This window comes from Triticum urartu, chromosome 1A, assembly GCF_056163025.1.
Source record: "Triticum urartu cultivar PI428250 chromosome 1A, HENAU_Tu73, whole genome shotgun sequence".
Lineage (NCBI taxonomy): Eukaryota > Viridiplantae > Streptophyta > Magnoliopsida > Poales > Poaceae > Triticum > Triticum urartu.
In genome coordinates this window covers 40,163,711-40,235,799 of record NC_141873.1, presented here as the reverse complement: position 1 = coordinate 40,235,799, position 72,089 = coordinate 40,163,711, and the positions used below count along the sequence as shown (strand labels likewise).

The 72,089-nt window shown below is 46.5% G+C and overlaps 3 protein-coding genes and 2 pseudogenes across 4 annotated transcripts; 1 reads left to right on the top strand and 4 right to left on the bottom strand.

Moving 5' to 3' along the window:
* Nucleotides 1–247: 247 nt before the first annotated feature.
* LOC147989791 (putative leucine-rich repeat receptor-like protein kinase At1g35710) lies at nt 248–1,812 on the bottom strand. The gene is made up of 2 exons (XM_087514819.1): nt 740–1,812; nt 248–627 (listed from the first exon to the last, which is right to left on the bottom strand). Exons 1-2 carry the CDS (start codon nt 996–998, stop codon nt 248–250), a joined length of 639 nt encoding a protein of 212 aa, XP_087370945.1. The 5' UTR covers nt 999–1,812.
* Nucleotides 1,813–37,472: 35,660 nt separating this feature from the next.
* LOC147989790 (protein FAR1-RELATED SEQUENCE 5-like) lies at nt 37,473–39,470 on the bottom strand (annotated as a pseudogene).
* A 3,869-nt stretch (nt 39,471–43,339) lies between these two features.
* On the top strand, nt 43,340–59,976 carry LOC147989789 (uncharacterized). The gene is made up of 2 exons (XM_087514691.1): nt 43,340–43,824; nt 59,818–59,976. The coding sequence occupies exons 1-2, from the start codon at nt 43,435–43,437 to the stop codon at nt 59,974–59,976; spliced, it is 549 nt and encodes a 182-aa protein (XP_087370817.1). The 5' UTR covers nt 43,340–43,434.
* A 319-nt stretch (nt 59,977–60,295) lies between these two features.
* Nucleotides 60,296–62,703, bottom strand: LOC125530886 (putative leucine-rich repeat receptor-like protein kinase At1g35710). Of its 2 annotated transcripts, none has more exons than XM_087514736.1 (3): nt 61,565–62,703; nt 60,790–61,416; nt 60,296–60,672 (listed from the first exon to the last, which is right to left on the bottom strand). In XM_087514736.1, the coding sequence occupies exons 2-3, from the start codon at nt 60,863–60,865 to the stop codon at nt 60,296–60,298; spliced, it is 453 nt and encodes a 150-aa protein (XP_087370862.1). In that variant the 5' UTR covers nt 60,866–61,416; nt 61,565–62,703. The 2 variants fall into 2 exon arrangements, with proteins under 2 accessions (XP_087370862.1, XP_087370894.1); XM_087514768.1 differs by having other exon boundaries at nt 60,790–61,385; nt 61,570–61,651.
* LOC147989788 (LRR receptor-like serine/threonine-protein kinase RGI3) lies at nt 61,771–62,672 on the bottom strand (annotated as a pseudogene).
* Nucleotides 62,704–72,089: the final 9,386 nt, after the last annotated feature.

Here is a 72,089-nt window from a genome sequence, read left to right as displayed (position 1 = left end):
GCTGTTTCTATTTGTCAGTGCCTGATATACCTGCTGCATTGTTGGCCGGGCTTTGGGATTGACTTGCAGGCAAGCAAACGCCACCAAGGCAATCAAAATGACATTCTTCTCCTCATCAATGGCTGGCAGTGCTGCGACGCGTCGATCCAGGATATCATTGAACTTCCCCAGCTGCTCTGTTCGGCAAAAGAACAGAAGGAGCAGATCACCTGGGTGCTTTCCCATCAAAACTTCCAGCGCAACCAATTCATATATTCTTTATGGCACCACAATAATCATGCAAATCTTGTAGCCTGATTTCATGAAGGGGCCTGGGAATGAATGCTGGCCGATTTCTATTTGTCAGTGCCTGATATACCTGTTGCATTGTTGGCCGGGCTTTGGGATTGACTTGCAGGCAAGCAAAGGCCACCAAGGTAACCAAAATGACATCCTTCTCCTCGTCAATAGTTGACGGCGCTGCGACGCGTCGATCCAGGATATCGTTGAACTTCCCCAGCTGCTCTGTTCGGCAAAAGAACGGAAGGAGCAGATCACCTGGGTGCTTTCCCATCAAAACTTCCAGCGCAACCACGCCAAAGCTGCACACGTCGCGCTTCTCAGTCAACACCATAGTAGATGACATCTCTGTAATAAGAAACAAAATCAGCTCTATACCAGATCAGAGATTATACTTCTTCTCTCTTTCTGAATCGCATTTCATAAAAATAATAAAACTGGACTAAGCCCATGTAAGTACCAGGGGCTATGTAGCCACATGTGCCTGCAAAAATAGTGCTCCAGCTTGAGTAACCATGATTCAGTTTCCTCGCCATGCCAAAGTCTGAAACACGAGCCTTATAATCGAGGTCCAGAAGAATGTTGCTGCTTTTTATGTCGCGGTGCACGATTGGATCGCCGCAATCATGGTGCAAGTAGGAGAGAGCTTGAGCTACGTCTGTCACAACAACAACTCTCCTGGGCCAATCCAGCTCCTTCACAAACTCTTGCTCGTGCATAATGGATGATAAGCCCTAAATCCAGCTTGACGATGTATCGGTGCCTGATTTTTGTTAACACTTCAATCTCGGCGTGAAATGTTCCCTCGTCGTTGTATTCTTCTACTGAGTGAAGGAGCTTGACGGCGAAGATAATCCCGCCTTCAAGATGAACTCTGAAGACAGATCCGTATCCTCCAACACCAATGCAATATTCCTCATTGAAATTTTCTGTTGCGCTGAGGATGTCTTCGAACACGATCTTTCCGTCAAAATTCCATATGGAAAGTATATCTCCAGACTTGCTTTTGCTTGTACTTTTTACATACTTTCTTCTTCGACAGACGACCGTGATGCTTACTGTTGAGAGGCAAGCAAAGGCAAAGGGTGCAAAAAGAGGTAGAAGTACCATACTTGGATGTTTCCTTTTTTGGTGTTCCACGTCGAGCTTCGGTGTATCACATGGAGTTAAGCCATACGAATCACCACATAAGTCCGTATTATGGTCAAGTGAGATCATGGCAGCAGAGATAAATGGAACACTACCATCCAAATTATTATATGATAAATTGAGCTTCAACAGTTGGTAAAAATAAGAGAAAGTCACTGGGATGGCACTTCCTAAATTGTTTTTACTCAAATCAAGCTCATATAGGTTGGCAAGATATCCAAGTTCTTCTGGTATCTGTCCTGTCAATAAGTTGTCTGACACGAGTAACGACGTTCAAGAGTGACAATATCCTATCTGAGGTGGAATGCTTCCTGAAAATTGATTTCTACTGAGATCCAGATATGAGAGAATAACAACAGATCCTAACTCTGGCGGTAACATTCCATTAAGCTAACAAGAGATCCAGATATGAAAGCATATAGGTAGATGCTTACTAGTAACGCGTAGTCGCAGCTACCTGCTCGTGGTCCGAAGTCATCCCTGTTAACAACCGACTACAGTGGGGAAGTTCAGAGGAAGACGCGAAAGCTACTTGCCTGAATTGGACGAAGCCGCGCCCTCGCAGTGCTACCTGCTCCTGTCGTTGCACCTCCCATCCGAAGTTCTTCCTGTCAACAATCGGCTAATAATTCACTTGATTCGACATTGGTTCAGTGTATCCATCCATTACAGTGCGGAAATTCAGAGGGACGGTGGGGAACAGGTGATGAAGGAGAACATTAACTCACGCACTTCCTGTCAACAATCGGCTAATAATAAACATTTATATGAAGGAAATATGCCCTAGAGGCAATAATAAAGTTATTATTTATTTCCTTATATCATGATAAATGTTTATTATTCATGTTAGAATTGTATTAACCGGAAACATAATACATGTGTGAATACATAGACAAACAGAGTGTCACTAGTATGCCTCTAACTTATACATGTTCCTATGACTATGAGATTATGCAACTCCCGTTTACCGGAAGAACACTTTGTGTGCTACCAAACGTCACAACGTAACTGGGTGATTATAAAAGTGCTCTACAGGTGTCTCCGAAGGTACTTATTGGGTTGGCGTATTTCGAGATTAGGATTTGTCACTCCGACTGTCGGAGAGGTATCTCTGGGCCCTCTCGGTAATGCACATCACTTAAGCCTTGCAAGCATTGCAACTAATGAGTTAGTTGCGGGATGATGTATTACGGAATGAGTAAAGAGACTTGCCGGCAACGAGATTGAACTAGGTATTGAGATACTGCCGATCGAATCTCGGGCAAGTAACATACCGATGACAAAGGGAACAACATATGTTGTTATGCGGTCTGACCGATAAAGATCTTCGTAGAAAATGTAGGAGCCAATATGAGCATCCAGGTTCCGCTATTGGTTATTGACCAGAGACATGTCTCGGTCATGTCTACATTGTTCTCGAACCCGTAGGGTCCGCACGCTTAACGTTACGATGACAGTTTCATTATGAGTTTATATATTTTGATGTACCGAAGGTTGTTTGGAGTCCCGGATATGATCATGGACATGACGAGGAGTCTCGAAATGGTCGAGACATAAAGATTGATATATTGGAAGCCTATGTTTGGACATCGGAAGTGTTCTGGGTGAAATCGGCATTTTACCGGAGTACCGGGAGGTTACCGGAACCCCCCCGGGTAACCTAATGGGCCTTAATGGGCCTAGTGGAGGAAGTGGAGAGGAGGCCAAGGGGCAGCCGCGCGCCCCTTCCCCCCCACCCCCCCAGTCTGAATTGGACAAGGAGAGGGGTCGACGCCCCGCCCCCCTTTCCTTTTCCCTCTCTCTCCTTCCACCCCCAAGTCCTAGTCCAACATGGAAAAGGGGGGAGTCCTACTCCCAGGAGGAGTAGGACTCCTCCTGACGCGCCCCTTGCCTGGTCGCACCTCCTCCCCCTTGCTCCTTTATATACAGGGGCAGGGGGCACCCCAGACACAACAGTTGATCATTGATGTCTTAGCCGTGTGCGGTGCCCCCCTCCACCATAGTCCTTGATAATATTGTAGTGGTGCTTAGGCTAAGCCCTGCGACAGTAGAACATCAAGATCGTCACCACGCCGTCGTGCTGACAGAACTCTTCCCCGACATTCTGCTGGATCGGAGTCCAGGGATCGTCATCGAGCTGAACGTGTGCTAGAACTCGGAGGTGCCATAGTTTCGGTGCTTGATCGGTCGGGCCGTGAAGACGTATGACTACATCAACCGCGTTGTGCTAACGCTTCCGCTTTTGGTCTACGAGGGTACGTAGACAACACTCTCCCCTCTCGTTGCTATGCATCACCATGATCTTGCGTGTGCGTAGGATTTTTTTGAAATTACTACGCTCCCCAACAGTGGCATCCGAGCCTAGGTTTTATGCGTTGATGTTGTGCACGAGTAGAACACAAGTGAGTTATGGGCGATATAAGTCATACTGCTTACCAGCATGTCAAATTTTGGTTCGACGGTATTGTTGGATGAAGCGGCCCGGACCGACATTACGCGTACGCTTACGCAAGACTGGTTCTACCGACGTGCTTTGCACACAGGTGGCTGGCGGGTGTCAGTTTCTCCAACTTTAGTTGTGAAGGAAATATGCCCTAGAGGCAATAATAAAGTTATTATTTATTTCCTCATATCATGATAAATGTTTATTATTCATGTTAGAATTGTATTAACCGGAAACATAATACATGTGTGAATACATAGACAAACAAAGTGTCACTAGTATACCTTTACTTGACTAGCTCGTTAATCAAAGATGGTTATGTTTCCTAACCATAGACAAAGAATTGTTATTTGATTAACGGGATCACATCATTAGTTGAATGATCTGATTGACATGACCCATTCCATTAGCTTAGCACCCGATCGTTTAGTATGTTGCTATTGCTTTCTTCATGACTTATACATGTTACTATGACTATGAGATTATGCAACTCCCGTTTACCGGAGGAACACTTTGTGTGCTACCAAACGTCACAACGTAACTGGGTGATTATAAAGGAGCTCTACAGGTGTCTCCAAAGGTACATGTTGGGTTGGCGTATTTCGAGATTAGGATTTGTCACTCCGTTTGTCAGAGAGGTATCTCTGGGCCCTCTCGGTAATGCACATCACATAAGCCTTGCAAGCATTGCAGCTAATGTGTTAGTTGTGAGATGATGTATTACGGAACGAGTAAAGAGATTTGCCGGTAACGAGATTGAACTAGGTATTGGATACCGACAATCGAATCTCGGGCAAGTAACATACTGATGACAAAGGGAACAACGTATGTAGTTATGCGGTCTGACCGATAAAGATCTTCGTAGAATATGTTGGAGCCAATATGGGCATCCAGGTCCCGCTATTGGTTATTGACCGGAGACGTGTCTCGGTCATGTCTACATTGTTCTCGAACCGTAGGGTCCGCACGCTTAAAGTTACGATGACAGTTTCATTATGAGTTTATGTATTTTGATGTACTGAAGGTTGTTCGTAGTCCCGGATGTGATCATGGACATGACGAGGAGTCTCGAAATAGTCGAGACATAAAGATCGATATATTGGAAGCCTATATTTGGACATCGGAATCGTTCCAGGTGAAATCGGCATTTTACCGGAGTACCGGGGGGTTACCGGAACCCCCCAGGGGGTTATTGGGCCTACATGGGCCTTGAGGAAGAAGAGAGAAGGAGGCAGGAGGTGGCCGCGCGCCCCTCCCCTTCCTAGTCCGAATAGGACATGGGAAGGGGGGCGGCGCCCCCCCTTTCCTTCCCCTCTTCCTCCTCTTTCCCCCCTTCTCCTTCTCCAACTAGGAAAGAAGGAAGAGTAGGACTCCCCCCTGGTGCGCCCCTCCTTGGCCGGCCGCCCCCTCCCCTTGGCTCCTTTATATACGGGGGCAAGGGGGCACCCTAGGACACACGAGTTGATCTTCGTGATCGTTCCTTAGCCGTGTGCGGTGCCCCCCTCCACGATATTACACCTCGATCATATTGTAGCGGTGCTTAGGCAAAGCCCTGCGATGGTTAAACATCAAGATCGTCAACACGCCGTCGTGCTGACGAAACTCCTCCCCGAAGCTTTGCTGGATCGGAGCCCGGGGTGCGTCATCGAGTTGTACGTGTGTCAAGAACTCGGAGGTGCCGGAGTAACGGTGCTTGGATCGGTTGGACCGGGAAGACGTACGACTACTTCCTCTACGTTGCGTCAACGCTTCCGTTTTGGTCTACGAGGGTACGTAGACAACACTCTCCCCTCTCGTTGCTATGCATCACCATGATCTTGCGTGTGCGTAGGAAAATTTTGAAATTACTATGTTCCCCAACAGTGGCATCAGAGCTTAGGTTTTATGGTTTGATGTTATATGCACGAGTAGAACACAAGTGAGTTGTGGGCGATATAAGTCATACTGCCTACCAGCATGTCATACTTTGGTTCGGCGGTATTGTTGGATGAAGCGGCCCGGACCGACATTACGCGTACGCTTACGCGAGACTGGTTCTACCGCCGTGCTTTGCACACAGGTGGCTGGCGGGTGTCAGTTTCTCCAACTTTAGTTGAACCGAGTGTGGCTACGCCCGGTCCTTGCGAAGGTTAAAATGGCATCAACTTGACAAACTATCGTTGTGGTTTTGATGCGTAGGTAAGATTGGTTCTTGCTTAAGCTCGTAGCAGCCACGTAAAACTTGCAACAAACAAAGTAGAGGACGTCTAACTTGTTTTTGCAGGGCATGTTGTGATGTGATATGGTCAAGACATGATGCTAAATTTTATTGTATGAGATGATCATGTTTTGTAACTGAGTTATCGGCAACTGGCAGGAGCCATATGGTTGTCGCTGTTGGAAATATGCCCTAGAGGCAATAATAAATTGACTATTATTATATTTCCTTGTTCATGATAATCGTTTATTATCCATGCTAGAATTGTATTGATAGGAAACTCAGATACATGTGTGGATACATAGACAACACCATGTCCCTAGTAAGCCTCTAGTTGACTAGCTCGTTGATCAATAGATGGTTACGGTTTCCTGACCATGGACATTGGATGTCATTGATAACGGGATCACATCATTAGGAGAATGATGTGATGGACAAGACCCAATCCTAAGCCTAGCACAAAGATCGTGTAGTTCGTATGCTAAAGCTTTTCTAATGTCAAGTATCATTTCCTTAGACCATGAGATTGTGAAACTCCCGGATACCGGAGGAATACTTTGGGTGTGCCAAACGTCACAACGTAACTGGGTGGCTATAAAGGTACACTACAGGTATCTCCGAAAGTGTCTGTTGGGTTGGCACGAATCGAGACTGGGATTTGTCACTCCGTGTAAACGGAGAGGTATCTCTGGGCCCACTCGGTAGGACATCATCATAATGTGCACAATGTGATCAAGGAGTTTATCACGGGATGATGTGTTACGAAACGAGTAAAGAGACTTGCCGGTAACGAGATTGAACAAGGTATCGGGATACCGACGATCGAATCTCGGGCAAGTATCGTACCGCTAGACAAAGGGAATTGTATACGGGATTGATTAAGTCCTTGACATCGTGGTTCATCCGATGAGATCATCGTGGAACATGTGGGAGCCAACATGGGTATCCAGATCCCGCTGTTGGTTATTGACCAGAGAGTCATCTCGGTCATGTCTGCATGTCTCCCGAACCCGTAGGGTCTACACACTTAAGGTTCGGTGACGCTAGGGTTATAGAGATATTAGTATGCGGTAACCCGAAAGTTGTTCGGAGTCCCGGATGAGATCCCAGACGTCACGAGGAGTTCCGGAATGGTCCGGAGGTAAAGAATTATATATAGGAAGTGCTATTTCGGCAATCGGGACAAGTTTCGGCGTCACCGGTATTGTACCGGGACCACCGGAAGGGTCCCGGGGGTCCACCTGCCCCGGGGGGCCACATGGGCTGTAGGAGGGGGAAGGCACCTCCGAGGTGCCTTGGGGAGGAGGGATTCCTCCCTTGGCTACACCCTTCCTTGGAGGAAGGGCCAAGGCTGCGCCCCCCTCTCCCTTGGCCCTATATATAGTGGGGGAAGGGAGGGCAGCAACACCTAAGCCCTGGCGCTTCCCTCTCCCTCCCATGACACATCTCCCTCCTCCCGCAGTGCTTGGCGAAGCCCTGTTGGAATCCCGCTACTTCCACCACCACGCCGTCGTGCTGTTGGATCTCCATCAACCTCTCCTCCCCCCTTGCTGGATCAGGAAGGAGGAGACGTCGCTGCTCCGTACGTGTGTTGAACGCGGAGGTGCCGTCCGTTCGGCGCTAGGATCATCGGTGATTTGGATCACAACGAGTACGACTCCATCAACCCCGTTCTCTTGAACGCTTCCGCGCGCGATCTACAAGGGTATGTAGATCCACTCCTCCCTCGTTGCTAGATGACTCCATAGATTGATCTTGGTGACACGTAGGAAAATTTTGAATTATTGCTACGTTCCCCAACAGTGGCATCATGAGCTAGGTCTATGCGTAGTTTCTATGCACGAGTAGAACACAAAGTAGCTGTGGGCATTGATTTTGTTCAATATGCTTGAAGTTACTAGTCTTATCTTGATTCGGCGGCATCGTGGGATGAAGCGGCCCAGACCAACCTTACACGTATGCTTACGTGAGACCGGTTCCACCGACTGACATGCACTAGTTGCATTAGGTGGCTGGCGGGTGTCTGTCTCTCCCACTTTAGTCGGATCAGATTCGATGAAAAGGGTCCTTATGAAGGGTAAATAGCAATTGGCATATCACGTTGTGGTTTTTGCGTAGGTAAGAAACGTTCTTGCTAGAAACCCATAGCAGCCACGTAAAACATGCAAACAACAATTAGAGGACGTCTAACTTGTTTTTGCAGGGTATGCTATGTGATGTGATATGGCCAAAAGGATGTGATGAGTGATATATGTGATGTATGAGATTGATCATGTTCTTGTAATAGGAATCACGACTTGCATGTCGATGAGTATGACAACCGGCAGGAGCCATAGGAGTTGTCTTAATTTATTTATGACCTGCGTGTCAACATAAACGTCATGTAATTACTTTACTTTATTGCTAACCGTTAGCTGTAGTAGTAGAAGTAATAGATGACGTGACAACTTCATGGAGACACGATGATGGAGATCATGATGATGGAGATCATGGTGTCATGCCGGTGACAAGATGATCATGGAGCCCCAAGATGGAGATCAAAGGAGCTATATGATATTGGCCATATCATGTCACTATTATTTGATTGCATGTGATGTTTATCATGTTTATACATATTATTTGCTTAGAACGACGGTAGTAAATAAGATGATCCCTCATTACAATTTCAAGAATGTGTTCTCCCCTAACTGTGCACCGTTGCTAAAGTTCGTCGTTTCGAAGCACCACGTGATGATCGGGTGTGATAGATCCTTACGTTCACATACAACGGGTGTAAGACAGTTTTACACATGCAAAACACTTAGGGTTAACTTGACGAGCCTAGCATGTACAGACATGGCCTCGGAACACAAGAGACCGAAAGGTCGAGCATGAGTCGTATGGTAGATACGATCAACATGAAGATGTTCACCGATGATGACTAGTCCGTCTCACGTGATGATCGGACACGGCCTAGTTGACTCGGATCATGTAATCACTTAGATGACTAGAGGGATGTCTATCTGAGTGGGAGTTCATAAGATGAACTTAATTATCCTGAACATAGTCAAAAGGTCTTCGCAAATTATGTAGTAGCTCGCGCTTCAGTTCTACTGTTTAGATATGTTCCTAGAGAAAATTTAGTTGAAAGTTGATAGTAGTAATTATGCGGACTAGGTCCGTAAATTGAGGTTTGTCCTCATTGCTTCTAAGAAGGCTTATGTCCTTAATGCACCGCTCAGTGTGCTGAACCTCGAACATCGTCTGTGGATGTTGCGAACATCTGACATACACGTTTTGATAACTACGTGATAGTTCAGTTAAACGGCTTAGATTTGAGGCACCGAAGACGTTTTGAAACGTCGCGAAACATATGAGATGTTTCGAGGGCTGAAATTGGGATTTCAGGCTCGTGCCCACGTCAAGAGGTATAAGACCTCCGACGATTTTCTTAGCCTGCAAACTAAGGGAGAAAAGCTCAATTATTGAGCTTGTGCTCAGATTGTCTGAGTACAACAATCGCTTGAATCAAGTGGGAGTTGATCTTCCAGATGAAATAGTGATGGTTCTCCGAAGTCATTACCACCAAGCTGCTAGAGCTTCGTGATGAACTATGATATATCAGGGACATATATGATGATCCTTGAGATATTCGCGATGTTTGACACCGCGAAAGTAGAAATCAAGAAGGAGCATCAATTGTTGATGGTTGGTGAAACCACTAGTTTCAAGAAGGGCAAGGGAACAAAGGGATACTTCATGAAACGGCAATTCAGCTGCTGCTCTAGTGAAGAAACCCAAGGTTGAACCCAAACCCGAGACTGAGTGCTTCTGTAATAAGGGGAACAGCCACTGGAGCAGAATTACCCTAGATACTTGGTAGATGAGAAGGCTGGCAAGGTCGATAGAAGCATATTGGATATACATTGTGTTAATGTGTACTTTACTAGTACTCCTAGTAGCACCAGGGTATTAGATACCGGTTCGGCTGCTAAGTGTTAGTAACTCGAAATAAAAGCTACGGAATAAACGGAGACTAGCTAAAGGCGAGCTGACGATATGTGTTGGAAGTGTTTCCAATGTTGATATGATCAAGCATCGCACGCTCCCTCTACCATCGAGATTGGTGTTTGCGTTGAGCATAGACATGATTGGATTATGTCTATCGCAATACGGTTATTCATTTAAGGAGAATAACGGTTACTCTGTTTATTTGAATAATACCTTCAATGGTCTTGCACCTAAAATGAATGGTTTATTGAATCTCGATCGTAGTGATACACATGTTCATGCCAAAAGATAGTAATGATAGTACCACCTACTTGTGGCACTGCCACTTAAGTCATATCGGTATAAAACGCATGAAGAAGCTCCATGTTGATGGATCTTTGGGCTCACTCGTTTTTGAAAGGTTTGAGACATGCGAACCATGTCTATTGGTGTATATGCATGAAGAAAATCCATGCAGATGGATCGTTTGGACTCACTTGATTTTGAATCACTTGAGACATGCAAATCATACCACATGGGCAAGATGACTGAAAGCCTCGTTTTCAGTAAAATGGAACTAGAAAGCAACTTGTTGGAAGTAATACATTTTGATGTGTGCAGTCCAATGAGTGCTGAGGCATGTAGTGGATATCGTTATGTTCTTACTTCACAGATGATTTGAGTAGATGTTGAGTATATTTACTTGATGAATCACGAGTCTGAATTATTGAAAGGTTTAAGTAATTTCAGGGTGAAGTTGAAAGATCGTCGTGACAAGAGGATAAAAGATCTATGATATGATCATAGAGATGAATATCTGATTTATGAGTTTGGCACAGAATTGAGACATTGTGAAAATTATTTCACAACTAATACAGCCTGGAACACCATCGTGTGATGGTGTGTCCGAACATCATAACTGCACCCTATTGGATATGATGCATACCATGATGTCTCTTATCGAATTACCACGATAGTTTATGGGTTAGGCATTAAAGACAACCACATTCACTTTAAATAGGGCACCACGTAATTCTGATGAGATGACACCGTATGAACTATGGTTTAGAGAAACCTAAGCTGTCATTTCTTAAAAGTTTGGGGCTGCGACGCTTATGTGAAAAGGTTTCAGGCTGATAAGCTCGAACCCAAAGCAGATAAATGCATCTTCATAGGACACCCAAAACAGTTGGGTATACCTCCTGTCTCAGATTCGAAAGCAATAAGGGATTGTGTCTAGAATCGGGTCCTTTCTCGAGGAAAAGTTTCTCTCGAAAGAATTGAGTGGGAGGATGGTGGAGACTTGATGAGGTTATTGAACCGTCTCTTCAACTAGTGTGTGGCAGGGCACAGGAAGTTGTTCCTGTGGCACCTACACCAATTGAAGTGGAAGCTTATGATAGTGATCATGAAACTTCAGATCAAGTCACTACCAAACCTCGTGGGATGACAAGGATGCATACTACTTCAGAGTGGTACGTAATCCTGTCTTGGAAGTCATGTTGCTAGACAACAATGAACCTACGAGCCATGGAGAAGCGATGGTGGGCCCGGATTCCGATAAATGGCTCGAGGCCATAAAATCCGAGAGAGGATCCATGTATGAAAACAAAGTGTAGACTTTGGCAGAACAGCTCGATGGTCGTAAGGCTGTTGAGTGCAGATGGATTTTAAAAGGAAGACGGACAATGATGGTAAATGTCACCATTAAGAAAGCTCGACTTGTCGTTAAGAAGTTTTCGACAAGTTCAAGGAGTTGACTACGGTGAGACTTTCTCACTCGTAGCGATGCTAAGAGTCTGTTGGAATTATATTAGCGATTACTGCATTATTTATGAAATCTTGCAGATAGGATGTCAAAACATTGTTTCCTCGACGATTTTCTTGAGGAAAGGTTGTATGTGATACAACCGGAAGGTTTTGTCAATCCTGAAAGATGCTAATAAGTATGCAAAGCTCCAGCAATCCTTCTAGGGACTGGAGTAAGCATCTCGGAGTTGGAATGTATGCTTTGATGATGATCAAAGATTTTGGGTTTATACAAAGTTTATGAGAAACTTGTATTTCCAAAAGGTGAGTGGGAGCACTATAGAATTTCGGATAAATATATGTTGTTGACATATTGTTGATCAGAAATGACGTAGAATTTCTGGAAAGCATATAGGGTTATTTGGAAAGTGTTTTTCAATGGAAAGCCTGGATCAAGCTACTTGAACATTGAGCATCGAGATCTATAAGGATAGATCAAAACGCTTAATGGTACTTTCAAATGAGCACATACCTTGACATGATCTTGAAGGTGTTCAAGATGGATCAGTCAAAGAAGGAGTTCTTGCCTGAGTTGTAAGGTATGAAGTTATGAATTAAAGCTCGACCATGGCAGAAGAAAGAGGAAGGACGAAGGTCGTCCCCTATGCTTTTATCATAGGCTCTCTACAGTATGCTATGTTGTGTACCGCACCTGAAGTGTGCCTTGCCATGAGTTAGTCAAGGGGTACAAGAGTGATCCAAGAATGGATCACAGGACAGCGGTCAAAGTTATCCTTAGTAAGTAGTGGACTAAGGAATTTTCTCGATTATGGAGGTGGTAAAAGGGTTCGTCGTAAAGGGTTACGCCGATGCAAACTTTGACACTAATCCAGATTATTCTGAGTAGTAGACTGGATTCGTATAGTAGAACAGTTATTTGGAATAGCTCCAAATATAGCGTAGTAGCTGCATCTAGGAGATGACATAGAGATTTGCGAAGTACATACGGATCTGAATGTTGCAGACCCGTTGACTAAAACCTCTCTCACAAGCAACATGATCAAACCCAGAACTCATTGAGTGTTAATCACATAGTGATGTGAACTAGATTATTGACTCTAGTAAACTCTTTGGATGTTGGTTACATGGCGATGTGACCTGTGAAGTGTTGATCACATGGCGATGTGAACTAGATTATTGACTCTAGTGCAAGTGGGAGACTGTTGGAAATATGCCCTAGAGGCAATAATAAATTGGTTATTATTATATTTCCTTGTTCATGATAATCGTTTATTATCCATGCTAGAATTGTATTGATAGGAAACTTAGATACATGTGTGGATACATAGACAACACCATGTCCCTAGTAAGCCTCTAGTTGACTAGCTCGTTGATCAATAGATGGTTACGGTTTCCTGACCATGGACATTGGATGTCGTTGATAACGGCATCACATCATTAGGAGAATGATGTGATGGATAAGACCCAATCCTAAGCATAGCACAAGATCGTGTAGTTCGTATGCTAAAGCTTTTCTAATGTCAAGTATCATTTCCTTAGACCATGAGATTGTGCAACTCCCGGATACCGCAGGAATGCTTTGGGTGTGCCAAACGTCACAACGTAACTGGGTGTCTATAAAGGTACACTACAGGTATCTCCGAAAGTGTCTGTTGGGTTGGCACGAATCGAGACTGGGATTTGTCACTCCTGTAAATGGAGAGGTATCTCTGGGCCCACTCGGTAGGACATCATCATAATGTGCACAATGTGATCAAGGAGTTTATCACGGGATGATGTGTTACGAAACGAGTAAAGAGACTTGCCGGTAACGAGATTGAACAAGGTATCGGGATACCGACGATCGAATCTCGGGCAAGTATCGTACCGCTAGACAAAGGGAATTGTATACGGGATTGATTAAGTCCTTGACATCGTGGTTCATCCGATGAGATCATCGTGGAACATGTGGGAGCCAACATGGGTATCCAGATCCCGCTGTTGGTTATTGACCAGAGAGTCATCTCGGTCATGTCTGCATGTCTCCCGAACCCGTAGGGTCTACACACTTAAGGTTCGGTGACGCTAGGGTTATAGAGATATTAGTATGCGGTAACCCGAAAGTTGTTTGGAGTCCCGTATGAGATCCCGGGCGTCACGAGGAGTTCCGGAATGGTCCGGAGGTAAAGAATTATATATAGGAAGTGCTATTTCGGCAATCGGGACAAGTTTCGGGGTCACCGGTATTGTACCGGGACCACCGGAAGGGTCCCGGGGGTCCACCTGCCCCGGGGGGCCACATGGGCTGTAGGGGGTGCGCCTTGGCCTATATGGGCCAAGGGCACCAGCCCCAAGAGGCCCATGCGCCAAGAGAAGAGGGAAAGGAAGAGTCCTAAAGGGGGAAGGCACCTCCGAGGTGCCTTGGGGAGGAGGGACTCCTCCCTTGGCCGCACCCTTCCTTGGAGGAAGGGCCAAGGCTGCGCCCCCCCTCTCCCTTGGCCCTATATATAGTGGGGGAAGGGAGGGCAGCAACACCTAAGCCCTGGCGCTTCCCTCTCCCTCCCATGACACATCTCCCTCCTCCCGCAGTGCTTGGCGAAGCCCTGTTGGAATCCCGCTACTTCCACCACCACGCCGTCGTGCTGTTGGATCTCCATCAACCTCTCCTCCCCCCTTGCTGGATCAGGAAGGAGGAGACGTCGCTGCTCCGTACGTGTGTTGAACGCGGAGGTGCCGTCCGTTCGGCGCTAGGATCATCGATGATTTGGATCACGACGAGTATGACTCCATCAACCCCGTTCTCTTGAACGCTTCCGCGCGCGATCTACAAGGGTATGTAGATCCACTCCTCCCTCGTTGCTAGATGACTCCATAGATTGATCTTGGTGACACGTAGGAAAATTTTGAATTATTGCTACGTTCCCCAACACTGCGATGCTTATGTGAAAAAGCTTCAACCTGATAAGCTCGAACCCAAATTGGAGAAATGTGTCTTCATAGGATACCCAAAGGAAACTGTTGGGTACACCTTCTATCACAGATCCGAAAGCAAGACTTTCGTTGCTAAGAATAGATCCTTTCTAGAGAAGGAGTTTCTCTCGAAAGAAGTGAGTGGGAGGAAAGTAGAACTTGATGAGGTAACTGTACCTGCTCCCTTGTTGGAAAGTAGTACATCACAGAAACCGGTTTCTATGACACCTACACCAATTAGTGAGGAAGCTAATGATAATGATCATGAAACTTCAGATCAAGTTACTACCGAACCTCGTAGATCAACCAGAATAAGATCCGCACTGGAGTGGTACGGTAATCCTGTTCTGGAAGTCATGCTACTAGATCATGATGAACCTACGAACTATGAAGAAGCGATGGTGAGCCCAGATTCTGCAAAATGGCTAGAAGCCATGAAATCTGAGATGGGATCCATGTATGAGAACAAAGTATGGACTTTGGTTGACTTGCCTATTGATCGGCAAGCAATTGAGAATAAATGGATTTTCAAGAAGAAGACTAAAGCTGACGGTAATGTTACTGTCTACAAAGCTCGACTTGTTGCAAAAGGTTTTCGACAAGTTCAAGGGATTGATTACGATGAGACCTTCTCACCTATAGCGATGTTCAAGTCTCTCCGAATCATGTTAGCAATTGCCGAATTTTATGATTATGAAACTTGGCAAATGGATGTTAAAACTGCATTCCTGAATGGATTTCTGGAAGAAGAGTTGTATATGATGCAGCCAGAAGGTTTTGTCGATCCAAAGGGAGCTTACAAAGTGTGCAAGCTCCAGCGATCCATTTATGGACTGGTGCAAGCCTCTCGGAGTTGGAATAAACGCTTTGATAGTGTGATCAAAGCATTTGGTTTTGTACAGACTTTTGGAGAAGTCTGTATTTACAAGAAAGTGAGTGGGAGCTCTGTAGCATTTCTGATATTATATGTGGATGACATATTATTGATTGGAAATGATATAGAATTTCTAGATAGCATAAAGGGATATTTGAATAAGAGTTTTTCAATGAAAGACCTCGGTGAAGCTGCTTACATATTGGGCATTAAGATCTATAGAGATAGATCAAGACGCTTAATTGGACTTTCACAAAGCACATACCTTGACAAAGTTTTGAAGAAGTTCAAAATGGATCAAGCAAATAAAGGGTTCTTGCCGGTGTTACAAGGTGTGAAGTTGAGTAAGACTCAATGTCCGACCACCGCAGAAGATAGAGAGAAAATGAAAGATGTTCCCTATGCTTCAGTCATAGGCTCTATCATGTATGCAATGTTGTGTACCAGACCTGATGTGTGCCTTGCTATAAGTCTAGCAGAGAGGTACCAAAGTAATCCTGGAGTGGATCACTGGACAGCGGTCAAGAACATCCTAAAGTACTTGAAAAGGACTAAGGATATGTTTCTCGTATATGGAGGTGACAAAGAGCTCATCATAAATGGTTACGTTGATGCAAGCTTTGACACTGATCCGGACAATTCTAAATCGCAAACCAGATACGTGTTTATATTGAACGGTGGAGCTGTCAGTTGGTGCAGTTCTAAACAAAGCGTCATGGCAGGATCTACATGTGAAGCGGAGTACATAGCTGGTTCGAAAGTAGCAAATGAAGGAGTCTGGATGAAGGAGTTCATATCCGATCTAGGTGTCATACCTAGTGCATCGGGTCCAATGAAAATCTTTTGTGACAATACTGGTGCAATTGCCTTGGCGAAGGAATCCAGATTTCACAAGAGAACCAAGCACATCAAGAGACGCTTCAATTCCATTCGGGATTTAGTCCAAGTGGGAGACATAGAAATTTGCAAGATACATACGGATCTGAATGTTGCAGACCCTCTGACTAAGCCTCTTCCACGAGCAAAACATGATCAGCACCAAGGCTCCATGGGTGTTAGAATCATTACTGTGTAATCTAGAGTATTGACTCTAGTGCAAGTGGGAGACTGAAGGAAATATGCCCTAGAGGCAATAATAAAGTTATTATTTATTTCCTTATATCATGATAAATGTTTATTATTCATGCTAGAATTGTATTAACCGGAAACATAATACATGTGTGAATACATAGACAAACAGAGTGTCACTAGTATGCCTCTACTTGACTAGCTCGTTGATCGAAGATGGTTATGTTTCCTAGCCATAGACATGAGTTGTCATTTGATTAACGAGATCACATCATTAGGAGAATGATGTGATTGACTTGACCCATTCCATAAGCTTAGCACTTGATCGTTTAGTTTGTTGCTATTGCTTTCTTCATAACTTATATATGTTCCTATGACTATGAGATTATGCAACTCCCGTTTACCGGAGGAACACTTTGTGTGCTACCAAACGTCACAACGTAACTGGTTGATTATAAAGGTGCTCTACAGGCGTCTCCGAAGGTATTTGTTGGGTTGGCGTATTTCGAGATTAGGATTTGTCACTCCGATTGTCGGAGAGGTATCTCTGGGCCCTCTCGGTAATGCACATCACTCAAGCCTTGCAAGCATTGCAACTAATAAGTTAGTTGCGGGATGATGTATTACGGAACGAGTAAAGAGACTTGCCGGTAACGAGATTGAACTAGGTATTGAGATACCAACGATCGAATCTCGGGCAAGTAACATACCGATGACAAAGGGAACAACGTATATTGTTATGCGGTCTGACCGATAAAGATCTTCGTAGAAAATGTAGGAGCCAATATGAGCATCCAGGTTCCGCTATTGGTTATTGACCGGAGACGTGTCTCGGTCATGTCTACATAGTTCTCAAACCCGTAGGGTCCGCACGCTTAAAGTTCGGTGACGATCGTAATTAGGGTTTTTGTGTTTTGATGTACCGAAGGTTGTTCGGTGTCCCGGATGTGATCACGGACATGACGAGGAGTCTCGAAATGGTCAAGACATAAAGATTGATATATTGGAAGCCTATATTTCTGTTGGGGAACGTAGTAATTTCAAAAAATTTCCTACGCACACGCAAGATCATGGTGATGCATAGCAACGAGAGGGGAGAGTGTGATCTACGTACCCTTGTAGATCGACAATGGAAGCGTTTGGTTGATGTAGTTGTACGTCTCCACGGCCCGACCGATCAAGCACCGAAACTACGGCACCTCCGAGTTCTAGCACACGTTCAGCTCGATGACGATCCCCGGACTCCGATCCAGCAAAGTGTCGGGGAAGAGTTCCGTCAGCGCGACGGCGTGATGACGATCTTGATGTACTACTGTCCCAGGGCTTCGCCTAAGCACCGCTACAATATTATCAAGGACTATGGTGGCAGGGGGCGCCGCACACGGCTAAGAATATGATCATGTGGATCAACTTGTGTTCCTCTGGGGTGCCCCTGCCTCCGTATATAAAGGCTCAAGGGGGGTTGCAGCCGGCCTAGGAGAGGCGCGCCAGGAGGAGTCCTACTCCCTCCGGGAGTAGGACTCCCCCCCAATCCTAGTTGGAATAGGATTCGCGAGGTGGAAAAGAGAGAGAAGGAGGGGGGCGCCGGCCCCCTCTCTCCTTGTCCTATTCGGACTAGGGGGGAGGGGCGCGCGGCCCAGCCCTGGCCGCCTCTCCTCTTCTTCCACTAAGGCCCACTAAGGCCCATATAGCTCCCGGGGGGTTCCGGTAACCTCCCGGTACTCCGGTAAAATCCCGATTTCACCCGGAACACTTCCGATATCCAAACATAAGCTTCCAATATATCAATCTTTATGTCTCGACCATTTCGAGACTCCTCGTCATGTCCGTGATCACATCCGGGACTCCGAACAACCTTCGGTACATCAAAACGTATAAACTCATAATGTAACTATCATCGAAACCTTAAGCGTGCGGACCCTACGGGTTCGAGAACAATGTAGACATGACCGAGACATGTCTCCGGTCAATAACCAATAGCGGGACCTGGATGCCCATATTGGTTCCTACATATTCTACGAAGATCTTTATCGGTCAGACCGCATAACAACATACGTTGTTCCATCGTCGGTATCCAATACCTAGTTCAATCTCGTTACCGACAAGTCTCTTTACTCGTTCCGTAATACATCATCCCGCAACTAACTCATTAGTTGCAATGCTTGCAAGGCTTAAATGATGTGCATTACCGAGAGGGCCCAGAGATACCTCTCCGACGATCGGAGTGACAAATCCTAATCTCGAAATACGTCAACCCAACATGTACCTTTGGAGACACCTGTAGAGCACCTTTATAATCACCCAGTTATGTTGTGACGTTTGGTAGCACACAAAGTGTTCCTCCGGCACACGGGAGTTACATAATCTCATAGTCATAGGAACATGTATAAGTCATGAAGAAAGCAATAGCAACATACTAAACGATCGGGTGCTAAGCTAATGGAATGGGTCATGTCAATCAAATCATTCAACTAATGATGTGATCCCGTTAATAAAATAACAACTCTTTGTCCATGGTCAGGAAACATAACCATCTTTGATTAACGAGCTAGTCAAGTAGAGGCATACTAGTGACACTCTGTTTGTCTATGTATTCACACATGTATTATGTTTCCGGTTAATAAAATTCTAGCATGAATAATAAACTTTTATCATGATATAAGGAAATAAATAATAACTTTATTATTGCCTCTAGGGCATATTTTCTTCAATTTGGATATCAGAAATGTTCCGGGTGAAATCGGGATTTTACCGGAGTACCGGGGGGTTACCGGAACCCCCCGGGGGTTATTGGGCCTACATGGGCCCTAAGGGAGAAGAGGAGGGCCGGCCAGGGCAGGCCGCGCGCCCCCTCCCCCCTAGTCCGAATAGGACAAGGAAGGGGGGGCGGCACCCCCCTTTCCTCTTTCTCCCTTCCCCCTTCCTTTTCTAACAAGGCAAGAGGGGGGAGTCCTACTCCCGGTGGGAGTAGGACTCCTCCAGGCGCACCCCTTGGGCCGACCACACCTCCCCCTCTCCCTCGTTTATATACGGGGGCAAGGGGGCACCCCATGAGACACAAGTTGATCTTCGTGATCGTTCCTTAGCCGTGTGTGGTGCCCCCTTCCACCATATTCCACCTCGGTCATATCATAGCGGTGCTTAGGCGAAGCCCTGCGTCGGTAGACCGTCATCACGCCGTCGTGCCGACGAAACTCTCCCTCAACACTTTGCTGGATCGGAGCTCGAGGGACGTCACTAAGTTGAACATGTGCAGAACTCGGAGGTGCCGTACGTTCGGTACTTGGATCGGTCGGATCAGGAAGACGTACGACTACTTCCTCTACATTGTGTCAACGCTTCCATTGCCGGTCTACGTACGAGGGTACGTAGACAACACTCTCCTCTCTCGTTGCTATGCATCACCATGATCTTGCGTGTGCGTAGGAAAATTTTGAAATTACTACGTTCCCCAACATCCTCTTCTCCACTAAGGCCCATTATGGCCCATTAACCCCGGGGGGGGTTCCGGTAACCCCTCCGGTACTCCAGTAAAATCCCGATTTCACCCGGAACACTTCCGATATCCAAATATAGGCTTCCAATATATCAATCTTCATGTCTCGACCATTTCGAGACTCATCGTCATGTCCGTGATCATATCCGGGACTCCGAACAACCTTCGGTACATCAAAACATATAAACTCATAATATAACTGTCATCGAAACGTTAAGCGTGCGGACCCTACGAGTTCGAGAACTATGTAGACATGACCGAGACACGTCTCCGGTCAATAACCAATAGCGGAACCTGGATGCTCATATTGGCTTCCACATATTCTACGAAGATCTTTATCAGTCAAACCGCATAACAACATACGTTGTTCCCTTTGTCATCGGTATGTTACTTGCCCGAGATTTGATCGTCGGTATCTCAATACCTAGTTCAATCTCATTACCGACAAGTCTCTTTACTCATTCCGTAATACACCATCCCGCAACTAACTCATTAGTTGCAATGCTTGCAAGGCTTAAGCGATGTGCATTACCGAGTGGGCCCAGAGATACCTCTCCGACAATCGAAGTGACAAATCCTAATCTCGAAATACGCCAACCCAACAAGTACCTTTGGAGACACCTGTAGAGCACCTTTATAATCACCCAGTTACGTTGTGATGTTTGGTAGCACACAAAGTGTTCCTCCGGTAAACGGGAGTTGCATAATCTCATAGTCATAGGAACATGTATAAGTCATGAAGAAAGCAATAGCAACATACTAAACGATCGACAACCTCCAAGAAGGGATGGTGGCAACCGCAGGTGTCACCGCATCGGAGCCGGAAGAGAGCCGGCAAGGGATTTCTCCCGCACTCCAAACCCCACCTCCCAACCAGGCCGGAGCCAACCAGCCACCTCGCCGCCCACCAGCATGCGCCACCGCGGTCTTGATGCCACTCACGCCGCCTCACCGCGATGCTGAAATTTGCCGCCAGTCCGCGTACAGCTAGGGCGATCTGAGTGGGTGTTTGAATTTCTTCTCCATGGTAAACTTTAGGATGTTCAAACCACAAATACCAAGCTGCAGTGGCTACCATCTCTCTCAATTTTGGAAATCCCAAGATATAGAATTCTGTATCTTCCATATGCAACAACTCATGCATCACTTATCGAAAAAGGGTTTCCCCCCACTTTGTATTACAAAGCAACCAACACCGATTACGTAGGAATGCTCGGGCGAGAAGCACAACAAGCCCAAAAAGAAGAAAAAGAACAAAGAAGAAGAAGAAAGAAATGCCAACAACGGCAGCTCGACAAAGCGCAGATGACCCGCCACCGCTGCGTCCCCCGAAATTGACCCACCATAAACCCAGGCTCCGACCCGCCGCGTACCAAGCAGCACCTCCAACAAGGGATGCGACGTCGACGACGCTGCTGCCCGGACGTGTCCTAGAGTTTTCCCCGGCACGCGAAAGGAAGTGGGGGATGGATACATCCGACAACCTCCAAGAAGGGATGGTGGCAACCGCAGGTGTCACCGCATCGGAGCCGGAAGAGAGCTGGCAAGGGATTTCTCTCGCACTCCAAACCCCACCGCCCAACCAGGCCGGAGCCAACCAGCCACCTCGCCGCCCACCAGCATGCGCCACCACGCTCTTGACGCCACCCGCGCCGCCTCACCGCGATGCTGAAATTTGTCGCCAGTCCGCGTACAGCTAGGGCGATCTGAGTGGGTGTTTGAATTTCTTCTCCATGGTAAACTTTATGGTGTTCAAACCACAAATACCAAGCTGCAGTGGCTACCATCTCTCTCAGTTTTGGAAATCCCAAGATATAGAATTATGTATCTTCCATATGCAACAACTCGTGCATCACTTCCTCTCCAAACTTGTATTTTGTGCACTTCTTCTTTACTATCTCATACAGCCCCAATTGTCTCCAAACCTGCACTGATCTTGGACAATCAAACAATAAGTGTTGTATACTGTCAGGTCCCAACCTGCATTCTGGGCACTGAATTTTAACCTTCATGTGCTTAGAAGCTAGGACTGCTCGACATGGAGGAGCAGCATGTAGGACCCGCCATGTAAATATTTTAATGTTTGTTGGGCATTCTAAACTCCAAATCAAATTCCACTTCTTATCAGGTGATGATGGACCCGCATTATTATGATTCAGAGCACCAAACTGAAAATTCCATTCAATTTGATAAGCTGGTCGCACTGAGAAGATACCGTTCTTGGTAGGGATCCATGCAATAAAATCTGACATTTCATATAAAGGTAAGGGTATAGCCAGGATCCTACGAACGTCCACATTCCAGAACATTTGGTTCACCAACTGTATATCCCAATCTCCAGTCACCGGATCAATGAGGTTGCAAACTCGGGATATTAAGTTACTACCCTTGATAGTTAGCACTTTTTTCGTTGGAGATTGAGGAATCCACGAATCCTCCCATGTATTCACCTTTTGACCATCTCCAATCCTCCAAATATACCCACGCCTCAATGTGTCTACCCCGGCCATAATGCTCTGCCATGTGAAAGATGATTTTGGCTTTAAAGTTGCCTGCAGTAGGTCTCCTTCTGGGTAGTACTTAGCTTTCAGAATAGTTGCACATAATGAATCTGGGCTATCAATAAGACGTCGGGCTTGTTTTGCTAGAAGTGCAAGGTTGAAACAGTGGATGCCCCTAAATCCCATACCTCCATATTTCTTTGGTATGCACGTCTTTTGCCACGCGAACCAATGTATCTTTCTATTCGTTGCGTCATCACCCCACCAAAACTGAGACATCGCATCTGTGATTCCTTTACAATTTTTTTTAGGAATTTTGAAGACAGACATCGCATAGGTTGGTATGGCTTGAGCTACGGATTTCAAGAGCACTTCTTTTCCTCCAGAAGAAAGGCATCTCTCCTTCCATCCCATTAATCTCTGAACCAATCTATCAATCAGGTATTGGAAATTATCACTTTTATCAACACCCAGAGTAGATGGAAGACCCAAGTATCTATCATTCAAGGCCTCGGTCATAATATCTAGAATTGAGCAAACTTTAGCCTTAACATTAGTCTCCGTACTTGGGCTGAAGAAAATACTCGATTTTTGCACACTGACAAGTTGGCCCGAAGCAGAACAATAAAGATCTAGAATTGATTTTAAGCAAAGTGCATTTGCTGCATTGGCCTTCATCAAAATAAGTGAATCGTCCGCAAACAGGAGATTTGTTACTGCCGGTGCACCACGGTAGACTTTGACTCCCACAAGATTACCCTCCTGTTCAGCTCTTGATAATAAGGCAACTAGTCCCTCTGTACAGAGGAGAAAAAGATACAGCGACAATGGGTCCCCTGATGGAGACCTCTAGTTAGTCTGAACGCTTCTGTCTCCGTCGAGTTATACCTCACCCTGTATTCAACCGAGGAGACACACAACATAATCATCTTCACCCAGTCTGCATGAAACCCGAGGTTTAGGAGAATAGCTTCCAAGAACACCCACTCAACTCGATCATATGCTTTATGCATGTCAAGTTTGACAGCACACCACCCATCCTTGCCTGTCTTCTTTTGCTTTATTGTGTGCAAGCTCTCGTAAGCAATAAGAACATTGTCTGTAATCAATCTCTCTGGGACAAAGGCACTTTGGGTAGGGCTAATTATTTCCGGCAAGAAAGATTTCAGTCTTGTGGCCATCATCTTAGAAATGACCTTATAGACCACATTGCATAAGCTTATCGGCCTAAATTGCGAAACTTTTTCTGGGGTATTTACCTTGGGGATCATGACAATTGTAGTGTCGTTCCAACCTTTAGGCATGATCTGAGAGTTAACCGCATTCAACACCTCAACAACCAGATCATCTCCTAGCATGGACCAAAATCGTTTATAAAATATTGCATGTAGCTCGTCTGGCCCCTGGGGCCTTTAGGTCGCCAATGGAAAATAACGCTTTCTTCACTTCTTCCTCTGTGTACGGGGATATCAGCGCATCATTCATAGCTGAGGTTACCCTAGATTGCACCTGGTTCAAGACATTAACATTTGGTACTACAACCTGAGATGTGAACAGCTCATTGAAGTAACCTGCAATAATAGAGTTCATGTCATTCATGTCCTCTCTCCACACTCCTGTATCATCGAGTAATCTGTTGATGCAGTTCCTTTTCTTACACGCCGAGGCCGCTTTATGGAAGAACGAAGTGTTCCGATCACCATGCAGGAACCAGTTTGCCCGTGCACGCTGTAGCCAAACCATCTACTCCTGATCCAGTAAGTTTTCTATCAGGATTTGGATCTCCTTCATTCTGTGTCTGGAATCACTTGTGGGTTGTCCCCTCCTCAATTTTTCAAGATCTTTCTCTAATTTACGAATTCTTTGCTTCGGGCCTTTTAATGTTTCTCGATCCCACTGGAATAGATCCTCTTTTACTGCTCGTGTGCGCTCCGACAGTGACGGCCCAACTCCAGGTAGCTGTGCGCGCTGCCATGCCGTTGTGACAATCTCATTTACTGTCTCTTCGTTCAGCCAACTTGCTTCGAATCTCCTCTCGCCCTTAGGTTGTTGTGAGTAGTCCTTAACTCCTTATATAAAGTAAAGGTCATGAACCCTCATGTACAGCTCCAGTCACCGCCACCAATGTTTGTTTTAGTGTAGAAGCAAAATTCTCATATGCCAAATCATGTACACATTTTCTCGAGAGGATTTCTATTAGAACTAGATGCGATTTAGGTACTATATGGTATATAAAAAGTTTCGTTGCTAAAAACTTGTGAAAGCAACCAGAAAGTGATCGAGATTTGGGAAGCGTTATGAAAAATATGGTGCTCTAAAGATTGGGTCCCTTTGTACTAATTTAGGGAATGCTTTCTTTTAGGACTAACAATTCCACACTTAGTTCCTGCAAAAAAAGAAAAATTCCACACTTGGTTATATTTTTTGTTATACTTGTGTACTATGGAGTATTCTTCTTCAATGCGAGCAGTTGCGACTCCGAACAACTTTGTTCGCTTGCCTCTGTTGTGATTTTTTTTTTGAACTATCTGTTATGATTTTCTGGGCACATAGATATTTGATGATTATAAAATTACATGTCTCATGGCATTGGTGTTGAATTGAGGCTTTGGACAACGGTAGTATTTGGAATTCTTTGGACCTACTGCATTTTTTGAACCTTTTCTTTTTAGCACAACTCATTAGTTTCTGACTCTGAGAGACATGTTGCTCTAAATTATTTCTAGTCCTAGAAAATTAGTTAAAAGTGTAACCTGACTTTTCTCTATCAATCCTGTTGTATGCTTATGTCCCTTTCCTACCTCTGCTCTACTGGTACAGCAATAATACTTGACTGAATATGTGTAAGTGTAACCCGTCTTTTCTCTATCAACCCATCGTCACTTTCCTGAAGAAGGCTTGACTGAATTTGGTGGACTCCAATCTCTCAAAATAAACAACATAGGCCGTAAAGTTGTTTCCTAACTGGCGTAGATGCATATCAATGTGATGGCCATCACGCTTATGCAAATCCATCTTCACCATGCAGACACGGTATATATAGATAGTTGCCATTCTCTTTGGGCATACTATTTTCATTTACAGTGCATGTATTGCGTGTGATTTGATCATTCGGTAACGTGGGATATTGCTTGCAAATACTAATTTTAATACGTGTGGTTCCATTGGTTCAGTCATTAGGCATGTTGCTTATTGGCATAGCAGGTATCTCTTTTACCGGCCACTCTCTCACTCCACTTGATGTTCAGATTATAAATCAAACTGAGTTCTAACCAATATGGAACTATAGATACATAAAACAGAATAATGATCTTTGTTAAGGAAAAGCAAATTTTCTTATGTATCAGTAGTAGCACAGATATTTTCCTTCTAGAATTTGTACTTACAATTTTTACTATGTTTTGTTCACCCATTTTCGAGAGATTCCTGCACAGCGTACCAGTTCATATCAACTTTCTTCTTCTGTGAAATAACGAAGCAGAATATATTTCGGAGCAACACACCTTAATGGTAATGAGATTTGTGGACCTAGATAAGGATTGAGAATCATACAAGTGTACATCCAAATGACAATACATCTAGAAGCTGGTATACTCCTAGGTTGTGCCTATATAGTTCAAGTCAGATGATGAAGGTTTTGGCTACCTCTGAATGTTGCATCTGTCTTGCCGCTTTGTTCTCAACATAACTGAAAGAATTGGTTGCGTCTGGAGACAAGCAAGCTGAGTTGGAGCTGAGGGCGCCCTATCATGCTACCATCATGCAAGTTCAGCAAAGCACGTACTCCCTCCGTAAAGAAAAATAAGAGCGTTTAGATCACTAAAATAGTGATCTAAACGCTCTTATATTTGTTTATAGAGGGAGTATTTCTTACTTAATTAATGTTGGGCTTGTGTGCACATTATTGGAACGAACGCTCATAGATTTTGTTTTAGAGACGTAGTGCAGACAAATGGAGTGATAAATTGAACACTTCTTCTTCGGTACAAGCCCCTGGAGACATCAACGGTCCAGATTAAAAGATACCCTTTCGTGAGAATAAGTGAGTACGGGTAGGATGGGAAATCAAGGTGGGGGAGGCGTACCGCGGCGTAGCGAGGCGCGTGTCCGTACGGCCCGTTCTACGCCCGTACGTGGGCGGTGTACGCCGCGTGAGGAGGAGGGCGGGCCCACCCGTACTAAAACCTAATCCATTAATTCGCCGCGGATTAGGCGAACCATTAACACCGGCGCAGTGAGCCGTCCCGTCGCCGGCGTCGGTCCGCGGGCGGCGCGGATTCACACGCCACCGCCTGCCGCGCGCCTGCGCACGCCACCGCTTGACCGCCCGCGAACGCCGCCCGCTCGTACTCAGGCATTAATCGCCGGCGCCGATTCACACGCCGCCGCCTGCCCTTCTGCGCCCTTTGACCGCTCGGCTGCCCACTGGCATTGATCGCCGGCGCCGATTCACACGCCGCCGCCTGCCCTTCTGCGCCCTTTGACCGCTCGGTGCCCACCGGCATTGATCGCCGGCACCCCCCGCCCCACCCACCACTACGCCCTATAAAAAGCGCCTCGCGCCCTCCGTCGGCTCGCACACTGCCCTCGCCTCGCCTCTCCTTCTCCCCCCTTGTCGCCGGCGTCCTCCTCTTGCGCCCTTCACCACCTCGCGCGCCCTGCCTCTCCCTCTCGCCGACGATGACCCGCCCCAACTTGACGATGGAGGAGGCGGAGGAGCTTGCCCACTTCGGCATCCCCGCCGCGCCCGACGTGCGCCTGCCGGCGAGGTGGCTCCTGAGCATCGACGGCGTCCCCGTTGTGCCGGTGCCCGAGGTCGGCACCCACCTCCTCGCCCGCGACGTCGGCCTGTACAAGGCGCGCCTGTCGCCGGAGCAGCTCGTCGACCCCCAGTACGCCCCCAACAACCCCGGCTGGGCGGACCGCCTCGCCGACGATCAGCTGCGGCGTCTCCACGCCTACGCCGGCCCGCGCCCCCCACGATGCACAACCGCATGCGGCGGCATCAGCTCTGGGACGGCCGCACCTTCGAGCAGGTGGTCGCGCCGTACCGCGCGCAGGCGGTCGCCGACGTCGTGCCTGCTCCGCCGGGGGACGGCTTTCAGCTGTACCGCCGCGGCGAGGCGCGCTCGACCCGCGCCCGCCTCGACTTCGGCGCCATGCACCCGCCCCGGCCCCGCGGAGGCCGAGGCGGTGACTGCGGCGCTGTCCGCCTCGGCCCCGGCGATCGCCGTACGGCGGGCAGGAACGACGCAGGGTCCAGTCGCGCCCCTCCGCCCGAGCCGCAGCAGCAGCCAGAGCCGGCATTGGTGGCGGAGTACAGGCGGCTGGCGGCGGAGGCCGGCGACCCGGACGACATGCCGGGCTACCTGACGGTGCTCCGTGAGTCGGAGAACATGCCGCAGCCGCCGCCGCTCGTTCAGGAGTACCTTCAGGTCGCCCCGGGCGCCGTCCACCCGGAGGACCCGGAGGACTTTCCCGGGTACCACGCCGCGCTCGAGGACTCGATGGCTGTGCCGGCCGTGCCCGTGGTGCCCCTCGACGACAGCAGCAGCAGCAGCGACGACAGCGATAACGGCGACGGCCTGTATGACGAGGCAGACTTCGGCGGCGTGGAGGACGAGTAGTTTAGAGTTTATTTGAAAATGTCGTTTAGCAATGTTTAATTATTTTCGTAATGTTCTTTAGTTAAGTTTTATTTCTAGTACTATGTAAAATATCTATAAAAACTCTAATGAAATATCGAGTGTTTGAATGGATGGTTTTTAAATGTTGTTGAACAATCAAGTGTTGAAATCGATACTGTTATTTTTAGTTTTAAAAAGAGTTGTATCATAAAAAAATGATAAAAGAATTAAACTAGAAAAGTAAATATAAAACCAAACAATAAAAAACTGACATAATATTTACAAAACAAGTTAGAAGATTTTTTTAAAAAAAACTATTGTATTGTAAAAAATAAAATTCAGAAAAAAAGTAAACTTGAATTGAAAAAAACCTATGTAAACTAGAAAAGTAAATATAAAACCAAACAATAAAAAATTGACATAATACTCGCAAAACAAATTAGAAGATATATTTAAAAAAATGTATTGTAAAAATAAAATATAAAATAAAAATTAAACTTGAATTGAAAAAAACTTATGAAAAAAACCTATTTAAACTGGTGCGGGCGAGCTCCGGCAGGCGAGGTGCGAGCGGCCTGCCGCGGTGCTGCGCGTTGACTGGCGAGGTGGGCCGCTGTAAGGCGCAGTGCGAGCGGCCTGCCGCGGCGCTGCGCGTCGACTGATGAGGTGAGCCGATTTCAGTAGGCCTAGTGGGCTGCTGGAAGGCGCGCCTGCGAGCGGTCGAGGGCGCAGGGGCGGAGTGGATGGTTTCGTTTAGTCCAACCTCGCCCGCCGAAGGACGCCTAGACCAGCTTATATAGGCGGATTCATGCACCTTATCAGATAAGATAGATAGTAATAATGTGAGTTGACTTTGCATTGCCCGGGGAGCTCTGCCGCAGTTGCCCGGACAGTGTATACTGTCCGGGCAGCTGCGGTAGTGCTGTTAGTGCATTGTAAATTCAGATCACATCGTTATTATGTATCTTATTTTTAATAGTTTAGCATTTTATGCAAAGTTTGTTTTATTAATACATAAAGTTTTGTAATATTTTTGTCCGGTCAGCGTTTTAGTTGTTTCAAATTCATGCATCATATTAAGAAGGTCAATTTTTTAACATCTTCAGAATGGCCTGAAATTTTGCATGTGAGTTAGTATGTCTATTCCTACACATAATCCAAAAATTTATGGTATTTCGATATGAAGAGCACGTTGCGTCACGTCCGGTCAGCATTTAAAGTGTTTCGACCGAAAAAATTATAGAAAATTCATAAAATGGCAAAAAGCCACGAAACTTGTCATGCATCCTATTCATGATGGTACAAGACTGTGGACAAAAATTGGGTTCATTTGAAGGATGTCGAAAAATAACTCATTTTCGGACAGGGCCTTTGCTCCTACCCGAACGGTCTACGAAGAAGAAGGTCAATTTTTTGACATCTTCAGAATGGCCTGAAATTTTGCATGTGAGTTAGTATGCCCACTCCCACACATAATCCAAAAATTTATGGTATTTCGATACGAAGAGCACGCTGCGTCATGTCCAGTCAGCATTTAAAGTGTTTCGACCGAAAAAATTATAGAAAATTCATAAAATGACAAAAAGCCATGAAACTTGTCATGCATCCTATTCATGATGGTACAAGACTGTGGAAAAAAATTGGGTTCATTTGAAGGATGTCGAAAAATAACTCGTTTTCGGACAGGGCCTTTGCTCCCCAAACGGTCTACGGAGAAGAAGGTCAATTTTTGACATCTTCAGAATGGCCTGAAATTTTGCATGTGAGTTAGTATGCCCACTCCCACACATAATCCAAAAATTTATGGTATTTCGATACGAAGAGCACGTTGCGTCACGTCCAGTCAGCATTTAAAGTGTTTCGACCGAAAAAATTATAGAAAATTCATAAAATGGCAAAAAGCCACGAAACTTGTCATGCATCCTATTCATGTACATACAAGACTGTGGAAAAAAATTGGGTTCATTTGAAGGATGTCGAAAAATAACTCGTTTTCGGACAGGGCCTTTGCTCCCTACCCGAACGGTCTACGGAGAAGAAGGTCAATTTTTTGACATCTTTAGAATGGTCTGAAATTTTGCATGTGAGTTAGTATGCCCACTCCCACACATAATCCAAAAATTTATGGTATTTCGATACGAAGAGCACGTTGCGTCACATCCGGTCAGCATTTAAAGTGTTTCGACCGAAAAAATTATAGAAAATTCATAAAATGGCAAAAAGCCACGAAACTTGTCATGCATCCTATTCATGATGGTACAAGACTGTGGAAAAAAATTAGGTTTATTTGAAGGATGTTGAAAAATACCTGTAGTGTTGACGGATTTACCACATAAGATTAAGTAATTATATTAAAAAGAGTACTTCATACAGAATTTATTTTGTATTTAAATTATATATAAGAAAACTTTACTATTGTTATTTCTACGCGAATTGACGAGCTGATATTATAATGATTAAAAAATAATGATTAAAAAAATAAGCCCGCCTGTGCTGGCAGGCCTCAAGTGCGCCTAATCGGTCCGGCCCGATCAAGCCGAGTGGCGAAAGGGCCGGCTATTCGGCCCAGCTATGGCTGCTAGAACAGGCCAACGGGGCAGCGGCGGGACGGGGCGGGGATCAAAGGAGTTCAGAAAGGGCGGTGCGAGCTGGGCATATAAGGCGGTCGCGGCGTCGTTCGGCGGGCGAGGTGGGACTAAACTTTAGTCCTCACCGCCGACACTGCCCCCGCACCGGGCGCACACTCAATGGGCCGGACCATGCGCGCCGTCGCACACAGTCACTGGGCCGGCCATCGCGCGGCGTCTTTCGGCGGGCCAGGTGGGATTAGTTGTTTGCTTTATTTATTGTTTAAAAATGTTCATTTTTATTTGTTATAAATGATTTATAACTTATTTAATGTTCATTATTTATTTGTTATTTGTTTTGCATTAATGGCTATAGTTGTTTTCATAATAGTAAAGTGTTATTTGCTATAATTTGGAAAATACTCATACATAAAAAAGTACTTTCTATTAAATTTATTAAGTAGTTATGTTAAGAACAATACTTAATGTAGAATTTATTATGTAATTATATTAAAAAACTACTTAATATAGAACTAGTTAATATAGAAAATGGCACCTCAATTTTATTATTTACTTTGTAAGTAAGAATAATAAGTTGTTTATTATAAATTATAAGTACTAATAATCAATTTTTTGAAAATAATTGATTATGACTTTCTGGTTACTGCCAAACATTTTTTAGTTTATTAAAAAATTATAATCAGCTTTATGAAAGGGAACACATACTGAATGCATGTCACACCCCACACCGACACCTCAGGTTTGTACTGCGAGTACATGTCAACATGCACGAAACACACCCAACTTTTGCATGCGCGTGTGAGTGACCCCCACGGTCTCGTACGTCAGATTACGACGGAATCAGAGTACGAACGGAAGTCACGTCACGTCGGGAGACGTTTTCTGGGTAATTTCACGGAGAAAATCGTAGTAAATGCATCGAGTGTCGAAACACACCCAAATTTTGCAGGCGTGCTTGTGTGCCACACTATGGAAAAAGAATCCCGACGTTTCATGGCTTTGCGAAAGGGAACACATACTGAATGCATGTCACACCCCAGACCGACACCTTAGGTTTTTACTGTGAGTACATGTCAACATGCACGAAACGCACCCAACTTTTACATGCGCGTGTGAGTGACCCCCACGGTCTCGCACGTCAGATTACGACGGAATCAGAGTACGAACGGAAGTCGCGTCACGCCGGGAGACGTTTTCTGGGTATTTTCACGGAGAAAATCGTAGTAAATGCATCGAGTGTCGAAACACACCCAAATTTTGCAGGCGTGCTTGTGTGCCACACTGTAGCGTGTGGAAAAAAAATCCCGACGTTTCATGGCTTTGCGAAAGGGAACACATACTGAATGCATGTCACACCCCAGACCGACACCTCAGGTTTGTATTGTGAGTACATGTCAACATGCACGAAACGCACCCAACTTTTGCACGCGCGTGTGAGTGACCCCCACGGTCTCGCACGTCAGATTACAACGGAATCGGAGTACGAACGGAAGTCGTGTTACGTCGGGGGACATTTTCTGGGTATTTTCACGGAGAAAATCATAGTACATGCATCGAGTGTCGAAACACACCCAAATTTTGCAGGCGTGCTTGTGTGCCACACTGTAGCGTGTGGAGAAAAAATCCCGACGTTTCATGGCTTTGTGAAAGGAAACACATACTGAATGCATGTCACACCCCAGACCGACACCTCAGGTTTGTACTGTGAGTACATGTCAACATGCACGAAACGCACCCAACTTTTGCATGCGCGTGTGAGTGACCCCCACGGTCTCGCACGTCAGATTACGACGGAATCGGAGTAGGAACGGAAGTCGCGTCATGTCGGGAGACGTTCTCTGGGTATTTTCACGGAGAAAATCATAGTAAATGCATCGAGTGTCGAAACACACCCAAATTTTGCAGGCGTGTCAAAAAAACATTGCAGCGTTTCATGAAAAAATAATACAAAATAAACAAAAAAAATTAAAAAGTCCCATATTGCGGACGGACTCACTTAAGAAGATTAAAGTGAATTATTGCTGTGACACTCCATGATTATGGAGTGCCAGAGCATAATTTACGTTAACCTCCTTAAGTGATACCGCCACACTAGAGGACTTGACATTGCAAGAAGACTACGGTATTTAAACAGGTGAATTAGCACGACGAGAAGCAATGTGGGACTAAACATTAGCATGTTCAGTGGTGGCCGCCGTCGCTATAGGTTCGGCGGTATCGGGCTGGGCCCAGACGGCGAACGAATAATTTTTTTCCCTTTCCATAGCCGTATACCGCCACGCATGGCGGAACCCTATCCACACCATTCGCCCCCCCGTACGCCGCCCCGTGCCCCAGTCGCCCTGCCACGATCGCCCTACCACGATCGCCCTCAGGTGCGCAACGATCTCGCCGCACGTGCGGCGCCGTCCATCGTCGTCCACAGTCAACGGCGCTCGTTGGCATAGACTGCCCCACGCCCCGCAGGCGCAGATCACCGACGCTGGGTAGCCTGCTTTCGGCTCCGCCACAGCCATTGTTCGGCGGCTGTCGCCCGGATTAAGGTCACGTTTCTCATCTCGAACAATTTATGTCGATGCTATTGCGTAATTGTATGTATTAATAGGAAAAAATTAACATGCAGTATGGACATCGATGGTGTGATTCCATGTTCCATAGAGAAGTGGATAAGTCTCGTTGAAAGATTTACCACCGCTCAGCGATTTAGGTTCTACGAAACAGGCTTGGAAGAGATGTTGATCATTCCGTCAGTACAAATGACAGATTTTTTGCTGCATTTTATGTTATTAGGTTATAACCCAAACAGCAAAAAATTCATGATACAAGAAAATAGTGGCAGTAAAGGCCTAATTTCACTTAGACCGGACGATGTGTGTTCAATATTTGGGTTTAAGAATGAAGGTGAGGATGTTTTTGGCATTCTTGCGACGGAAGGAAAAGAGTTAATAAAGAAAATTCCTATTCAGTACGTTCACAAAAAAAATGGTCACATAATGATAGATGACTTGATTCAAAAAATTGTGAGGAATAAATCCGCCGACGATGAATTTCTTCGGATGGCTGTTCTTGTTTTGCTGGGGACCATTATTGCACCCATGTCGGCTGTCTCCATACCAAAGGAGTACTACGCGTTGGTGCATGACGTGAAGCGGATAAGCACGTTGAATTTTAACGTGTTTACTTTGCGAACTTGTTTGACGGAGATTGGTAAACTCAAGCAGGACGGCCGTGTGAGGGAATGGCCATGTGGCAATCTAGCCCTACTCCAGGTATGCTATTAATTAATGCTATTTCATATTCCTTTAATTTATGTGTTCGTAACTTATTTTGTCTTTTGTTTTGTAATACTTATATTGGGAGAAAGATGCAGCCAACCACCGGCCCGAAAAATGACCCGTTGTCGTTGCAAGTTCCCCTAATGAAAAATTGGACTGAATCTAAAGCGGAGAAACGAGACAAGTACGACCTGGAAAATGGTCGTGGCCATGGATTGGTAATATTATAGTGCTTATTTACTTGTACATTGATTATGCATTGAGAATGTTATGTACTCATGTCATTGCATACTCACTTTGCAGATTGATGACTGCATTATGAAGGAGTATAGAATGAAAAAACTTGCAGATGAACAAGCTGAAAGCAGTAAGAAACATAGTAGCCGAAAGTCATCCGTTACGGGAAAGAAAAAAGTGGAGAACGTGTCCGAGGTCCGTGCTAATCTAATGCCTATGGACCGGGTTATGAATGATATGAAGGAAATTCGTAAGGAATTGTTTCGTATGCCGGAGTTATGCGCACAGGTAAAAATGTAACAACTCTGGTATGCACTTTATTAAACTCGATAAATTAATAAAAATATATAACATGTGAATGAGCTTACTTTTGCAGAGAGTGTTAGAGAAAATGAATAAAACAGGTGTACGGTACAAACCGGGCACAATGGCAGAGGAGGAAGAAAATTTGTATGGACAGAATAGTGAGTCCAGGTATGAAAACAAGTATCCTCAAAAAGAATTTTAGTATGATGACAAACACACACCTAATGGCCGAAATGGCAGTGGGCATTATGATTTGGATTCTGAAGAAGAGGATTCGTTCAAATTCAGTACTGGTCACTTGAGTAGCTTTAAAGATGAGAAGGAGGATCCTATAGATGTCCCGGAACAGTCAGAAAAAAAGAAGCATCATCTCTAAAAACCGATGAAATAGAAGCTACAAGATGGCAAGTCCCTCAAAATGAGGAAGAAGTGTCACAGGCCTTATCAGATGGTAATAGCGAGGTAGAAGAGAAGAAGGTGGTGATTCCAGCAAAGCGAAAGCGGTGTGGATCAAAGTACACGAAATCTCCTTATGTTAAAAAGACTCCGAGAAAACGTGCGAAACGTTCCGCAAAAACGAGTAAGTTAAACATGCTATGAATATATTATTGAAAATTGTGTAGTATAAATTTGTACTTTAACTTTATTGCCTTGTGCTGTAGAACTGTTTAATGAAACAACCCCTCAATTTGATCATTCTGTGGATGATATGGTGCGTGCCGCTGTGCAGTACGTGAAAGCGTACGAGCACTCACCAAAATATAAGAACCATGAAATATTCAACAACGGTAAAGATGAAGGACTTTCTGCGGACCGAGTTTGCCAGATACTTAACCATGCATGGATATCCGGTGATGTATGTATTTTTATTGTCATGCTTATGTCATGCGTTAAGTATGTTGCATCCATCTTAAATTTACTCATTTATCTCAGGTAATTGACGCTTATGCGACGTACATATCGGATTCAAGTCTCGTCAAAGACAGGTATATTGTACCCATATATAGATCTTACTGGTTATTGAACACTCGGTTAAAGTCAGTAAGATGAGGGAAGTCGGTAGACGATCCAGAAGGTTTAGAACATGCAAATGAACCTCTCAACAGATGCATGACAGAATATTTTGCAAAACCGAAGGTACTATTTGTATTGCAGAATTGTATTTTCATTACTATCTTATGTGAAAGTCGAGCTTACTAACAATATTTAAGTTATGAAATAGGCTTATTTTGCGTTAAATAAGGATAAAAATCATTGGATTACATGTGTTTTGCACACTAGAAAGAAATAGTTCCAAATTCTTGATTCTTTGAGGGGGGAAGTAAATATCTCTGAAGCATCCAGGAAATTTGTTGAAAATTTTGTAAGTTGCGTATTCATGTGTGTACAATTAACCATATAATTTGTTTACCGTATGTAGTCAACGTGTTCATATTTTTTTGTCAGAGAGAGCAACTTGCAGGAGATATTCAAGATGCAAATGACAGTGTCATTATGTCGTTTTCGGATGTGTCCGCATGGCCTATAGCCCCCTACGACATGCCTCAACAAGAAGATGGGTGAGTTACATGTGCCATGTGCTTTTGAAATACGTTGATTGACTAAGTGCTATATTACTTAACGTGCTTTCAAAATTGCACTTATATTTTTTTAACACAGAAACTCATGTGGACTGTTCGTCCTTCGTTGTTTTCAATATTGGGACGGAGAAAAATTTATTACTTCTATTTGTCAGGTGAGTACATTTTAAGTATGAAAAAATAGTACATTATATCATATATAAGTGATAAAAATAATATTATTTTTATTACTTTTCAGGAATCTATTGATAGTTCGAGAGAAAGAATGATAGCTGGAATTATTATGTCCCGCGAAAATAGACTTACAAAAGTGAAGAACAAAGTAATTCGACTTGCGAAGAGGAAACAAAAATAAAAATATCATACGACAATTCTACGTGATTGTCGAAATATTATTTGTTCATGAATGAGAATTATGTGTGGATGCTTTATTTTTTTTATGTGAGTTTCAAATATTTTTAACATGTCAAGTTTATATTACCTGGCAAATTTATTAAAAATACATTTTATCATTTTTTATTTTACTATTTAATTTATAATTTATGTTCAATGAGTGTTCTCGCGAATATACGAGTTGTGGTTTTAAAATACTCCGATGATATATGATGACGATATCTCAGAGGCGAGCGCCGCCCGCGCCGCACGTTTGCCGCTACATGGCGCACGTGGGCCGCGTCATCTGCCAGCGAGCGCGCGCCGCGCGTCGCCCCTGGGTTGGCCGTTGCCGACGCCGAGGCTGATTCTACCTCGTCCCGCGTGCGCCTCTCTGCGCCCGAGGGCGGCGTCAGCCTCGGGATCGCCCCCGCGACGCCTACTAGCGGCTGTGTAGCGCCTCGGGATCGCCGTCCGCGGCGCCTACTGGCGCCTGTTAACATTATTTTTTTAAAATTAAAGCAACCGGCGGCTGTGTAGCGCCTCTGATCGCCCAACATGCATGATTTATTGACAAAGTCATATATTTGTATGAATATATATATAATACATATCATGTTATATTTGTATACGCATATTATATTATAACGTAAAATTTGTATGTCGCATATTATATTAAGAACAACAAATATGACATAAGTAAACACCGATTACAAGTCTCCCGTATCAATGTAACGAAACAAATATGTAAATACTATTTTTTAAGACAACCAAATAAATCGTCAACTGTAATCAGAATTTGTTCTTTTTATTCAAACATTTTTTTGCTATGATCATCATGCCATGTCCTACATAGAAAGATTGTAATATACGTCAAAATTTTGTAAAGTATAACTAAACAAGAAAAGAACGTTAATGAAATGGTGTGCACATACTTTGGATTCTCAGGACAATTGTTGTTGAAATGACATTTTCCTCTGCATAAACCGCATAGACGTATAGGTTTCTCATCAAAACCTTTGGGTCTACCATTTGTAGTCACACCAGGTTCCTTACCACGGCCTTTGTTATTCTGCCCTTTCGGTGCTCCTTTCGTATTGATTTTTTCTGGATCACCAACAAAAACATGATTTTGATTCGGCACAAAAGCATCATCATGTGCAACTGTATGCTGTCTCACATAATCTTCCTCCTCAACATCCTTATTTGCTATCACATCCTCCAGAGCAGCCTTCAGTTTATCAAATAGAAATGGTTTATGACATGCCGCATGATTTGCTTCCGCAGACAAAATAGTCAACTCACTATACTTAGTTCTCTCCTCAGTACCTGCCCATCCCCATGCGAAGAGATCGCTAGTGCGTTTCACGGGCAGTCCACCTCTAGCATTCTTGCTGAATCTTCGCAACACTAAGCACCTAGGTAAGTCCTGCACGTTCAACCTGGCTAAAACATAAAGAACATGCCTGCATGGAAGACCTTTACGTTTCATACTATCACAACTGCACTTCACTGTTTCTTCTGAATTACTAGGTGTATAGTCCACTTTGAATCTCAGTTGCCTGTTATTTTTCCATGCCACTATGAATCTCCTACTGACGGCTCCACTCAGTCTATCTATGATCTCAAGATCCGCTGCCTTCTTCATTTCTTTCTGCAAGAGGTAAAAGTTCACCGCAGTGAACTCACGGGCAGCGGCTTTTTCAATGCATTTGAAGTCGCCGAGTATTGCTACAGGGAGTGTCTGTGTGGACAGGCAGTCGTCGTGTGACTCGTTCTCACGGAGCCGAACAATGTAGTTCTCATAATGCACAACCATATCAACAATTGTCATGCCAGAGTCAAGATGCATATGAAGGCAAGAGTTCAGACTCTCGCTCCTCTGGTTACTCCGCATACCAAGGAAGAACCCACCGGTGAGATATGACGCAGCCCAAAGCCTTTTCTTCCGGTACATCCTACGCAACCATGTTTCAGTTTTCTTCGACTCCCATTTAGCTCTAAAAGCTTCCCATCTCGCCTCAAACTCATCATGTGTAGTGGCATAATAAATAAGAGACCTGAACTCCTTAAGGGACTTGTGGTGGAGGTGTTTCTGCATGTTTTTCTCAATATGCCACGAACAAAGTCGATGCCACACGTCAGTAAGGACCTTCCTTACGGCCCTTATCATGGCTGCGTCTCCGTCAGTAATTACAGACCTCGGCTTCTTCTGACAATGAGCTCTTAAGAAGGTATGCAACAACCAAACATATGTATCCTCCGTCTCATCTGACACAACTGCACAACCGAACACAGTGGTGCAACGATGATTGTTTAGACCAACAAAAGGTATGAATGGCATTCCGTACCTATTCATCTTGTAAGTGCTGTCGAATTCGATTACATCACCAAAGTCAAGGTAATCCCGACGTGACTGAGAATCACACCAGAACATGTTCTTCAGCTTTCCTTCTGCGTCAACAGTGTGCTCAAAGAAAAAGTCTGGATCCCTTGTCTTTCTCGTCATCATGATATCAATTGCAGTGTCCGCATCACCCTTTGCTAGCAACTTCATTTTCTCCCTATAACACATGTTATAAAGCTTCCTCCTCCCGAAACCAGCCAGTGCATATGATCCATACCTACTAACAAAGTTGTCATAAATCCAATGTTTTTTGAGCCCAGCACCTGCCATTGCTAAGATCTCGAGCTTCTGGTATTCCTTTATATGATTATGAGATCGAAGATATATAACTTCATCTGGTCTAGCAAGAGTGTGACTATGATCATCGCTGAAACTGCTGACATACCAAATGGAGTGCTCTCTGTCAACCTTCACAGTTAAATGGGCCTCACAATAGCACCGAGTCTCAGCTCTCAGCCTGCGCTTCTTCCCTTCCATGGTACAAAACTTGGCCTGTCGTTTCCCAGATCTTGAACAAAGAAACCTCCTCAACTGCCTACGTGCGTCGATACCCTTACTATATTTCAAGTTGTCCCTCCTAATGCTGAAGCCTCGCTTTTTCGCATAGTCGTTATAGAAATCATATGCCTCCTCGTCTGTCCTGAACGTCGTGGACATCACCGTCCAATGCCTGTCCAGTGATTCTTGCTGATATTCATCGTACCCAGTATCAAAATTGCACTCATCACCATCGGCATCATCGTCGTTTCGCACGCGTCACCATCCTCTTCCTGAAAAAAATACAATCAACGGTATATGTCAGTAAGTAGTTGTATAAGGAGTATCATATGTATTCACTTTCCACTACTTACTTTGCTCGAGCTGTCATTATAAGATGCATCGATATTGTTTTCGTCATTGGCATCATCGATAAAATTCCACTGATAGTACCCTTCCACTTCCATCTGCGCAAATTGTAAATATGATATGTAAGACTTGATGCGTATTTAATTTCACTTTAAAATAACCTACATAATTCTAAACCTACATGGCTTCCGCTTTCAGCATATGAATCATCTACATCCATATCCTCATTGTCATCATCCCCTCCTATCTGTTCAGTCAAACATGTTATTGTCATCGCGGATGCTTGTATTTAATATGGTTGAGAACATGGAGACCACTTGCATTGCCACTGTAAGACTCATCCAAACTCATATAATTTTCGCCGTCATGTTCGTCTTCATCCAATGACAATGATCCGTCCTCGCTACCGCCATCATCACCGTCATATCCTATTTCAGCCTCAATCTATACACGTTCATATATAATCAAATATCCATTCAAACATCACGTAACATCTTTTCAATTAAAATCCGTTCTTAAATTACTATGCCAGCGCCTCGCGTACCTCGTTGCCTTTGTCAGACATGAGGCAGTTGTCGCCGGATACGAGCTGCCGGCGGCGGAGGCGTCTGCCCGACCGAGGCGGTTGTCGGCGTAGCGCATAGCGCGTGCGTTTTTTTTCCGTCGGCCAGGTACTGCCGGAGATGGTGGCGGCGCGAGAGGAGGCGGGGTGAGGCGTCTTGAAGATAGGTTCGCCGATCGTTTTTTTTTAATCACTCGAGCGTACGCAGCGGACGCGGGTGGGCGTGCATGCAAGACGTGGGCGCCTACGGGCGCCCGTGCATGCGGACGTGGGCACGTACGGGCGGCCGTACGCGACAGCGCCGTACGGCGACGCGGGCGCGCCTACAGCGGGCGGGTATTTTTGTCCGGCGTGCGAAAATGACCGTCCCTACCCTTTATACGTTTTAGGGGGGGGGTGTTGTACCGAAGACCACCTCTAAATTGAAAAACTTGGTCAATTTAGCAGCTTTTGCATGTTCTGTAGAGCTTTTTACGATTATTTTCTGGTGGCATTTGCTCCTACCAGTGTTGAGTCTGCACTGCCTTCAGTAATAGGGACAGGCCGAGAGGACGTAACTGAACGGGCCCCTGCGTCGGCGATCCATCCACATCTTCGACCCCGTCATCGGTTCCTCCCCCCTCGCCGCCGCGAGAGGCCAGCGCCAGGCAAAGCCTGTGCGGTGGCGGCGGCAGCGGGGCCTCTCTCTGTTCTGGCGACAAGACGACGGTTGGTAGATCCTTGTACAGATTGGATCGGCCAGAGACGGAGCCGCGGCGGCGGCCGTCGGATCCGTGGATGGCGCGTGCAGCGGCGGGAGCGGAGCCTCGGCAGCGGCCGTTGGATCTACGGATGACGGCGGCTGCGGCATGCTCTTGCTCGGTCTTTTGACCCGGTGACAACAGCCATAGCAGACGGATCCAACCTGGGCGGTTTTGCATGTCTAAAATGTGCTCACATGGATGGATCCAAACCGTGCTGTTTCCATGTCCAAAACGTGCTCAGATGGATGCAATCCAGGTTACTAGTCACCGCATGTCCAAAACGCTATAAGCAGCCTTGTGCTGTACGTGGACGTGATCAGCAGCCTGCTCTCGGCTATTACGTCTGCCAGGGCCTCGCACGAGGACGCACTGAGCCGCAGAGACGAGCACCAGGATGCGCCAGCCCCTCGCTTGGATCCGGCCTGACCGTGCCGGCGTCGGCTGATCCGTCGTCGAACTGCAGATTTCGGCGACCATCATAGGTTCTTCGCTGGCCGGCGACGGTGATATGCCTTTCGTGCTTCAGTTCAGGCCATGACACCCTGACGGGCATGGGCAGGGCTCTCTTCGGCTAGGTGGGACGGTGGTGGTGTCGATCATTGTAGCGACCACCCCGACATGTGGTGGCAGACTTGTTGTGAAGCATGGTGATCACTGAAAGGTCGTTCTGAGGGTGCTCTCTCAAGATCCGGTGGTTTACTTCTGCGGGGAGATTAAAACTATCGACGACGCCTTAACGCAAAGGGATGGTTGTGCATCATCTGAGCACATCGCATGCAGCTGCTGGGATCATGGAAAAGTGATGGTGACAACACATATGATGTCGATGGTGGTGCTGCTTGAGCACCTGGTCTCGAGCTCCGGGGTGAAAGCCTAGGTCTGACCCGAGTTGGTTATACCTAACAATGGCGATGCTTTTACATCGCTACCTTCTTGAAGGCATTGCTCGGATATGCTCGTTCAGGTTCTTTAGGGTGAAAACTTAGATTCTGACCTTGAATGGTTGGATCCGGTGACGGCGGCGCTTGAGTGCCAGTCCCTTTCTGAAGGCGTTGCTGTTGAAGAATTTCGTCGGTTGTGTGATGTCATGGGATGGTTGGTGCGGATACGGTCACCGATTTAGTTTGCTGATCACCGATCTGATCGCTTTTGTGTTTTTTTATCGCCTGTGCATAGCTTTGGTCTTATTTGACTTTGCTATTCATCAGCGTGTTTTTTTCTATGTGCGTTGATACTAGCTGTGTGCATCTTAACTATGCAGAGACCGGGTGTGTGCTTATTATGTTTGTATTCTCTTGATACTCTATTTTGAGCCAATAAAATTCACCCTTTGTTAAAAAAAGTGCCATTTACAGTATTGTCACGCCTAGCCCATCTCCTTTGTCATTTCTACACCATGTGTGATCCTTCCTCACAATTTACTGCAGCGGCATCATCGCAGGCCAAAGACTGAATGTCCAGAATGTGGAGGCCAGAGGTTGCTCTCAGTCTTGGACATCTCTGAACCCAGCCAATTTTTTTTTAGAAATGCCCAACAAGTGTGAAGGGTAAGAAGGTTGTTCCTCTGTTCTTTAATGTTCAGAGTCAAGTAGTACATCATATTGTTCTCCTGATGTTTGTTTCAAGCAACCTACTGAATTCAGTATGTTTGGAATTGGGCAGGTGAAAGACTGGCGTTTCTTCATCAGCAAATACGGCTGCTTGTAGCGTGTCATGAGAATTGCAGCGACGCATTGATGCTACGAGAGCTGAGATTGATGCTATGAGGGCTCAACTTGATGCTATTAGGGTTGAGAATGCAGTACTCGATCGACGTATGGATATGGAGAAGTTGGCAGCCCAAAATGCAAAGCTTCAGGTTTTAGTGTACTTTCTTTTCGCCATTCTTCTTCTAGTGTTGCTAGTGAAGCTAGTGAAGTGCGATGTGAAATGGACCGTGGTCGCCTTTCTGTATCTCATTCCTCTTTAAAAAAATCGACAGTTACAAACATTAATCATATGAAAAAAAGGGTGATTCCTCCTACTTCAGATGAATGAAGAGGGCCAGATAAGGGGAATGCATATTATTTCATCCAACAGTTTTGCCAAACCATGTGATTTTCAATTCTGAAATTACAAGTAACAATACCAAGTCGATGTACAAAGAGGGTAACCAGAGCTGGGGGCTATACTCTCAGAACCTCGATACGTCGCCGGATGAGCATGAGAGAGAGCGAGGCGGAGACAAGGCCGCCCGAGGCGGCCGGAATAACACCGCCGTTCCCTCCATCCGCGCCGGATGGAATCGCAGGGGAGTCGCATCTGGCCAATCCGCGATCTCCAGGCATCCCAGCGGCGGTGCCTTTGGGAGGAGACGGAGGGTCGACGAGATCGGACGGCGCGCGGAGAGATCAGCCGCACGGCGCGATCGGGCTTGGAGAAGGAAGATGGACACAATGGCAGGCGCTTTTCTCCGACGAGGCGGATCCGGGCGTCTGGATCGACGGACGGCTTCGATTCACACCACACTTGCGGTGGTTGGTTCTTTTAGATCTGGAGAACGATGTCCTCGCCGGTGACTATCTACCGGACGGCGACATGATTGAGGTAGGATTGAATTTCAAACTTGATGTTTATGACGTCGTTGTTGGCGAGTGTGTGCAGCTGGATTTGCGAACGAAGACACCGGCGATGATTGATCTGACGGAACCGGAGGTACATGCACGACCGGGTGGACGTTTTTGGGCACTCTTGGAGAGTGACGACGAAGATCAGGTGGACTGCCACATCCCCACCGCCACCACGGTCACCGGAGTGCCTTTGACCTCACCGGATGTTCATCCATTGTCGGCAACCAAGAGCACAAGCGATCGGCGTCGTTCAAAAATTTCAAATTCGAAGTCAGTTATGAAGCCATGGATCGGCGTGATTCCTAAGGTGATGAGAGAACCTGTAACTTTGTCTGATTTTTTGCCGGATAATTGGACTCTTGTCACGCGGAAGAAGAAGAAAGGCAACCTTTGCCGGCCGCCGCCGCTGCCAAGATCGCCGGTTGTGCGATCGGCGAATACTGTTCGAGCGGCCAGACGGGCTCGTTTGAATGCAGTATTGGGCTGTGGGCCTGAGCTGGATAGGGTTTTGGGTGTGGCGACGGTCGTGGGTTCTCATGGTGCGGGCGAGGCCCAACCAGAGGCCCAAGCCTCGCGCAGCCCAGTGCGGACGTACGTGCATGAATTACCCTCGACAGTCCATCCATCGATTGTGTCTAGGGCTTGGAGTCCAGGATTTCCTTCGTTGGGAACGGGACGGGCGAGGAGGATCTCATCGGCCGCCGGCATGGCTGGTCGCGGTTTGCCACCGTCCAAGCGCGGGCCACCTACCACCGCTGCCGCCCCGGCTTCTGGCGGAGCTGGTCGTGGCGCTCTGCCGACCGGATCGAACGCGGCGGGCGCGGCAGCCCGTGCAGCACCGAAGGTCGCCGTTGCTGCTGGTGTTGGCCGCGGCACCTCGGCTCCTGGCCAGACCAGTAACACTGCTGCGGCGGGAGCGGTCGGACGTACAGCCCAGGGCGGCGGTGGTGGACGGGGTCTTGCACTTCCTCCAAGGCAGATGGCAACGGGACCGGTGACAACAGGGGTACAGCCTCCCGCCGGGGCTGCTCGAGGTACCCAGCTCTCTGAGCGACAGGGGGGCGTTGTGCCCAAGAACAACATGCACCGGTCGGACGAAGTGGCGCAGCCACCGGCCGCCAAGGCGCTGGCCCTAGGAAGGGGTCGTGGCGGGCAAGGGCGTGATGGATACACTGGTTACATCAGGGATTCTCAGAACTACAACCGATACGGTCAGTGGGGAGATGACGGCTATGATGCTTATGGTGAGGGGCTGCACCGTGGATCTTCGTCCGGTGGCGGCCGTGGGTATAACCGGTACAATCCCGATAACACGGGACATTTTCAAGGTCCACCGGGTAATTTTGTGGAAGGTGTAGCCGGACCCAAGGATCGATTCCAAGGTGGTTATCGTCGCGGTGGGAGAGGGAGAAGACCACCACCGCCTCGTCATTACCCACCGCCACCACCGCCTGCTTCGGATATGCCTTCCGAGGAGGAGCTTGAGCATGCAGCTGAGGGGGTGGGTGGCACATCCACGCTACCCGCGGTGGCACTGGACACGGTTCGGGCTCTCGCAGCAGTGAAAGTTCCGGTGACTACAGGAGGTGTGAAGCCTAAGGATGGTGCGTCTGATAAAGGGTCGGAGAAAGCGGAGGGTGAAAAGCTCTCTAAATGGGCAATTAAAAAGAAAAAGTTGCCCTGTTATAGATGTGGTGAACCGGGTCATTTTGTGGCAGAGTGTACGAATGATCTTTGTGATTATTGCCTCTGTTCCCAGCATGTGACCGGGGAATGCCCTCTCCTTTCCGGTCCTAAGCCTGGCATTAATATCTTTGGGGTCTGCTGTAAGGAATTGATGTTCTTTGAGACCCCGGAGGTGGATCCTCTACCACAGATGATATTGAGCTCCTTCCCGGCAGTTATCAGAGTTACTAATGGTCAGTTGACCGAGGCGCAGATCATCAGACAGCTACGTGAGCTAGTGCCGGGTAATTATCAGTGGCACCTGGAGCAGTTAGAAGGCCCGTCTTACAAGGTTGACTTTCCCACTAAAGAGGATCAGATGCATGTTCTTAAGTGGGGTCTATGCAGAGTTACGAGCACAAACACTGTTATCGCTTTCGACGAGTGGAAGCAGGAGGATCCTGAGGGTACACCTTTGGAGAAGGTGTGGGTTCGTTTCTATGGAGTGCCACCTAAATATGTAAAACATTTTCTGATTGCTTGGAGTTTGGGTGGTTTGATTGGTAAGACAGAAAAGGTGGACATGCCTTTCACTCGCGCACATAACGCCGCGAGGCTTTTGGTCAGTGTTTTGGGTGTTGAGCACATACCAGATGTTCTCAGATGGACACATGCTGGTGTCACTTATCTACTAGAGCTTGAGATTGAGGATACTGCGGTTTCCGAGGCTGGAGATGAGACACGGGACATGGATACTACTGAGGGGGGCGATGCACCCGGGGACCAGGAGAAGGGGCCCGATGACACTATGCCGGAGTCGGACAAGGGGCCTGTTACACAGTCTGATAAGGTAGATAGTTCTACCAAAGAGGCGCACACGTCCACCACTCCGATGAACACGCTTCGCTTTGGTTCTTTTGTATCGAGCTCCGCTCCTAGCCGGTTATGGAGCACCAGGGTCGAGACAGACGACCCGACGGAGCTTGAGCTGCCACCAGTGCCGCGTCTAGTCGGCAATGTGACGACCACGGAGCCTACTCCCGGTGCGATGGTGACTGCTGTTGGGATGGCCGCAAGTTTGGGAGACCCTGGGCAGGAGGTCTACCACACCCAGACACCACTGCCTGACCCTTCGCCGGTGGGAGGGGCGCCTGGACAGGAGTTTTATGTCGTGCCTTCCACTTCTACGCCTCCGGCCGAGTTGGGGGTGAGATGCAGGCAGGAGCTCCGTGTTGTAACCCCTCTGCAGGTTGGCACCGAGCAGGGTGGCCGAGGTACGACGACTTCCACGGGTGATAAAAGGGACGAGATCTGTGAGCAGGCGGCTCCACGGTCCTCCTTCCCCTCGTCACCCACACCGGCAGTTCACTCCACCACGCCCCTTCCTCCTTCACCGACGATACCGGAAGGGCGTGGGAGTCCTGACTGCACCCCGCGCGAGAGGACCATGGAGGAGCTCATCGCTTTTGGTGGGATTACGGATCTGGTGACGGCTGGCAGGCGTGTCAGCAACCGGATCCAGGGACAGCCGGATGCGGATGACTTTCAGCTAGCGCGGGCCAAGAGGGCTGCCATGCTTCATCATGCCGAGACTACTGCAGGTACCTCATTTGATATAAGTTGTTCAATTTTACACTTTTCTGAGAAAGAGTTAGTTGATAAGGCAAATTACTTAGGCATTTCTTTGGGATCAAATGAAACCGAGGTCGTCAAATCCGTTAATGATCTTTTAGACACGGAAGCGGAGAGAGCTTCCGAGATCATTCGTAATCTTGCCTCTATCCAACCTATGAATGACAATGACATGAATAATTTAGGTATTAACGATCTTGCCAATATCTGTAATAATCTCTTGCCTAGTGTCGAGACTGAAGATGAGGAGGAAGTTGAGAACACCGATACAGTAGAGCCTTTCTTGACGGAGGAGGGAGTGTCTGTTATGGATAATAATATCGTTCCAGAGGGTGTTGGGGAGAAGCCCAAACGACCCTGGAAGAGGAAATTTTATCCCACTTCGGCGGTACGCAGAAGTCTTAGAGTTAAACTTAAGAAAAAAATTCCATGATGACTTATGAAAGGACTCTTTTGGAATAGCAGAGGTCTAGCAGACTTGGCTAAACAAAGATTCTTAGCAAAGACAACATTAGAACATCACTTAGATTTCGTTGCACTTTTGGAAACTGGACGAGATAATTTCACATCCCAATTCCTTCGAACCCTTTCCAGTGGTATCGACTTTGATTGGCACATTTTACCACCTAGAGGAAGATCCGGCGGGATTTTACTAGGAGTACGGTGTGAAACGCTAGAGGTGCTTAATGTGGTGCAGGGAGATTTTTCGGTTAAATTCAGGGTGAGATCGAAATTGGATGGGTTCCGATGGTCGCTAGTTGCGGTATACAGGGCAGCACAACCTGAATTTAAACCTGATTTTCTTGCTGATTTAGTGCGGATTTGTGGAGATGAAAATCTGCCACTACTAGTCGGGGGGGGGGGGGATTTTAACATAATCCGGAGAAGAGAAGAAAAGAATAATGACAATTTCGATGGCCGGTGGTCTATGATGTTTAACATGATTATCGAGAGCCTCAATTTGAGAGAAATTGAGCTCACCGGTAGACAGTTCACATGGGCCAACTCGTTACCTGTTCCGACTTATGAAAAGCTGGACAGGGTACTTGCTAGTGTGGAGTGGGAACAAAAATATCCGTTGGTGACGGTTCATGCGATGCAAAGAGCGATCTCGGATCATACACCACTCTTTCTAGATTCGGGAGAGGCCACACATGTTGCAAAAAAATACCTTCTCTTTCGAGCAAAGCTGGTTTGAGCGAGAAGGATTTATGGAGATGATTGCACGTGAATGGGCCAGGCCGGTTACGGGAAGGACACATATTGAGAGATGGCAAAACAAGATTAGACATCTCCGACAATTTCTGAGAGGATGGGCCAGGAATGAGAGTGGGATTTATAAGCAGAAAAAAGAACGTCTAACACAACTAATTGAGGCACTCGATGTAAAGGCTGAAAGCACTCTTCTTTCAGTTAATGAACATCGAACCAAGTCCGAGGCTGAGCAAGCCCTGCGTGCTCTCCTGAGAGAGGAGGAGCTCAAGTGGGCGTTGCGTGCGAAAACGCTTAAGGTTGTCCAAGGCGACGACAACACACAATTCTTCCATATGGTTGCAAATGGTAAACACAGGAAGAAGAAAATCATACAGCTTGAACAGGACGAGGGAACAATAGTGGGGCATGAAAATTTGAAAACGTATATCTCCAACTATTATAAAAGTCTGTTCAGACCTCCTAATACTTCCACGGTGTCTCTTGATGAGTCTGTGATTGATGATATACCTCAAGTACAGGCAACGGAGAACGATGTTCTCTCTGCACCGTTTACTGAAAAAGAAGTTCATTTGGCCATAACTCAAATGAAGTCGAATAAAGCACCAGGACCAGATGGGTTTCCAGCTGAATTATATAAGAAATGTTGGCATATCATTAAATATGATCTTATGCCTATGTTTCATGATTTTTTCGATGGCCATTTGGAGTTGTTTCACCTAAATTTTGGTACGATAACGTTATTACCAAAGAAGAATGAGGCGGTCCGGATAGAACAATTTCGACCCATTTGCCTGTTGAATGTGAGTTTTAAAATCTTCACAAATGTTGGAACCAATAGATTGACACAAATTGCTCATTCGGTGGTTCAACCTAGTCAGACAGCTTTCATGCCGGGACGACACATACTCGAAGGAGTAGTTGTCTTACATGAAACTCTTCATGAGATTCACTCGAAGAAACTAGATGGGGTTATCTTAAAAGTGGATTTCGAGAAGGCTTATGATAAAGTAAAATGGCCTTTTCTTCAGCAGGCAATGCGCATGAAGGGTTTTAGTGAAACCTGGAGGCACCAGGTGGATACTCAAGTCCAGAAGGATAGTGTCGGAATTAAGGTGAACGATGACATTGGTCACTATTTCCAGACGCATAAGGGGCTGAGACAAGGAGATTCCATGTCACCCCTGCTGTTCAATATTGTGGCAGATATGTTGGCCGTCATTATTGGCAGGGCCAAACAACATGGTCAAGTAGAGGGTCTAGTTCCTCATCTAGTTGATGGAGGGGTTGAAGGAAATATGCCCTAGAGGCAATAATAAAGTTATTATTTATTTCCTTATAATCATGATAAATGTTTATTATTCATGCTAGAATTGTATTAACCGGAAACATAATACATGTGTGAATACATAGACAAACAAAGTGTCACTAGTATGCCTCTACTTGACTAGCTCGTTAATCAAAGATGGTTATGTTTCCTAACCATGAACAATGAGTTGTTATTTGATTAACGAGGTCACATCATTAGTTGAATGATCTGATTGACATGACCCATTCCATTAGCTTAGCACACGATCGTTTAGTATGTTGCTATTGCTTTCTTCATGACTTATACATGTTCCTATGACTATGAGATTATGCAACTCCCATTTACCGGAGGAACACTTTGGGTGCTACAAAACGTCACAACGTTACTGCGTGATTATAAAGGAGCACTACAGGTGTCTCCAAAGATAGATGTTGGGTTGGCGTATTTCGAGATTAGGATTTGTCACTCCAATTGTCGGAGAGGTATCTCTGGGCCCTCTCGGTAATACACATCACATAAAGCCTTGCAAGCATTACAACTAATATGTTAGTTGTGAGATGATGTATTACGGAACGAGTAAAGAGACTTGCCGGTAACGAGATTGAACTAGGTATTGGATACCGACGATCGAATCTCGGGCAAGTAACATACCGATGACAAAGGGAACAACGTATGTTGTTATGCGGTCTGACCGATAAAGATCTTCGTAGAATATGTAGGAGCCAATATGGGCATCCAGGTCCCGCTATTGGTTATTGACCGGAGACGTGTCTCGGTCATGTCTACATTGTTCTCGAACCCGTAGGGTCCGCACGCTTAAGGTTACGATGACAGTTATATTATGAGTTTATGCATTTTGATGTACCGAAGGTTGTTCGGAGTCCCGGATGTGATCACGGACATGACGAGGAGTCTCGAAATGGTCGAGACGTAAAGATTGATATATTGGAAGCCTATATTTGGATATCGGAAGTGTTCCGGGTGAAATCGGGATTTTACCGGGTTACCGGGAGGTTACCGGAACCCCCCGGGAGCCATATGGGCCTTCATGGGCCTTAGTGGAAAGGTGAAAGGGCTGCGCGCCTCCCTCCTTCCCCTAGTCCTATTAGGACTAGGAGAGGTGGCGGGCCACCCTTCTCCCTCTTTCCCCCTTTGGGGAATCCTAGTTGGAATAGGATTGGGGGGGAGTCCTACTCCCGGAAGGAGTAGGACTCCTCCTGCGCCCTCTCCTCCTGGCCGGCGCCCCCTCCCCCCTTGGCTCCTTTATATACTGAGGTAGAGGCACCCCAAAGACACACAAGTTGATCCACGTGATCTATTCCTTAGCCGTGTGCGGTGCCCCCTGCCACCATATACCTCGATAATACTGTAGCGGAGTTTAGGCGAAGCCCTGCTGCTGTAGTACATCAAGATCGTCACCACGCCGTCGTGCTGACGGAACTCTTCCCCGACACTTTGCTGGATCGGAGTCCGGGGATCGTCATCGAGCTGAACGTGTGCTCGAACTCGGAGGTGCCATAGTTTCGGTGCTTGATCGGTTGGATCGTGAAGACGTACGACTACTTCCTCTACGTCGTGTCAGCGCTTCCGCAGTCGGTCTGCATTGGGTACGTAGACAACACTCTCCCCCTCGTTGCTATGCATCACATGATCTTGCGTGTGCGTAGGAAATTTTTTGAAATTACTACGAAACCCAACAGTGGCATGCGAGCCTAGGTTATCTATGTTGATGTTATATGCACGAGTAGAACACAAGTGAGTTGTGGACGATACAAGTCATACTGCCTACCAGCATGTCATACTTTGGTTCGGCGGTATTGTTGGACGAGACGACCCGGACCAACCTTACGCGTACGCTTACGCGAGACCGGTTCCCTCGACGTGCTTTGCACAGAGATGGCTTGCGGGCGACTATCTCTCCAACTTTAGTTGAACCAAGTATGGCTACGCCCGGTCCTTGCGAAGGTTAAAACGGAGTCTATTTGACAAACTATCGTTGTGGTTTTGATGCGTAGGTGAGATTAGTTCTTACTTAAAGCCCGTAGCAGCCACGTAAAACTTGCAACAACAAAGTAGAGGACGTCTAACTTGTTTTTGCAGGGCATGTTGTGATGTGATATGGTCAAGGCATGATGCTGAATTTTATTGTATGAGATGATCATGTTTTGTAACCGAGTTATCGGCAACTGGCAGGAGCCATATGGTTGTCGTTTTATTGTATGCAATGCAATCGCGATGTAATGCTTTACTTTATTACTAAACGGTAGTGATAGTCGTGGAAGCATGAGATTGGCGAGACGACAACGATGCTATGATGGAGATCAAGGTGTCGCGCCGGTGACGATGGTGATCATGACGGTGCTTCGGAGATGGAGATCACAAGCACAAGATGATGATGGCCATATCATATCACTTATATTGATTGCATGTGATGTTTATCGTTTTATGCATCTTATCTTGCTTTGATTGACGGTAGCATTATAAGATGATCTCTCACTAAATTATCAAGAAGTGTTCTCCCTGAGTATGCACCGTTGCCAAAGTTCGTCGTGCCCAGCCACGTGATGATCGGGTGTGATAAGCTCTACGTCCATCTACAACGGGTGCAAGCCAGTTTTTGCACACGTAGAATACTCAGGTTAAACTTGACGAGCCTAGCATATGCAGATATGGCCTCGGAACACGGTGACCGAAAGGTCGAGCGTGAATCATATAGTAGATATGATCAACATAAACGATGTTCACCATTGAAAACTACTCCATCTCACGTGATGATCGGTCATGGTTTAGTTGATTTGGATCACGTAATCACTTAGAAGATTAGAGGGATGTCTATCTAAGTGGGAGTTCTTAAGTAATATGATTAATTGAACTTAAATTTATCATGAACTTAGTCCCTGATAGTATCTTGCTTGTTTATGTTGATTGTAGATAGATGGCTCGTGCTGTTGTGCCATTGAATTTTAATGCGTTCCTTGAGAAAGCAAAGTTGAAAGATGATGGTAGCAATTACACGGACTGGGTCCGTAACTTGAGGATTATCCTCATTGCTGCTCAGAAGAATTACGTCCTGAAAGCACCGCTGGGTGCCAGGCCTGCTGCTGGAGCAACACCAGATGTTATGAACGTCTGGCAGAGCAAAACTGATGACTACTCGATAGTTCAGTGTGCCATGCTTTATGGCTTAGAATCGGGACATCAACGACGTTTTGAACGTCATGGAGCATATGAGATGTTCCAGGAGTTGAAGTTAATATTTCAAGCAAATGCCCGGATTGAGAGATATGATGTCTCCAATAACTTCTATAGCTGCAAGATGGAGGAGAACAGTTCTGTCTGTGAGCATATACTCAAAATGTCTGGGTATAATAATCACTTGATTCAATTGGGAGTTAATCTTCCGGATGATTGCGTCATTGACAGAATTCTCCAATCACTGCCACCAAGCTACAAGAGCTTCGTGATGAACTATAATATGCAAGGGATGAACAAGACTATTCCCGAGCTCTTCGCAATGCTGAAAGCTGCGGAGGTTGAAATCAAAAAGGAGCATCAAGTGTTGATGGTTAACAAAACCACTAGTTTCAAGAAAAAGGGCAAAGGGAAGAAGAAGGGGAACTTCAAGAAGAACGACAAACAAGTTGCTGCTCAGGAGAAGAAACCCAAGTCTGGACCTAAGCCTGAAACTGAGTGCTTCTACTGCAAGCAGACTGGTCACTGGAAGCGGAACTGCCCCAAGTATTTGGCGAATAAAAAGGATGGCAAGGTGAACAAAGGTATATGTGATATACATGTTATTGATGTGTACCTTACTAGAGCTCGCAGTAGCACCTGGGTATTTGATACTGGTTCTGTTGCTAATATTTGCAACTCGAAACAGGGACTACGGAATAAGCAGGCACTGGCAAAGGACGAGGTGACGATGCGCGTGGGAAACGGTTCCAAAGTTGATGTGATCGCGGTCGGCACGCTACCTCTACATCTACCTTCGGGATTAATATTAGACCTAAATAATTGTTATTTGGTGCCAGCGTTGAGCATGAACATTATATCTGGATCTTGTTTAATGCGAGACGGTTATTCATTTAAATCAGAGAATAATGGTTGTTCTATTTATATGAGTAATATCTTTTATGGTCATGCACCCTTGAAGAGTGGTCTATTCTTATTGAATCTCGATAGTAGTAATACACATATTCATAATGTTGAAGCCAAAAGATGCAGAGTTGATAATGAAAGTGCAACTTATTTGTGGCACTGTCGTTTAGGTCATATCGGTATAAAGCGCATGAAGAAACTCCATACTGATGGACTTTTGGAACCACTTGATTATGAATCACTTGGTACTTGCGAACCGTGCCTCATGGGCAAGATGACTAAAACACCGTTCTCCGGTACTATGGAGAGAGCAACAGATTTGTTGGAAATCATACATACTGATGTATGTGGTCCGATGAATATTGAGGCTCGTGGCGGATATCGTTATTTTCTCACCTTCACAGATGATTTAAGCAGATATGGATATATCTACTTAATGAAACATAAGTCTGAAACATTTGAAAAGTTCAAAGAATTTCAGAGTGAAGTTGAAAATCATCGTAACAAGAAAATAAAGTTTCTACGATCTGATCGTGGAGGAGAATATTTGAGTTACGAGTTTGGTGTACATTTGAAAAACTGTGGAATAGTTTCGCAACTCACGCCACCCGGAACACCACAGCGTAATGGTGTGTCCAAACGTCGTAATCGTACTTTACTGGATATGGTGCGATCTATGATGTCTCTTACTGATTTACCGCTATCGTTTTGGGGTTATGCTCTAGAGACGGCCGCATTCACGTTAAATAGGGCACCATCAAAATCCGTTGAGACGACGCCTTATGAACTGTGGTTTGGCAAGAAACCAAAGTTGTCGTTTCTTAAAGTTTGGGGCTGCGATGCTTATGTGAAAAAGCTTCAACCTGATAAGCTCGAACCCAAATCGGAGAAATGAGTCTTCATAGGATACCCAAAGGAAACTGTTGGGTACACCTTCTATCACAGATCCGAAGGCAAAACATTCGTTGCCAAGAATGGATCCTTTCTAGAGAAGGAGTTTCTCTCGAAAGAAGTGAGTGGGAGGAAAGTAGAACTTGACGAGGTAACTGTACCTGCTCCCTTACTGGAAAGTAGTTCATCACAGAAAACTGTTTCAGTGACACCTACACCAGTTAGTGAGGAAGCCAATGATAATGATCATGAAACTTCAGATCAAGATACTACTGAACCTCGTAGATCAACCAGAGTAAGATCCGCACCAGAGTGGTACGGTAATCCTGTTCTGGAAGTCATGCTACTAGATCATGATGAACCTACGAACTATGAAGAAGCGATGGTGAGCCCAGATTCCGCAAAGTGGCTTGAAGCCATGAAATCTGAGATGGGATCCATGTATGAGAACAAAGTATGGACTTTGCTTGACTTTCCCGATGATCGGCAAGCAATTGAGAATAAATGGATCTTTAAGAAGAAGACTGACGCTGATGGTAATGTTACTGTCTACAAAGCTCGACTTGTCGCAAAAGGTTTTCGGCAAGTTCAAGGGATTGACTACGATGAGACCTTCTCACCCGTAGCGATGCTTAAGTCCGTCCGAATCATGTTAGCAATTGCCGCATTTTATGATTATGAAATTTGGCAGATGGATGTCAAAACTGCATTCCTGAATGGATTTCTGGAAGAAGAGTTGTATATGATACACCCAGAAGGTTTTGTCGATCCAAAGGGAGCTAACAAAGTGTGCAAGCTCCAGCGATCCATTTATGGACTGGTGCAAGCCTCTCGGAGTTGGAATAAACGTTTTGATAGTGTGATCAAAGCATTTGGTTTTATACAGACTTTTGGAGAAGCCTGTATTTACAAGAAAGTGAGTGGGAGCTCTGTAGCATTTCTGATATTATATGTGGATGACATATTGCTGATTGGAAATGATATAGAATTTCTGGATAGCATAAAGGGATACTTGAATAAAAGTTTTTCAATGAAAGACCTCGGTGAAGCTGCTTACATATTAGGCATTAAGATCTATAGAGATAGATCAAGACGCTTAATTGGACTTTCACAAAGCACATACCTTGACAAAGTTTTGAAGAAGTTCAAAATGGATCAAGCAAAGAAAGGGTTCTTTCCCGTGTTACAAGGTGTGAAGTTGAGTAAGACTCAATGCCCGACCACTGCAGAAGGTAGAGAGAATATGAAAGATGTTCCCTATGCATCAGCCATAGGATCTATCATGTATGCAATGCTGTGTACCAGACCTGATGTGTGCCTTGCTATAAGTTTAGCAGGGAGGTACCAAAGTAATCCAGGAGTGGATCACTGGACAGCGGTTAAGAACATCCTAAAATACCTGAAAAGGACTAAGGATATGTTTCTCGTATATGGAGGTGACAAAGAGCTCACCGTAAAAGGTTACGTTGATGCAAGCTTTAACACTGATCCGGACGATTCTAAATCACAAACCGGATACGTGTTTACATTAAACGGTGGAGCTGTCAGTTGGTGCAGTTCTAAAAAAAGCGTCGTAGCGGGATCTACATGTGAAGCGGAGTACATAGCTGCTTCGGAAGCAGCAAACGAAGGAGTCTGGATGAAGGAGTTCATATCCGATCTAGGTGTCATACCTAATGCATCGGGTCCAATGAAAATCTTTTGTGACAATACTGGTGCAATTGCCTTGGCAAAGGAATCCAGATTTCACAAAAGGACCAAACACATCAAGAGACACTTCAACTCCATCCGGGATCTAGTCCAGGTGGGAGACATAGAGATTTGCAAGATACATACGGATCTGAATGTTGCAGACCCGTTGACTAAGCCTCTTCCACGAGCAAAACATGATCAGCACCAAAGCTCCATGGGTGTTAGAATCATTACAGTGTAATCTAGATTATTGACTCTAGTGCAAGTGGGAGACTGAAGGAAATATGCCCTAGAGGCAATAATAAAGTTAATATTTATTTCCTTATAATCATGATAAATGTTTATTATTCATGCTAGAATTGTATTAACCGGAAACATAATACATGTGTGAATACATAGACAAACAAAGTGTCACTAGTATGCCTCTACTTGACTAGCTCGTTAATCAAAGATGGTTATGTTTCCTAACCATGAACAATGAGTTGTTATTTGATTAACGAGGTCACATCATTAGTTGAATGATCTGATTGACATGACCCATTCCATTAGCTTAGCACACGATCGTTTAGTATGTTGCTATTGCTTTCTTCATGACTTATACATGTTCCTATGACTATGAGATTATGCAACTCCCGTTTACCGGAGGAACACTTTGGGTGCTACCAAACGTCACAACGTTACTGGGTGATTATAAAGGAGCATTACAGGTGTCTCCAAAGATAGATGTTGGGTTGGCATATTTCGAGATTAGGATTTGTCACTCCAATTGTCGGAGAGGTATCTCTGGGCCCTCTCGGTAATACACATCACATAAAGCCTTGCAAGCATTACAACTAATATGTTAGTTGTGAGATGATGTATTACGGAACGAGTAAAGAGACTTGCCGGTAACGAGATTGAACTAGGTATTGGATACCGACGATCGAATCTCGGGCAAGTAACATACCGATGACAAAGGGAACAACGTATGTTGTTATGCGGTCTGACCGATAAAGATCTTCGTAGAATATGTAGGAGCCAATATGGGCATCCAGGTCCTGCTATTGGTTATTAACCGGAGACATGTCTCGGTCATGTCTACATTGTTCTCGAACCCGTAGGGTCCGCACGCTTAAGGTTACGATGACAGTTATATTATGAGTTTATGCATTTTGATGTACCGAAGGTTGTTCGGAGTCCCGGATGTGATCACGGACATGACGAGGAGTCTCGAAATGGTCGAGACGTAAAGATTGATATATTGGAAGCCTATATTTGGATATCGGAAGTGTTCCGGGTGAAATCGGGATTTTACCGGGTTACCGGGAGGTTACCGGAACCCCCCGGGAGCCATATGGGCCTTCATGGGCCTTAGTGGAAAGGTGAAAGGGCTGCCCACAAGGGCTGCGCGCCTCCCACCTTCCCCTAGTCCTATTAGGACTAGGAGAGGTGGCCGGCCACCCTTCTCCCTCTTTCCCCCTTTGGGGAATCCTAGTTGGAATAGGATTGGGGGGGAGTCCTACTCCCGGAAGGAGTAGGACTCCTCCTGCGCCCTCTCCTCCTGGCCGGCGCCCCCTCCCCCCTTGGCTCCTTTATATACTGAGGTAGAGGCACCCCAAAGACACACAAGTTGATCCACGTGATCTATTCCTTAGCCGTGTGCGGTGCCCCCTGCCACCATATACCTCGATAATACTGTAGCGGAGTTTAGGCGAAGCCCTGCTGCTGTAGTACATCAAGATCGTCACCACGCCACCGTGCTGACGGAACTCTTCCCCGACACTTTGCTGGATCGGAGTCCGGGGATCGTCATCGAGCTGAACGTGTGCTCGAACTCGGAGGTGCCATAGTTTCGGTGCTTGATCGGTTGGATCGTGAAGACGTACGACTACTTCCTCTACGTCGTGTCAGCGCTTCCGCAGTCGGTCTGCGTTGGGTACGTAGACAACACTCTCCCCCTCGTTGCTATGCATCACATGATCTTGCGTGTGCGTAGGAATTTTTTTTGAAATTACTACGAAACCCAACAGGGGTGTCCATTCTACAATATGCTGATGACACTATTCTTTTCATGAAACATGACATGGCTAAGGCACGTAATATGAAACTCATCCTCTGTCTATTCGAACAATTATCTGGCTTAAAGATCAATTTCCATAAGAGCGAGGTGTTCTATTTTGGGAAGGCCAAAGACGAGGAACATACTTACAGACAATTGTTTGGATGCGAATTAGGTGCTTTACCATTCAGCTACTTGGGTATTCCGATTCATCACCGTAAATTATCTAACAAAGAATGGAAATGTATTGAAGAACGAATTGAAAAAAAACTCAGCTGCTGGAAGGGCAAGTTGATGTCATATGGGGGTCGATTAGTTCTGATCAACTCAGTACTAACTAGTATGCCCATGTTTTTACTTTCGTTCTTCGAAATTCCGAAAGGGGTCCGAAAGCGACTTGATTTCTTTAGATCTCGATTCTTTTGGCAGTCTGATGAGGCCAAGAGGAAATACCGTCTCGCGCGATGGGATATCCTTTGTCGACCTAAAGACCAAGGGGGTCTCGGTATTGAGAACTTGGAAACTAAGAATAAATGTCTATTGAGCAAATGGTTGTACAGGTTAGGGACAGAGCCGGAGGGCATGTGGTCTCAAATCCTGCGCAATAAGTATTTGCACTCGAAAACGCTAGCCCAGACTACCATCCGACCAACTGATTCACCGTTTTGGAAGGGACTTATGAGAACGAAGGATCTGTTCTTTCGTAGGGTCAAATTCTTGGTTGGCAATGGGATGTCAACTCGATTCTGGGAGGATACATGGTTAGGAGAGACACCTTTGGCCTTACAATATCCTACCATTTACAATATTGTGCAACGTAAGGAAGATTACGTAGGTATCGTCCTTCAAACTATTCCCTTAAATATCCAATTCAGACGTGCGTTAGTGGGTGCGAGATGGACAGCCTGGATGCACTTGGTTCGGAGATTGATTGAAGTTCGACTCTCCGACGTGCCGGACTCTACACAATGGAAGTTAACTAAAAATGGGATATTTACGGTGAAATCCTTTTATACGGATTTGATTAATTCTGGTCCCCTCTCAAGGTCTCTTCATATATGGAAGATTAAAGTTCCTTTGCGGATTAAGATTTTCATGTGGTTTGTCCACAAGCAAGTAATACTCACAAAGAACAACTTACTTAAGAGGCGATGGGTAGGCAACTCGCGGTGTTGTTTTGTGCTCAAGATGAGACAATACAACATTTATTCATTGAATGCCCACTTGCCAAGTTACTTTGAAGAACGATTCATATAGCTTTTAATATTAATCCCCCAGAAGATATTGCGTCTTTGTTTGGGACGTAGTTAGCTGGGGTTGAACAGATCACGGCGGCTCGTATTAGGATTGGAATATGTGCGTTACTATGGGCTATATGGAACTGCAGAAATGATATGATTTTTAACAGACAACACAACTTAACTTTTTTGCAGGTTATCTTTAGAGCTACAGCTTGGATCCGTACGTGGTCCTTACTCACTCCTATGGACTTCAGGGAGCCTTTGATTACTGGGTGCAACCAATGGAAGATGGTAGCTCGGGCTATATTCAACCGGTTCGGATGGCGGTCGCATAACAGGATAGAGGGCTAGAGAGCTTGTCCTTATTATCACCGTATCGGTTGTTTTATTTTTTAGGCCCTTTATTTTTTCATATCTTTGTGATATGACTTTGCTCCGTTTACGAGCTGTAAGACCTTTATGTTAATACTTTCTGAATTTTTAATAAGAGGGCCGCATGCATCATCATGATGCAGAGGCCGGGGGTATACCTCCATTTCCAAAAAAAAAAAGTCGATGTACAAATATATAATTTCCTGTCATCCAACCATCTATCCTCGAAGTCTACACAAAAATACAAATACACAGGCCAAATATATAATTTCCAACATACGAGAGTGGCTATATAGCTTCATATATTCTTTACTGTGCCACAATAATCATGCAAGTCTTGAAGACTGATTTCATGAAGGGGTCTGAGCATGAGCCCTCGGTGGTTTCTATTTGTTAGTGCCTGATATACCTGCTGCATTGTTGGCCGGGCTTTGGGCTTGATTTGCAGGCAAGCAAAAGCCACCAAGGCAACCAAAAAGACATCCTTCTCATCAGTTGTTGACGGTGCTGTGACGCGTTGATCCAGGATATCTTGGAACTCCCCTGGCTGCTCTGTTCGGCAAAAGAATGGAAGGAGCAGATCACCTGGGTGCCTTCCCATCACAACTTCCAGGGCAACCACGCCGAAGCTGTACACGTCGCACTTCTCAGTCAAGACCATGGTAGATGACAACTCTGACAGAAGAAACAAAATAAAAAATCATCTCTATATCAGATCAGAGACTTTATTTCTTCTCTCTTTTAGAATCACATTTCATATAAAATAAAGATGCATTAAGCCCATGTAAGTACCAGGGGCTATGTAGCCACATGTCCCTGCAAAGATAGTGCCCCAGCTTGAGCAACCGTGCTTCAGCTTCTTCGCCATGCCAAAGTCCGAGACATAAGCTTTATAATCGATGTCCAGAAGAATATTGCTGCTTTTTATGTCCCGGTGTACAATAGGATCTTCGCAGTCATGGTGCAAATAGGAGAGAGCTTGAGCTACGTCTGTCACAATAGAAATTCTGTTGGCCCAATCCAACTCCTTTGCTAGTTCTTGTTCGTCCAAAATGGATAATAAGCTTCCCCTCTCGATAAGGTCGTACACAAGGAATTTGCATTGGGAGTGTGAACAGAAGCCGTACAACTTGACAATGCATCGGTGCCTGATTTTCGTCAGTACTTGGCATGAAATGTTCCCTCATCGTTCTGTTCTTCCATTGAATGGAGGAGCTTGACGGCAAAGATAAGCCCCCCTTCAAGCTGAACTCTAAAGACGGACCCATATCCTCCAATACCAATGCAATATTTCTCATCAAAATTTTCTGTTGCACTAAGTATGTCTTGGAATGCGATCTTCCCATCAAAATTCCATATGGAAAGCATATCTCCTGACTTGCTTTTTGCTTTGTTTTTTGGCAAATTTTAGCATGGTCCCTCTTACCTCCTCTTTTTACATGTGAGGTAAGAAGGTAAGAGTTAATCAGGCCATTAATTAATGAGATCAATGGCTCAGATCTATTTTATACTCTTACCTCTCATGTGAAAAGCGGGGGTAAGAGGGACCATGTTAAAAGGGTACCACGATACTTTCTTTCTTTCTTCTCCAACAAACAACCACGATACTTGCTATTGAGAGGCAATCGAAGGAAAAGGGTACCAAAAAGCCAAGGAGTACTGTAGTTGGATTTGGATGTTTTCTGTTTTGGTGTTCCATGTCGAGCTTCGGTGTTTTGCATGGTGTTAAGCCATATGAATCACCACATAAATCCATATTATGGTCAAATGAGATCATGCCTGCAGCGATAGAAGGAACTCTGCCAGCCAAACTGTTATATGACAAATTCAGCCTATACAGTCGATAAAGATTAGAAAAGGTCAGTGGGATGGCACCACTTAAACTGTTTTTACTCAAATCAAGCTCATATAGGTTAGAGAGATACCCTAGTTCTTCCGGTATTGGTCCTGTAAATAAGTTGTCAGCCATTCGTAATGAGCTTAAAAAGTGACAACGTCCTAGCCGAGAAGGAATTCTTCCTAAAAACTGATTGCTACTTAGATCCAGATTTGCGAGATGACCAAGAGATCCTAACTCTGGCGGTAATAGGGCATATATTTGATTGTTTGAAAGATCCAAGACTTCTAAACTTGTTAAATGTCCTATGCTTCCAATGGATCCTTTGGACAAAAGATTATGAGAGAGATCGAGGAAGGTTAGTTTAGCACAATTACCTATGGATGGTGGGATAGATCCATCAATAAGATTGAAGGACAAATCCAAGTATACGAGCTTGGCCAGAGCGCCAATGCTCGATGGGATTGGGCCCGAGAGATGGTTGCAAGCGAGGTCTAGATAGACAAGATCAGGCAAGTATGCAAAGTGCAGCCTATCCAACCTGCCAACATTGACGATGTTCCACCCAAGCGAAATGTTGGACACAACCAAGGCAGCATCATCCTGGCCACGGCCACGAGGCACGGCGTTGCTGCAGGCAATACCGGTCCAGTTACAGGGGCTGGTTCCCTTTGTCCACGAGTCTATATCATGGGACGAAATGGTTAGCTAGGCTAGATTTCCATTGGAGAAGTGCCTCTGCTTCCCGGTCCAGTGATAAATACATAGAATATGAGGCACAAGAAAGGCGTGGCAAGGCAAGCAGAAGCAGCAGCTCAAAGGCAGGGAGAAGGCTCATGTTGTGCAGGTCTAATGTAAGGTGAAGCTCCAAAACACGGACTCCACTATGTACATTATATACAGCAATGTAATGGTGTTGACCGTTCAATTATGGTTTGCTGTAAGGTCTAGTGGAGCACATATATAGTTTTGTGATTTTGTTGACCGTTCAAAAGAAAGTGATGGCAGGTCATGTCGCGCTGCCGGCCATTGTGAAGAAGATTACCTTAAAGCACCGCGTTCGATCATTGGCCAGCTTTCTTTTTCGGCGAGACCTAGGCGTTGGCCGGCAGATCCTGAAGGTGGATCGGCCGGCTCAAGTCTTCTGAGCTGTCCGCAACGTACGTAATCATTGGATGCTATGCGCTCTCCGCGGTGTATTTTGCTTAGACTCCGGCTGATCCCTAAAATTCAAGAGAGACGGCTTTCCCCTCCCGTGGCGCTCCCGCGGGCGCCCCTGGGAGGGAACCCTAGCGCCGCCGCCCCCGTCCCTTCGCCCCATCCCCCTCCCTCGCCGCCGCCAGTGGCGTCGCCGGCCAAAGGCCGCGTGGCGCAGGCGGCGGTGGGGCGGCTCTCTCCCTCGGGCGGGTGGCGGTCGTCGCAGGGCGGCCTCCCCTGCTCGGTGGCGCCGGACACCGGCTTGCCTCTGCTCCGGCCTCCCTCCTCCACCCCGCTCCCTGGTGTCCAGCCGGCGTCGCCTCCTCTCCTCCTCCCCCCTCCACCTCGGCTTGTGGGGTTCCGGAGACCCGGGGGCGTGCTGGCGGCGGATCTGGCGCCCCCTGCCCAGATCCGGCGGGTGGTGGCGGTTGGCGGCTACTGGGGCGACTGGCGGCCCCTTTAAGGTGGTGGTGCTGCAGCCGGGGCTCATCCTCTCCGATGGGGTGGCTGGGCACCGGCTGGACCTGGTCAGGGCGTGGAGACGCGGGGGTTGTGGTGCGCGCGACCGGTCTCTTGCTGGATCCGGCCGGATCTGGCGTTGGGGGCCGGCCGACGGCGCGTGGAACTGGTGGTGCCTGCCCGGCGGCTCCGGCGCTTGGAGCTTGTCGGGCGACGCGGGTAGGGTAGCGGCTGGGCGTGGCCGCTGCTCCGGCCGTGGGCTGCAGCGTGGGGAGGTCCAGGTGGTGCCCTCCCGATGTCGTGGCTGCTTCACGGTGGTTCGGCGGATCTACCCGCGGCGGCGGCCGGCTTCTCCGGCGTCGGTTCGTGTGTGTTCAGGCCGTCTCGGCCTTGGCCCCATCTCCTTGTCGCCCGGGCATTACTCCCATCAAAGGGCTGGTCCTCTCCTAGTTGCGGTCTACCGCTCGTCTCGCGCCAAGTGATGCAGGACCGAGCTCGTCTCGCGCACGATGCAGCAAGACTGAGCTCGTCTCGCGCATGATGCAGCAGGACTGACCTTGTCCCCTTCTCGGTGCTGCAGAACCAAGCTCGTCTCGTGCATGGGCTAGCAGGACGGGCCAGTGGATGCCAGTTCTGGCCGACCTATCGGGTCTCAACACTGGGGGTCACCCAGGGGATGCGAAAGGTGGGACCTTTCCGCTCGTCTCTTTTGTTGGGGTTGCGGCAGGTCTCGGGTGAGGTGGTGTCAAGGTCTTGGATGCCGGGGCGGCGGCCCTGGTGGTGGTAGCGCGGTGCTCTTGGGAAAATCCCGTGCCTTGGTGCTGCCCGGTCATCATGGCCGTTTGGGCAGCGTGGTTGCCGGGGTGTGGCGTTCGATGGCGGTGAGTGTTGGCCGAGGTGAAAACCTGTTCTATCTTTGGACGGACCGGCGGCGGCGGAGATCGTTCCCTTCTTGAAGGCGTCGTCGCGGCTCTCATTGCCCATCATGCGGCTCCAGGGGAAACTCTGATCGTTGGATCGGGCGGTGGCGGCGCTCCGGTGTTGTACCCTTCTTGAAGGCGCCGCCTTGGAGCACATGGTCCGTCATATGTAGCTTCATCTCTTCGTGGTGCTAGTGCCAGGGGTGGTGTTGCTGCGCTCAGCGCCTATGTATCCTGCCCTGGGTGTGTGCGTGTGTTGCGGTGGTGTGTGTTTGTCTGAATGCTTGTTGTGATCGGTGCTTTATATATAAAGCAGGGCGAAAGCCTTTTTCGGTATGCACTCTCCGCTGCTTCAATTAGCTCGGAAAACTCCAATCAGGTCTCGGAACTCCTATCTCCCCAATAGAAGTGAAGTGCTAGCTTTTTTTCACGAGTATGCAAAGCGTGCGTATCTTTCATTGATAGAAGGAGTTGAAATGAGAATGCAAAGAGGGTACATCGCATGGCACAACCAAAGATGGCGTGAACATGGTGCCCGAAGCAGAGAGACATGGGATGCTCAACCTAAACAAGAGCTACAACACAGCGTTAAACTACCCAGATCAACAAAAACAACCCAAACTAAGACAATGCCCTAACACTCGGAATCTAGTACTAGACACGACATAAGCCAGCAAGACGACGCCTTCATGAAGGGGAACGGCGCTGTCTCATCCAAAGAACTAGATCTGGGGCTTACCCCGCGCTCGAAGAGGGGCTCGGAGAATAAGCCGTGGCAGTGCCTCCAGGAAGGGTACGGCACCCGCAGGTGTCACTGCTGCTACCCACATCAAGCAGGGATTTCGCCCTGGCCAATGTCCGAATGATCCCAAAGCCGTCGGGACTAGATCCAAAGACAGGAACATGTCGTAAGCTTGAGCCGCCATCACCGGAATGGGAGCTTTGCCACCGGAAGCGCAAGCACTGGACCGGGCTAGGGTGGGGTGAGGCAAGGGGTGGCGGTCAAGGTCGGAGAGGCGACGACATGATGAAGAGGAACCAACACACGGGATGCGAAGGCAACCGGCATGTCGACGAGCCAGGATCCGGAGAACGCAGACCTGGATCGACAAAGCCAGAGCCGTCAAACCACTAGTGAACCCAGGAAGCCGGAAAGAACGCAGCTTCCAGAGAAGCGGGGCCAAAACCGCTACGGGAGGAACCCCGGCGAGCTGGACCCTGGAAAACGAAGGTTCAAAGCCAACCGGGACCGCAAAGGCAAGGGCGAATTCCACGGTGTGCAGGCCGCCGCATCGAAGACGAGAAGAACCACACCACCCCGAGCAAAACAACTGCAGCCCCGCATGGATCCAGAACGGGGCCACCTGCAGCACCAATGACGAAGAACCCAGCAGCGGTAGGCACACCGCGCATGGCCATGGCTGGCCCGTGTGCACGCACCGAAGAAGAGGGTGCCCATGCACGGCCACGCATGGCTAGCGCGCCACGCACGCACCTGCAAAATGCCTCTGCCGCGGCCCCCAGGCCAGATCATCGAGCATGTGCTAGTAGCCAGTGAGAGGACGCCGGCGGGACAGGATAGCCAGCCGGAGAGGGGTGGCGCCGCGCGCGAAGAGGAGACCGATGTGGGACCGCGCAGCGCCGACTGGAGGCCAGGCCTCGCCTGACGACGCCGCAGGAGGCAGGTACGCCCCGCAGCCGCCCTCCTTGGCGACCACGGACTTCGCCGGCATCCCCTCCGGCGGCAGCGAAGCTCAAGGGTGTGGATCTAGGGTGCGGCCGGCGGCGCGACTAGGGTTCCCCCCGAGTCGCCAGGGAGGCGGCGCAGGAGGGGGCGAGCTCTCGTCTAAATTTTTGACATCGTGCTACCATTTTTTATGCTTTAAAGCTGGCAACTCTAGTCAGCTCCATATTATGCCACCAGAATATAATTTACAGATATTTCTTAGTTTCTAAATTTACATATTTTTCACCCCAAGCATTGATCCACCCATATAAAGATGGAACCATGTATACCATTAATACTTATGGTTAGCGTTGAGAAGATTATTTTAAGTTGGAGATTTATACAGACTTTCAATCTCCCTAAGTATAGCCACAACAATTGAACCTATTAAGCACAATAGAAGTAATTATGCTGGTGAGTTCAAATGAAAAATGAAAAACCGGCGATGAATGATACCAAATTTGTTGAACATGGTTTAGTTATGAAAAACATTCTACTATCATTGGTACAAAAAGGGCCTATAGTCCCGGTTCGTAAGGGCCTTTAGTCCCGGTTCCTGAATTGGGACTAAAGTGTCGGTACTAATGCCCCAACCCTTTAGTCTCGGTTCAATCCAGAACCGGGACTGATGGGCCTCCACGTGGGTAGTGCGCAGAGCCCAGGCAGGAGACCCTTTGGTCCCGGTTGGTGGCACTAACCGGGACCAATAGGCATCCACGCGTCAGCATTTCTGTGGCTGGGGTTTTTGCTTTTTTTGAAAGGGGGGGGTTTAATTTAGGTGTTTCATATATTGTGTTAGCTAGATATAATTAATAGAGAGAAGTGTCCTCTCTTACGTCCGTGCTTGGTCGACGCTACGTACTATACATACATATAGAGATGACTAGACACGCTAGTTAGCTAGTTAGCAAACGAAGGAAACAGAAGATCGTCATGAACATATATGCATACAGAGAGAAGTGATATCGACCACCTCTCCTTCTCCGAGAGATTGGTCGAACAACAAGTTCTCGTATATCTATCCGACACTACCGGCTACATATATACAATAATTATCTCTTACAAATATAATCATACGGACTCATGGTCCACATAGTATTCTCCGTCTTCAGCGGTCACTTGGTCAAGAAAGAATGCCGCCAATTCCTCTTGAATTGCTCGCATGCGAGCTGGTGCTAGGAGTTCATCCCGCTTCCGAAACATCTAATTTGAAGAAGGGGGTCAATACATATATATATGAATGAATGAAACTCAATACAAATGATGGTAATAAAATAAAATTGTGAATGTTGTTATTTACGTACTTCATATTGTTCGTCAGAGTACCCGCCCCGCTCACAGGTCGTGTGGCGGATGGACTCGCAGATGTAGTATCCATAGAAATCATTCCCTTTTTCCTAACATAACCACTTTACAAGAAATAGAGGTCAATCAAACTGATAAGCAAGAATGCTAAATGGTATCGATGAAACTAGCGCTTGAATCACTAGGAGATGCGCGGAACATGCTACTATAGTACTTACTTTCGGGTGTCTAAATTCCAGCTCCTTCGGCAGTCCCGGAACTTTTCTGGTGAATTTTCTCCAAACCCTGCCGGACAAAGAAAACAATTACTTGATATCAGGAAATGAACAAAGTTGCTGATATGGTGGATAATGATCGATTTAACTTACTTCTTGAGGATTTCAGTCATGTCCGCATACTCCTTGGGATCTTTTCGTTTAGAGTCCAAGATGGTTACTACTCCCTGCTCAAGCCTAATCTCTAGGAGAATATAGTGGAAACTGCACACGCATGCATAAATCATCAATTACATTACTATAACCTGGCTAATATATAAGGGAAACTGAATATGCACAAGACAGTAACACTCACTTGAAGTTGTAAGGAAAGAGTATTATATCTTTGTTTTCATTTTTTTTGAATGATCGTAGCAAGTTGACCTCGGTATCTTCGGGACGATGTTCAACCTCAGTTGCATCTATGAGATATGTGTTAACGAACCCAATATCACCGATTTGTCTTTTCTTCAATTCGGCGATCTTCATTCTGCATAATATAGTGAGGATAATTATAAATACATGCAATGAAAGAGATGAGCTATATAGAGAGACTTAATGACAGAAGTAGTAGTATTTACAGATAGTAGCAGGTGATCGTTGTTTTATCGAGGGCCAATTGATTGAAAAACTGATAGAACTCATCAAATGGAATAGGCAACAGTTCAATTCCAACGAGGTCATGCTCCGGTTTAACTCTCGCATACAAAGTACTCCTCCCCCCAGACTCTCTGCAGATTTTCAAGTACCAATCATGTAATCTTCGCATCATCGTTGTTAAAGATTTTTCATCTTTGACGAGAGGCTTCCCGTACTCGTATCTGTGTATCTGAACCTCCATGGGATCATAATGTACATCGTCGGGCAGGTAATCGTCAACATTGCCATAACCGTGCACCATCCTCGGATCGACGATGTCGCTAGGCACCTTGAGGGGGGGGGGCACGATTTCTTCGCTTGTTCGCCGAGCTGGGCAATTTGTTTCCCAGCTGCTCGTCGTTCTTTCAGCCTTTGATCACTGACTGTACTTCCCGACCGCTCCGCTTCGGCCCATGTCTTTGCAATAATGCGCTCATAGTCGCCTTTCGACGGAGACTTGGGTGGTTTTGCCAGGGCAGCCAGAGTGCGCTTCACTTTCACCGGATCTACCTTCTCCTCCGGAGGTGGATGTCTCTTTGCTTTCAACCCTTGAAACCAGTCATCCACTTCGGTTCGCGCGATCTTCGCGTTCTCCTCCGGGGTCCTCTCGTATGGTAACTTCTCTGGAGTCTTCACAGAAGGACCGAATCTGTATGTCCTCCCGCCTCTGGTTGTACTGCTAGACGCCGACCGAGCAGACGGAGCGGTTGTCTTCTTTACTTGCTTAAGAGGCGGAGGAGAAGGACTACGACGTGCCGGAGCAGCTGGAGCGGCGGCAGGTCTCTTCCGCCCTTGCTGACGAGGCGGAGAAGGAGGAGGCTGGCTGCTCGGGCGCGTCGGCGCAGGCGGAGAAGGAGGCGGAGTGCCGCCACGCGCCGGAGAAGGAGCCGGCCGAGGGCCCTGATCGTCACTCGCCGGAGGAGGAGGCGGTGGAGGAGGCGGAGTGCCCTGACTTGCCGGAGGAGGCGGAGGCGTCCAGTTCGGAAGGTTGATGAGCTCCTTCCGCCATAGGCATGGAGTCTTCAGAGCAGACCCCAGCCGAGTCTCCCCTTCACCGGTAGGGTGGTCAAGCTGGAGGTCCTCAAATCCCTCCGTTATTTCATCCACCATCACCCTAGCATATCCTTCTGGAATCGGCCGGTAGTGAAAAGTTGCGCCGGGTTCAGTAGGATAAACAGAGCCAACAGCCGCCTTGACCTTCAAATTCATCCATTGCGTCATAAGGTGGCAATTTTGAGACTCCGTTATAGCATCCACGGGATAGCTGGCAGGAGCCGTCAAGGCATGCTCCGGCTGAAGCAGCTCGGTGGAAGCCACGCTGCTTCTGCGCTGAGATGGCGGGGTAGCTTTGGCAGTACGTTTGCTGCGATTTGCTTCTTGTTCCTCTATCACGTCTACCCTTGCTTGCAGCGCCTGCATTTGGGTTTGCTGCACTTTTTTCCTCCTCTCATGGGATTTGTAACCGCCTGCGTCCGGAAACCCAACCTTCCATGGAATGGAGCCTGGCGTGCCTCGTGTCCGTCCAGGGTGCTCAGGATTCCCGAGGGCCATTGTGAGCTCGTCGTTCTCTCTGTCTGGAAAGAACTTCCCTTGCTGCGCTGCTTCGATATACTGCTTAAGCTTCCTGACTGGTATGTCCATTTGATCGTTCGTCCAAATGCACTTCCCTGTTATAGGGTCCAAGGTTCCGCCAGCCCCGAAGAACCAAGTCCGGAAACGGTCTGGCCAGCTATTTGTCTCTGGTTCAATCCGTTTAGCAACCAGATCATTCTCAGTCTTGGCCCACTTAGGCCGGGCTACGAGGTAGCCACCTGACCCCGTGCGATGGTGAAGCATCTTCTTCGCAGCATTTTGCTTGTTTTTCGCCGACATCTTCTTACTCTTTTCCGATGTCTTGTGGGCCACAAATGCGGGCCAGTGATCTCTGATCTTCTCATATCTGCCCTTGAATTCTGGTGTCTCTTTTTTATCGAAAAACCTATTTAGCTCTTTCTTCCACCTCCTGAATAGATCTGCCATCCTCTTAAGAGCAAAAGACTTTATTAATTGCTCTTTAACTGGCTTCTCCGGATCATCCTCTGGGGGTAGGGTGAAATTTGACTTCAGCTCAGTCCAAAGATCATTTTTCTGCATATCATTGACATAAGACACCTTAGGGTCTTCTGTAGCCGGCTTAAACCATTGCTGGATGCTTATCGGGATCTTGTCCCTAACCAGAACCCCGCAATGAGCAACAAATGCGCTCTTTGTTCGGAGGGGTTCAATCGGTTGGCCGTCGGGCGCGATTGCTATGATCTCTAACTTTTCATCCGAGCTCAACTTTTTCTTCGGGCCTCGTCTCTTTACCGAAGTTGTGCTCGATCCGGAGGGCTAGAAAAAAGAACAAAGACTTAATTAATATGTGTACATACCAAAACAATGAATGCATCAATCATCTAGTCAGCACAGGCTTAACTAATATATATACCTGGCTGGACTCGGTTCGGTCACCGGAGCCGTCATCACGGTCTCCTTCTTGCACCGGCATTGGGTCACCGGAGCCGTCCTCATGTTCTTCTTCTTGCACCGGCATTAGGTCACCGTAGCCAGCTTGTTCACCCTCTCCTTCCAGACCATCGGTGTCGTTGAGCAACAACGAGACGGCATCACTTCCTTCTGCGATTATGTCCCTCAACAACGCTTCTTTTGCTTTGTCTCGAGCGGTGTCCATAGTTTCTACAAATATTTACAACATGGCAATTATTATTCAAACATGATAGATGGATATATTAGTGCCAAACGTAGAACTAGCTACCTAATCATAGCAAGCTATCGGGAGGGGGTATATATCGACAACGACGACACTACATCTATGTCCCTCAACGACCCTCGTTCCCGATAAAAAAAGAGGAAGAAGAAGAAAAAAAAGAGGAGAAGAAAGAATAGAGGAGAAGAACTCCTCTATTCTTTCTTCTCCTCTTTTTTTCTTCTTCCTCTTCTTTTTTTATCCTCTTCTTCCTCTCATGTTCAAGAGGATCGCTGAGGGGTCGGGAGGTTGCGTAGTGTCAAAGGATTCAACAAAACCATGTCTTCATCATTAGGCGAAAGTAACATGTGCATGATGGTACGAAGCTCTTCAAAGTTGTTCTGGAATGGAGTCCCAGATAGGATAATTCTCTTTTTGGTACAAAGTTCAGCAAGAGCCTTCCGAATATCGCTATTTGGAAGGCCTTTGCTGAATTCGTACCAAAAGGCGGATTATTCTATCCGGGACTCCATTCCAGAACAACTTTGAAGAACTTCGTACCAACATGCCCTGGTTACTTCCGGCTAATGATGAAGGCATGGATTTCTTCAATACTTTGACACTAGGAAACCTCTCTCGACCCCTCGGCGATCCTCGACCCCTCGAACCCTCGAACCCCCGATAAAAATTAAGAAGAAGAAGAAAAAAGAGGAGAAGAAGAAAGGAATAGCTAGAGGAGAAGAAGAACTGACAAAGTCTTCTCCTCTATTCCTTCTTCTTCTCCTCTTTTTTTCTTCTTCTTCCTCTTTTTTTCCTTTTCTTTTTTTGTCTCCTCTTCTTCCTCTTCTCTTCTTCTCCTTCTTCGGGTAAGCCCTAGTTTCCCGACCCTCGACCGCTCGACGACACTCTCGACATGCCCTCGTTCCCGATAAAAAAAGAAGAAGAATAAAAAAGAAGAGAAGAAAGAATAGAGGAGAAGTCTTCTCCTCTATTATTTCTTCTCTTCTTTTTCTTCTCTTCTTTTTTATTC

What these genes read in the sequence shown, in the direction of transcription:
- LOC147989789 (XM_087514691.1), top strand. Translation starts at nt 43,435, where the DNA reads ATGAGCATGAGAGAGAGCGAGGCGGAGACAAGGCCGCCCGAGGCGGCC. An exon ending in CGGACGGCGACATGATTGAG is followed by an intron (nt 43,825 to 59,817) that starts GTAGGATTGAAT and finishes ACTTTTTTGCAG; the next exon opens with GTTATCTTTAGAGCTACAGC.
- LOC147989791 (XM_087514819.1), bottom strand. Translation starts at nt 998, where the DNA reads ATGCACGAGCAAGAGTTTGTGAAGGAGCTGGATTGGCCCAGGAGAGTT. An exon ending in ATGTGGCTACATAGCCCCTG is followed by an intron (nt 628 to 739) that starts GTACTTACATGG and finishes TTCTTATTACAG; the next exon opens with AGATGTCATCTACTATGGTG.
- LOC125530886 (XM_087514736.1), bottom strand. Translation starts at nt 60,865, where the DNA reads ATGGCGAAGAAGCTGAAGCACGGTTGCTCAAGCTGGGGCACTATCTTT. An exon ending in ATGTGGCTACATAGCCCCTG is followed by an intron (nt 60,673 to 60,789) that starts GTACTTACATGG and finishes TTCTTCTGTCAG; the next exon opens with AGTTGTCATCTACCATGGTC.